Source organism: Lactuca virosa, chromosome 2 (genome assembly GCF_052849685.1).
Source record: "Lactuca virosa cultivar CGN04683 chromosome 2, Lactuca_virosa_CGN04683_v6, whole genome shotgun sequence".
Classification (NCBI taxonomy): Eukaryota; Viridiplantae; Streptophyta; class Magnoliopsida; order Asterales; family Asteraceae; genus Lactuca; species Lactuca virosa.
In genome coordinates this window covers 49,537,204-49,609,292 of record NC_136427.1, presented here as the reverse complement: position 1 = coordinate 49,609,292, position 72,089 = coordinate 49,537,204, and the positions used below count along the sequence as shown (strand labels likewise).

The window sequence follows — 72,089 nt, the reverse complement described above, 5'->3', positions numbered from 1 at the left end:
TTGGGAGCCCCAGCCATTGAGGCCATGACCTGGTCGGATTTTGTGTCCAGGTTCCGGGCCGAGTTTGTGCCAGTTATGGAGGTTCAGCAGCTGGCCAGGGAATTTTTGGACATGAGACAGACTACTGAGACGGTGGCGGAGATTACCGCCAAGTTCAGGGAGAGGGCCTTGTTGGTACCCCAGTGCGCGGGTGATGAGGAGATGAAGAAAACCCGGTACCATGATATGTTGAGAGCTGACATTCGGAAATATGTCAGTTATTCAGCGTACCCGACCTTGGATGATATGATAGCCAGGGAACGAGAGAGGGAGATTAATATAGAGCGCATTAGGAAGAGGAAGGCGGAGACTGGGCAGACGACTGGGTTTTCGATGAAGAAACCCAAGGGATTCGACTCGAGGTTGAAGGGCCATCAGGGTCGGAGCCGCTATAGAAAATGCGGCAAGGCGCATGAGGGAGGTTTCAGGGTAGGGGATCGGGCTGCTATAAGTGCGGCAAGACCGGGCACTTTAGTAGGGATTGTACTGCCCCTACCCCCACTATTCAGACATCAGATCTATTTTGTTTTCACTACAATCAGCGAGGCCATAAAAAGGCCAACTGCTCGAGATTGGTATCAGGAGCACTAGTGGCGGCGCCAGCTCCAGTGACCCTACAGATCACAGATGGCCGTTAGGGTAAGTCAGATGCTCCTGTGGTGAGGAGCCGAGCTTTCCAGCTGACCGCCGAGGAGGCGCGTATCGCACCAGATGTGGTGACGGGTATGTTTCTTCTCCCTAACTTTTATTATATGTCAGTTTTGATATTTATGTTCCACGTATTTTGTTTTAGGATCGTTCCATGTGAACAGTATCCCAGTGTTGGTATTATTCGACTCGGGGGCTACCCAATCGTTCGTATCTCTTGCACTCAGCAAGAAGTTTGCCGAGTCTACGATCATGTTGGACTATCCTTTAGAGGTCGAGATTGCGGACGATCGATCTGTATGGGCTTCAGAGGTTTATAGGGATTGTGTTCTGAGGATGTATGGCGAACGTTATCTTGTGGATTTGGTTCCCACTCCTTTGCGTGGGAACAAGGTCATCATAGGTATAGATTGGTTGAGCCCCAATGCGGTGGTGATCGACTGTGAGCAGCAGTTGGTTCGGGTTAGGACCCCAAGTGGGGAGAGCTGGTGATTCAGGGTGAGAGACCGCATCATTGACCGGTCATGTGTTCTGCAGTGAGAGCCATACGCTACCTTCATCAGGGATGTGAAGGTTATGTCGCCTAAGTTGTGGATACCCGGGAGAAGGGTAAGGCGACCGTGGATGATGTGCCAGTTGTGCGGGGGTATCCGGACGTGTTCCCAGAGGACTTTCCTGGGGTACCTCCGAAGAGACAGGTGGAGTTCAGGATTGAGCTAGTTCTGGGTGCGGCTCTGATAGCCAAGGCACCGTATTGGTTGGCTCCTTCCGAGATGCAGGAGTTGTCTATACAGCTGCAGGAGCTGTTAGATAAAGGATTTATCAGGCCGAGCAGTTCGCCATGGGGAGCCCCGATTCTATTCGTGAAGAAGAAGGACGGGTCTCATAGGATGTGTATAAACTACCAGGAGTTAAATAAGGTAACGGTGAAGAACCGTTATCCCCTCCCAAGGATTGATGATCCATTTGACCAGCTATAGGGTGCCTCTTGGTTCTCCAAGATTGATCAGCGATCGGGTTATCACCAGATGGGAGTCAGGGACGATGATGTGTAGAAGACAGCCTTTCAAACTTGCTATGGTTATTACGAGTTCGTGGTGATGCCGTTTGGGCTCACTAATGCTCCTGCCGCGTTCATGGATCTCATGAACCGCATTTGCAGGTCGATGCTGGATCGGTATGTGATAGTCTTTATTGATGACATCTTGGTTTACTCCAAGACGCAGGAGCAGCACGAGGAGCACTTGAGGGAGGTGCTGGAGACGTTGAGGGGGAGAGAATTTTCGCAAAGTTCTCCAAGTGTGAGTTTTGGTTGCGCGAGGTGCAGTTTTTGGGGCACCTTGTCAACCAGAACGGTATACTGGTCGATCCGGCCAAGGTAGAGGTTGTGATGAGATGGGAGGTTCCGAGGTCTCCATCTGAGATTCGGAGTTTTCTTGGTTTGGCGGGTTACTATCACAGATTCATCCAGGATTTCTCCAAGATTGTTGTTGTTGGGTTTTGAGCATTCTAACACTTCCTAAGTGTACATGCAACCCTAATAAACCTTGGATCTATGTTTGTCTAAAATACATGCAAAATTTGTTTTCCAAGGTTTATAACTTATCTAGCATGGCATGGGGAACTTTTAAACATAAAAGAACTAGATGAATTACATACCTTTGTTTGTGAATTGATTCCTTAGGAGTTTGAGAGCCAAGCACACATAATGTGAATGCCTCAAATGGAAATCACAAATCACCACAAACTTGGAAAACTTATGAGAGAGTATATCTATGCTCTAGAAATCGGCCACCTTTCTTCACACACACTAGGGCGTCATTTCATGCATCACAAGCTTGTTTATATAGTGCACATGATTAGGGTAAACCCTAATAACCCATGTCTTTTCCTTTCCAAGGATCCATGGGTTAAGAGCTCCATGGATCATCTATGGACTCCCATATAAGCTTAGCCCATTACCATAATGAGTGTTAGCCCACACTATCTAAATATAATAGCCCATGTTTAATTAGTCACCATTTGATTACTAAATTAATTCATAATTAATTTAAGATGAATACTAATTAAATAATACAATTTCATATTAATATATTATAACTTATAATATATTAATAAGCCGCAAATATACTCTTCTCATAATGTTATCCATATAAATAGTTCGGGTGAAGTGCAACCCAAATGGACCATGTCGGGTCGGGTCAAGTATATACCAAATAAGTTATGTACTTAGACACCTTATCCAACAGTCTCCCACTTGGATAAGTCTAATAACTATATTTGCCTATATGACTTCAGGAACCAACCGGCAATCGTAGCTCTCGAAAACTCTGTTGAACTATGAAGCGCCATGTTAGATAAGTGATCATATAATCCTCTGCTCTCATGATATCAGCCGGACAAATACATGGAACAATGTCTTACTTATTGTCCAACAGTTTGTTTCCCGATTTTCGATTTTTTTTGACAAAGAACTTAACCGAACACATCAATTTAGTTCTGACCGGGCCCGGTACATAGGTCAAAACAAAATCATCGAGGGGCCCAGATATCGCTTCTAATCCTCCAAGGACTAGAAGGAACATATAAACTTCGACTCATATACTTGTTTCTACTACTTGTTGAATTATACACAAAGGCACGTTTTATAACATCAAGTTACTGATGCGTTTTCGTGCAATCAATGTACAACCAACTCATAGGTAACAACTCATATCTCTAGGTTTGAAGACTTATATGATATTACCATCTCACGATCACTCGAGATGAATTCCATGAAGTGATGCAAGTGAGCGTGGGTTGAATCCAATACTCATAACTTATGAGCACTCATGAGTGTTGTAGCCATGTCCAACATCTTAGACCTCTACAACCAACTCATGACAGTCTTGATTCATATCTACTTCCAACATATGACCGACTGTGGATGGTTTGAATAACTTAATCATTCGGAAAGAATAACCTAGTTATTATGGAAGTCAAAACATGCAAAGTGAAACACAAGAATAATTGAATCCAATATGGTCTCAGCCCTTATGAATATAAATAAAACACCTTTTATTCATCACCATATTGATTCCACATTATTCTGTTTCGATTTATCAACTTAACACTTGAATTAAAACAATAGTTGTCCCATGCTCCAAGCATGTACTCTATGTTTTCTAAACAATAGTCATGCCATACACAAAGTATGCACACTATGTTTGTCTATGATCTTTACTTTGTGAAGTAGATCGATTGAACATGATTCCAATGATGCTCATTTCACAGTCCCAAATCCTTACCGTAAATGAAAGAATACCAAATTCTTGTCATTTACTGTAATCTGTTAGATTCCAAACTTATATGCATTGATCCTCTTGCAATGACTATGCACAAAAGTTACAAAACTTGTCAACAGTCATTACAGAGTATTCCAAAGGAGATCACTTCTATGGAAACGAACTCTCATATTCAAAGTACATTGCTTTGAACATCCTTCTTACATAAAAGTTTCTAACTTTCTCATAGATTCTTAATATCCAACTCCTAATATGGAAAATTTCCATATTCCCATTTTGATTATCATATCTGAACAAGAGCTACCTCTTTTCAGAATATATCCATATGGTCCTTCCAAAATTTAACACTATACTTCCAACTGCCCCTGAGCAACCAATCTTTGGTGAACCTTAGATTGTCCTCGACAATTGCTTAATCATTTTAGTCTTATCCAATTCTAGACTTTTCCCTTCTTAATGCTCTGAGCATTTGGAAAATTTAGAAAGGATGAATATTATAGCACATGTGACCGATCCTATACCCGAAGCATATGGGACACGATTCACGATGTCTCACATAAAGACCTGATACTAGATCAGTCTTTTGCTACAATATTTTTTTTATTTTCCATGTTTTCAAAAATCGACTATGAAGAGGGATGTCGTAATCATAATCGAATTTGAGAACGCAATATATATAGAATTTTCTTATGTTGAACCATTCCAACATAAATTTCATATATATATCATTGACTAATGATGATTGAAATCTCAATCTAAACTTTTAGGATTGAAATGAAGTATAATCTTCTCTCCCTTAATTATAGCAAAACAACCTTTTCCAAGTGAAATTCTTGTTTTCTATAATTAATAATACTCATCATAATTGATTATGCTCCCACTAGCATAATAATTATTTAGCACAACAATTATGCTCCCACTAGCTTTGACATGTACTCAGCAATCGACTTCTAGAAATCAATACTTTATTGACTTTCATCACCAAAGTTCAGACTTCTGATACGAGATGCTTCGAAAAAACTTTATCTAAGCTTCTCAGACTCATACATCTTTCTTTAGATAGCTCACATGTGTGTCTAAACAATTATGAAGAGGGATGCCGTAATCATAATGTTTAGACCTGTTTGCCGTTTCTCACAAGTCCATGTTTGTGTGCCGGTAACCACACACGCTCCACTAACGACTTTGAGAATGCAAACAACACAATTTCTATCTACTTAAAATCTACTTAGTGAAAGCGTTTCCTCACCATCATTTTCATGAATCGGAAAAAAACCTTATGACACTTAGATTTTATGATGTATGTGTTCCTGAATTTGTCAAAACCGTAATCAAAAGACAAGGTTAGTGACAAACTCAAAACATATGGATTGAACTTGTTCAATCTTGATTTCTTGCCTCTTGGTAGCCCAAGGGCCCACCATTGCTTCCAAGTTGTTATGCACACAATTGAGAACTCACAGAACTCACATACATAGTCAACTTTACCGGAATAGGCACAGGAACAAGAATTATGTCAACACGATAGGTTACAAACCTCAAGTCGTGTGCTAGCGATAAACTATAGGTTTTATCCTTGATTAGCTCTTGAAACTCTGAAGACCTTTAAGACTCCCACTGTCCTCTTGACATGCAAGTTTCTCTTTGTCAAGAATCATTCCTTGACAACCAAACAAACATTCAAGAGTCCGTGTGAATTCTTATCAAGATAAACACTTCACACAATTGATGTCAGTTGGTCTTTGTTTTATCCAAAACATCACAACTTACCAATTTCAAATGTACAAGAGTAGAAAACATTTTACTCTTACATTTGACAAGTGTTATAAACCTTCTTTAAGTTGTGTCACTCAAGTTACAATCTTGGAGTATGACTCTAAGACTTGTTTTTGGAACGAAGTATGATTCATCTTCTTGATTTTAACCATTCCAACAATTCATGAATCCTCTTCTTAGCCATAAAATTCACTAAGATGTCCTTAGAGGATGAATTGTGACATGGTTTCTTAATCATTAAGATGATCATAAAACAAGATACTAAAGTACTCTCCCATCTTTTCAGATTTGAGAAACTTTTATCTTTCTGCCCAATTTGATTCTTCCCATTCGTCGTGCCATACATTGAAACTTTTCCAATGTTTCAGAATTGTACTTCAACTTGTAGGTACAACCATATTTACTAAACTTTAGTAAATCATGACGAATAGTCTTATCGATCTTTGTGGTGGACTTTGACCTGCACTCACCCAGTGTACCCGATCCTTTAGTTTTTCACCTGTCTCACATATACATGTGGTCAGGGAATTAGTCTTAACTTTCCAAAAATGAAAATTCTCATTCATCATGCAATACAACCTGCATGATTCCAAGTTTCAGTCCAATTGAAACCTTGGGTGATGAGAATCTTTCCTTATTTGATAAATTTAGACACTACCACTAATGAAAGAATCAAATGCACATTTCCATTATTACTAGAACCATACAAACATCAATTTTCATAAAATGCCATTGCAAGGAGATATAATAAAATAAAACAAAATTTTATTTATTTATAAATGCGGAAAAACTTTTTCCTTACAATGCAACTTTAAATGAAAACTATGCTATTACATATCTTCTAGCAATCTATCATAACTCTTATGTAGCAGCTCAAGAATCCGATCTTCGAACCATCCATATTCGCTATCAGATTCAGCATACTCCTTTTATTAAGTGTCCTTCCCTTTGCTTGATCCTGAAGCAGAGTAAAACCTTTTGTTTCTACTTGCTTTCAGATCTTTTAGGTATTCAGGGCAGCTTCGCTTCCAATGACCCTTCTCATGACAATAAAAACATATAGACTCTTTGGGAATGGTACACGAGATTATCACAGACTTAGCCTTTCCCTTTGCCTTTTGGTCAACAGGGTCGACCAAGGCCGATCCCTTTCCATTGGGAAGAAAAGGCTTTTCTGGACTTCCAATGTTACCATTGTCCATGTCCATGGAAGTTTGAGAAATAGACCTTCCACCCATATTTGCTTGACCATTGCGCCACATCATTTCTGACTCAGCAGCAACAAGCAAATAAGATAGATCTATTAGGGTCATGTCGTGATTTATCACATAGTAGTTCTGAATGAACTCACTATATGACTCTGGAAGTGATTGAAGAACCCAGTCAATAGCCAACTTCCTTGGGACAACGACACCCAACATTCTCAACCTGTCAAAGTGTGACTTCATTCCTAAGACATGAGTGCACACAGGTCTTCCATCTTTATGTTTCATTGCTAGTAGGGCTTAAGTGACCTTGAATTTTTCAAGTCTTCGAGCTTGTGGGTCAGGGAGAATAAATGGAGGAGGTGGAGGTAGAGAAGTATGATTTCCATGAGATTTGGGAAGATCATAGTTGTCTAAACCAGACATCTACAATGGGAGATATTCAAGTTAGTTGATTTTAAGTCCTTAATATAACACCCAATATGAAATATTAAGGGTAGGACCCAACACAATATTTTATAACTTGGAAGAGGGATGCCGTAATCCAAGCTATAAAATATTTGAAGGTAGGTGAATGACGATTCACCAATTTCCACCATGAAAAACGAAATAAATTATTAAGTTTTAATTGGATTTGAAACTCCTAGATCTTTTGAGATTCATTGAACTTTCAATGGCATGTTTCAATCTCGATTGTGCCCTTCAGGTTTTGTGACTGGGATGCCGAGGATCACAAAACAAGGTGTGAATAACCATGCAAACTCACTTGGTACCCTTAATATTATCACCTAATCGATGTGCCGGTTAACCACACACGCTCCACCGATCTATGATAAACATTAAGTCACCCTTCGTGATCCTTACTAGTCCAAGTTAGTGTGCCAGTTAACCACACACGCTCCACCAACGACTTGGTAAGGTACAAAGTGTGAATTTCATGGGTTAGCACCATATTCACATTTTCCTAAAGTAACTAAGATTGGGAATTTATAAAAGGTTTAGTTACTTTATAATATTCATTATACTTTTAATGAGAATTTAAAGTCATTGTCCTACCCGTTCGGCTAACGACCCTCCACCGATCAAGGAAGCGGTGGGTGAGAATGGACACCCATTAAGTTGCCATTTTATAGGCAACAACCTTATACCCCCCTTATAGACCGGCTTCGTGAATGAGGCCTACTAACGGTAAAACGACTTGATCTTATACATATATATAATAATTAACCATTAATGTTATAAATAGTATCAGGGTTGAATTTTAACTTTTAAAACTCTAAGGGTTGGAATTAAAGTATATTAAATTGTGTGTAACTTTACAAATTCCAAAACTTGAGGGCAAGTTTTGAAACTTTTCAAAACTTTTCATTTCATAACTTATGAGTTAATGGTTCATAAAAATGAAGACTCTTCATTTTTATGTAACTTATGTGTTTAAATGTGTGTTTAAAAGAAAGTGACCTTTGGATATCCATAACTTGAGGACAAATTATGGACTCCATCAAAACACATAAATGATCAAGAATTAATGATAAACAATTCAGCAAATAATTCCTATCATTTTTCTAAACTCATAAGAACATGAACATGATCATCAAGATTTCAAGAATTATATGAGCACATAAAATCATGGAATTTTGATATAAGCCATTGTAAATGGATTAGCATAAACATTACACCATCTAAAACAGGTTTTAAAACACCAAAACAGTTTAGGGTAATGTTTCTAGTCCATTTCCAGCAACAAAAGTCGAAAATCTGCTGTCAGTTCATTCTACTCGTCGAGTACACGAACCTACTCTACGAGTAGGATGAATTTTCACTTGGACTCGTCGAGTCCCCCCATGGACTCGGCGAGTCCACTGTTCAGACAGCAAACAATTTCGATTTTTAACACAATTTTGCATCAAGTATCAACAAACAAGCCTAGGCTCTGACACCACTGTTGGGTTTTGACCATTCTAACACTTCCTAAGTGTACATGCAACCCTAATAAACCTTGGATCTATGTTTGTCTAAAATACATGCAAAATTTGTTTTCCAAGGTTTATAACTTATCTAGCATGGCATGGGGAACTTTTAAACATAAAAGAACTAAATGAATTACATACCTTTGTTTGTGAATTGATTCCTTAGGAGTTTGAGAGCCAAGCACCACTAATGTGAATGCCTCAAATGGAAATCACAAATCACCACAAACTTGGAAAACTTATGAGAGAGTATATCTATGCTCTAGAAATCGGCCACCTTTCTTCACACACACTAGGGCGTCATTTCATGCATCACAAGCTTGTTTATATAGTGCACATGATTAGGGTAAACCCTAATAACCCATGTTTTTTCCTTTCCAAGGATCCATGGGTTAAGAGCTCCATGGATCATCCATGGACTCCCATATAAGCTTAGCCCATTACCATAATGAGTGTTAGCCCACACTATATAAATATAATAGCCCATGTTTAATTAGTCACCATTTGATCACTAAATTAATTCATAATTAATTTAAGACGAATACTAATTAAATAATACAATTTCATATTAATATATTATAACTTATAATATATTAATAAGCCGCAAATATACTCTTCTCATAATGTTATCCATATAAATAGTTCGGGTGAAGTGCAACCTAAATGGACCATGCCGGGTCGGGTCAAGTATATACCAAATAAGTTATGGACTTAGACACCTTATCCAACAGTTGTTCCATTGACCCGACTGACCAAGAAGTCGGTGACATTCCGCTGGGGGCCTTATCAGCAGGCAGCTTTCGAGACTCTCAGACAGCGGTTGTGCGAGGCACCGATTCTGACCTTGCCGAAGGGAGTCAATGATTTCGTGGTTTACTGTGACGCTTCGATCATGGCTATGGGTGCAGTGCTGATGCAGCGGGATCGCGTGATAACATACGCTTCGAGGCAGTTGAAGCCTCACGAGGCGAATTACCCGACACACGACCTGGAGTTGGGGGCAATTGTTTTTGCCCTCAAGATTTGGCGACACTGCCTCTATGGGGTCCGCTGTACTATCTACACGGACCACAAGAGCCTGAGGTACATGATGGATCATCCAAATCTGAAGATGATGCAGCAACGTTGGTTGGATGTGGTGAAGGATTACGATTGCGAGATCCTCTACCATCTGGGGAAGGCCAATGTGGCGGCTGATGCACTCATCCGCAAGGCAGTTGTGGCTCCGATTCAGGATATATGCTTGAGGATGACAGAGATTACAACATTGTCGGAGCAGATCCGAGGGGCACAGGTAGAGGCTATGAAGGAAGAGCACCGGAAGAGTGAGCGCATTGTAGGTCAGGTGGCTTCATTTGATTATGACAGCCATGGGTTATTAACCCTGCATCGGAGGGTTTGGGTTCCTTACGGGGGCGGTGTACGCCAGGTTCTTATAGAGGAGGCTTATAAGTCGATATTCTCCATTCATCCTGGGGCGACGAAGATGTATCGGGATCTTCGCCTTGATTATTGGTGGCCCTGCATGAAGCGGGACATAGCTTGGTATGTGGAGCGATGCTTGACTTGTAGGAAAGTCAAGGCCGAGCACCAGCGACCTCACGGCAAGATGCAGCCGTTGGAGATTCCCGTGTGGAAATGGGAAGACATCACCATGGATTTCATCACAAAGCTTCCCAGGACTGCACATGGAGTGGATTCGATTTAGGTCATCATGGATCGGCTGACCAAGAGTGCACATTTCATCCCGATCCAGGAGAGTATATCGGCTGAGAAGGTAGTCGAGATCTATGTACGTGAGGTGGTGGCACATCATGGAGTGACGGTTTTAGTTGTGTTAGACCGAGATGTTCGCTTCACTTCCAGATTTTAGAAGCGGTTTCATGAAGAGATGGGCACTCGTCTTCACTTCAGTATAACTTTTCACCCTCAGACGGATGGGTAGAGTGAGAGGACGATTCAAACTCATACATATGTATTGGATTTTGGTGGTAGTTGGGATACATATCTTCCGTCAGCGGAATTTTCGTATAACAACAATTATCACGCTAGCATAGACCGACCTCCCTTTGAGATGCTCTACGGGAGGAAATATAGGACCCCAATCTGTTGGGGCAAGGTCGGTCAGAGAGTCATGGGGAGTACTGAGGTGGTACTCAAGACCACTGAGATGATCCAACAGGTTCGGAGCAGGCTCCAGACTACTCAGAGTTAACAGAAAACCTATGCCGACAAGCGCCGGTCAGACTTGGAGTTTCAGGTGGGAGACATGGCTCTCCTGAAGGTGTCACCCTGGAAAGGTGTCATCCGGTTCAGGAAGAGGGGCAAGTTGGCCCCAGGTACATCGGTCCTTTTAGGGTGTTGGCTCGGGTGGGCCGTGTAGCTTATCGTCTTGATCTTTTGGCCGAGCTTAGTCAGATTCATAGCACATTTCATGTCTCCCAGTTGCGGAAATGTTTGGTGGATGATTCCGCAGTCGTGCCTTTAGTGGATATTCAGGTGGATGACCGCCTGAATTATATTGAGAGACCGATAGTAATTCTCTATAGAAAGGAAAAGACCTTGAGGAACAAGGTCGTGGGGTTGGTTAAGGTACAGTGGCAGCACAGACTTCGAGGACGAAGTATGATTCAAGTGGGGGAGAATTGTAACGCTCAGTACAAGTATTATTTATCTTTTGGTCCCTTAAATGTTGAATTATTACTTTTGGACCTTATGTTTGCAAGGTCGAGGGAAGGAGGGACCGTTTCTGCCAATTTTGTATTTTTGGAGGCGGAGCCCGAACGCGGGGCGTTCCCCTGGGGAACGGACTGCGTTCACGTGCAAAGTGTAAACCCTAAAATTTAGGGTTAACCCATATATAAAGAACATTAGGCCCTAAACTCCAGCCACCCTCTCATCCTTAAGCAGATCCCACGAAACCTTAAACCCTTGTTTGTGTGTTTTGAGCCTAGAAGACGATTTTGGAGTGCATCTTGGTGTTTTGAAGGAATGTGGCCATTGTTGAAGCGTCACCAAAGGAGCAAAGGCTTATAGATCTAGAACCTTATCAACATCTGGCACTCATATAAGGTATAAAGCTCTGAACTTGGTGTTTATTTGCTTAGATCTCTTGTGTTGGGTTTTATGGACCTTTTTTGGTCCCAAGGATGAAGCTTTATGGTTCAAATATGTTTCCTACGCTTAGGGTTGCCACCCTAGGTGCTATTGGAGTCCCTAAGACAGAAAGTTGCCATCTTGAAGGTCTTGATGTGTTCATGCATGAGATAAGGCCATTTCCATGGAAGCAGAATGCCATTTTTGGAATTTGGATCTTTTGGGGGCATGCAAAGTCACCAAGTCTATGACTTTATAGTTCTAGAGGTCCTAAATGGCTTGGATCTACGTTTTGGGTGGTATGGCTTAAGCATTAAGTGCTTAATGGCGTTTTTGAACTCTGGACGCGAACACAATGCGTAAGGTCCGGGAACTCCCTGCGTTCTAGCCAGGACCCACGATCTGAACTGATGAGGAACGTCCAGCATTCCACAAAGGAACGCCTTGCATTCGATCCGGCAGTAGGCTTCCTTGGGATATTTTCTTGGACTTTACTACTATGGGCCTTAGTGGATCATCATTTTGGGCTTTATTGGACTATGTCTTATTTTGGGTCTAGGTTAAGGCCCATAAGAGGGGTTGGGCCCAATTTAGAAATTTAGGCCAATGGTGGGCCATTAGTGGGCTTGGGAAGTCTACCTAGTATTGGGCCTTTCATGTTATGGTTTTGGGCTTTAGGCATGGACCAAATTAGATCAGGGGTAAAATGGTCCTTTTACCCTAAGAAGGATTATTGGGTTTTGACTAAGTGTTATTTTGTACTAATAGCTCGGGGAGTCGTCGGAGCAGCCATTAGAGATTTCTTACCATGAGATTCAACATTCAGGTGAGTTACCTTCCCTGTATGAGTGGGTCGAAGACACCAATGCCAGCCCACTAGTAGTTGTTTATAGTAGAGATGATTGTATTTGTGATAATTGTCTGGTATGCCACTATCTGTTATGATTTATTTGTTTATTTGCTATGTTATTATGTGGTAGTGGTAGGGGTGGGATAGACCTAATATCCGGTTAAAATAGACCGAAGGGGAGGGTAGCACCCAGATATGATCGACAGTATCCGGTTGGAATAGACCGAAGGGGAGGCCAGCACCCAGATATGCTCGGCAGTATCTGGTTGAAATAGACCGAAGGGGAGGCCAGCACCCAGATATGCTCGGTAGTATCCGGTTGAAACAGACTGAATGGGAGGCCAGCACCCAGATATGCTTGGCACTGTATTTGTTTTATTGTATGTGGTATGATGGGGGAACGCACTAAGCTTAGTGCTTACCGTTTTCAGTTTTGGTTTCAGGTACTTCTTCTTTGAAAGGAAAGGAGTCGGCATGATCGCAGCGCATCACACTATGATTTTTCCGCATATAAGATCTTCGGGAGTTGTACATGTTTTGGTTATTTGACATACTTGTTTTTATTATGATATGGGTTGGCACTACCATTGATTTCAGACTACTGTTTTATAAATATTTAATTAAAAATGAATTTTTTTTGGTCATGAATTTAGGATGTTACAGTTTGACCAAGTCCGCCCATTTCCTAGCCATCAAGGAAACCGACAAAATGGAGAAACTCACCAAGACCTGTCTTAAGGAGATAGTCAGAATACATCGTGTGCCAATATCTATCATCTCGGAACGAGATAGCATATCTGGGTGCTACCCTCCCCTTCGGTCTATTTCACCATGTCAGGGCTCGGTCCGCGGTGCAGGCAGCAAATTTTACTTTGCTCCCTTCCGGACAGGAACAGATCTCAAAGATCGATTCTGTCTTCTCGAACCATTGCGAGAGGGCAATGATCCTGCCAGTCCCATTGAAGTTCCTGGGTTTGCAGCTGGTGAAGTCCTTGTACAAGCACTCCATAGAGCGCACTGGAGCATCACCATGAGTGGAATGCACATTAGTTCCACTCCCGCTAGTACCGGTAGTGGTGAATTGAGCTAGGGCTGCCGTAACAGCCGCATTTACCGCAGCTTGGATTGCTGCCGGATTGTATTGTGGAGGAGGTGGTGGTGGTTGTTGCGTTGGAGTTATCGGAGTAGTGCGTCTCGCTGATCGACAGGGAGGCATCTTGTAGCTATAACTAAAAGAAATGAAGATATTGATAAGCATTTGATAGTGAGAAATGAGAGTGAATCATGGACTAACTCTCCATAGCCCAACGGATAGATGAGAGTATGATTGAAATAGAGGTGTAGCAATAGAAGGATGAAAGCATTTGGATAAATATTTCCCATGAGATTAAATATCTGTCAATAATACTGGTATTAAAGATGTAACAAGTTCGGGAAAATGACCTAGGAGTAGGTCTTACATCAAACCAGGATAGGAAAATTTTGACAGCATAAAGACCTAATAGACTGAAAGTTCAAGGTCTTAAGATACACAGGAATTTACAAGGAAAAGTGCTACTTAGAGCATAGATAAGAAGGCTATTCCTTTAACCAAAAGAAAGGATGAGCAGATCATCTCCTACTGGTGACGGGAACCCCTTGGGCGAACCCTTAAGTCAGCCAGCTGACGCTCCATGTCAAGAAGGCGACGCTCATACACTCTCTGGCGTACGCGGTGCTCTATGACCTCAGCTCGAGTCACAGCTAGTTCTTGCAGTAGAGACTTATTCTCTCTCGCAGCTCTCTCACGAGCATCTTCTAGACGACGAATGCGGACAGTATTGACTCCCACATTGGCATCAACCTGCATGACTCGGTTGATGGTCGTCCTACCCTGCTCTTCATTACGAGCAACCTTGCGGACCAGAATAGGCAGGATTCAGTCCGCTGAGCCTCCCTCGCTCAGGTTGTAGAAGCTTCGGTCTCCATTGTACGGCATGGCTTGACCCTGTTCTTGACTCCAAGTTCCAAAGTTTTCCGCCCACAGAGGCGTCGGGCCTTGAAAAGTCGAACGAGGGTTAGGATTTGGGATTTGAGCTACCAGGGATAGATCATTGACTTCTGGCTCAGAGTCAGGATCCTCCGAGAAATTCTCTGCGAAGTCATCATCCAATGGAATTGCAGGTTCCTCTTCTGGATCTTCGTCGAACCATCCACCGTTACCTTGGTTGGGAAAGTACGAGTCTCCGGGGATATGGAATCCAGCCATGTTATCTACGTGAGAATAGGGGTAAAAGAAATAGTTAACAGTCGTACTAATTAAGATAATTATAAGATGATCCTTACCAGTTACTCCAACATTCGTGTAGTCCATACCAGTCATATGTAACCAAAAACAGGATAGACTTTCGAATAAGTGATCCTACTTCTAAATCCACAACCAAACAAGGAACAGGAAGTAAAGCAAAGATCACAGATTCTAAGTCTATGACACCTTAGTCACATATAACCTTAGCGTATCCACTCAGCAACTATTGACATACTAGTAAAGACCTTTTTAGTTTGCACATAAGTAATTATAGTAACACAAAATACTCCTATAGTATTTTAAGTTTATGTTCCGTTCTAATGTTTTCATTGTAGTAGTGTTGGTAAGTTTTTAGACTTGCTGCAATACCACAAAATTCCTAGGCACATGCAATCACTTCTCGGAAAGATATAGTTGATCGGGCTATATCGCTCCCAGATCTGATTATATGTCCCCAGGCCTACTTGTGCTGTCCAACAATCGCAATACTTTTGTTCTGTCCTAGTGACTCTGATTTTAGTATGAATGCAGGTGTGTATACTTAGGTTAAATATTTTATTATTTAAAAGTACAAACTCTTGGTCAGAGTATTTTAATCCCGTTGTGTTTATAGTTGTATATCTTTTATGGATTGATATACTCAATTCACTATAAACAATGCTCTGATACCAATCTGTCACACCCCCAAACCAGAACGGCGGAAACGTTCGGGGGCGAAGGACGTCATGTACAATATCACAACGATGCATAATAGTAAAACAAGCAACAACATCATCCATTGCATTAATAATATAATTTTAATACAAGTGTGTTATGTAGTTTATAAGACACCAAAATATGAATCAAAATAAAAGACGAGTCTTGAAAGCTCCGTCTTCTCAAAAACCTGGTCATCGGTACCTGTCTACTGGTGACCTGAGAATACAAGTTATTTTGAATGCGTAGATCATCATTAAAGCTGGTGAGTTCATAAGTATTTAATGTCATTGTTTGTATAAGTTTGAATAAGATGGTTGTCAATGTTTGATGTAAAAGTTTGTAAGAGTTGTTTGTAAATGTTTGAATACTTCCTATAAAATCCTATATTTTCTACTAAAGTAGTCTTCTACCAAGACTCGACTGTTTTGAAAGTTTGTTCTTTTTGCAAAAGTGATTGTTTTCCCAAAGTATGACTATCATTATCAAAATATAGTTTTCATTACCGTTTATGTGAGAAGATCACAATATGAATAAAAAGGGAAAATAAAGTTGTACCGTAGTTTTATCTAAGTAATTACCAATGTACTAACTACCTTAAACCTGTTTGTTTAATTAAGGTAAAACTGATAAGATTGTAACCATACTTGATTGACTAGTATAACACGACGTTAGAGACGTCGAAAATGATATGACATTCGTCACCCGTAGACCTGCAGGTCCCACTGTAGCTAGCAGCAAGGTGTGGGATGGTCAATCCCGTATAGATCTATACACAAATTCACGCTCTCCTTCTAGGAGACTCTGGGTACAAAACGTGACACAGTTGTATATTGTCCTGCAAAGAAGTAGTGGCTCACATTAGTGTTATAGTATTCTTGTATTTGTATAGTATGTTCTAGTGTAGTGTATGTTCTCTCTGTTTCTCTTTATAGTGAGTATTGTTTCTCGTTATAGTATGTCTGAACTGACTCATGTATGAACTGACTCTTGTATGTTTCATTGTTCTAGAAATAGTAAGTAGTGACTTCCTAAACTATACCTATTATAGTTTACTAGCAATGTTGTTTGAACGACTGCACATGTTAGCACACCTTTGCTTCCCAAAGGTATTGAACTGAACAAAGAACTTATATATATATATATATATATATATATATATATATATATATATATATATATATATATATATATATATATATATATATATATAACTAAGATTCAAACGACATTCGAACAAACAACCGATACCCTAAGTCCACAACCAAACAAGAAACAGGAAATAAGGCGAGTTATCAGTCCTAAGCCCCTTCAACCTTACTTATACAACTATATCCATATAGACATGATTTGGACAATATATAAGTTTAAAAAAATTTTACATAAAGAATTTGACATATAAAAGAGTTTATAAAACGATTTGAAGCAGTTTGTTTGATAACACAGTTTTGAAATATAAAAAATCCACTTGTTTGATAGTTATTAATCACATGTGATTGATATAATAACTATAATGTTTCTACTTCTATTCCCCCCCCCCCATAAAAGCATTTAAAATCATTTAAAAGGTAAGTTAAGGGGTATGAACTCACCTACAGTGAGTGATACGAATGAAAGATCGATAAAAGGATGATGAGTGTCAAGTGAAACCTCGAGCACAAACGGATCCTAATAAGCATATAATGACACATATATGTATATAATTAGTGTTTATACAACTAATTATGAAAGGAAACACCCTAGGGACTAGGAAACACTTAGATTGAAGTGTTATAAGTACAAAGGTTTGCATAAAATGGGTGTACGGCCACAAAAGTGTGTGTACGGCCCAGTGGTGTATGGACACTTGTGTGTACGGCCAGGTGTGTACAGCCATGGAGTGTATGGCCGTACACTCCTTGAAGAATTTGCCAAAAAGTGTGGTCCAAGGCTCTATCTTGCATCCTCTAAGAGTTCTTGATCTTGTGTTGGAGTATAACATGAGTTTTAGGCCAAGTATGCACTAAACAAGGGGTGTACGGCCATATGAAGGGTGTACAGTCGTACACTCTTTGTGTTCATGCATTATATGATGTTTTAAGGCTAGAAAAGGAGTGATTCACAAGCCTAACTAGAAGATGGAAGAGATACATACGAATTAGAAGCCTTTATGGGTGATTAAGGTCCAAGAACTAGTGTGTGTTCTTGGTGAAAATGAAGAACACTTGAAGATCTAACCAAAAGAAGAAATTTCATGGATAAAATCATGGATCTTCACTAGATAGTGTAATGAATCAACTAATCAAAGGAAGTAACACTTACAATTTGAAGATCTAGGTGAAAAACTCGATGATAGTTGAGAGAGAATCGATTTCTTGGCTTGAAGGAGTGAGAAGTGATTAAAATGGCTAAGTCCCACATATATATGTGAGAGTGTACAGCCAGAAGGGTGGTGTATGGCCGTACACCCATGTGTACGGCCGTACACTCCTCATGAAGGAGTGTTTGGCCCTTTTGAAAAGTGATGAACTTAGGGAACTCATTTCTAAACCCGAACTTTAAAGGTACTAGGCTTAGAACACTCAAACAGACTCTAAACAATGCTAAAAGATAGCAGAAACGAGTCTGACTTTGATTGAATTGAACGGTTGTACAAGATAGAAATTTCGGGTTGTCACAGATACTGTACTCACTGGTCTCGAAATCATTCATGAAACGACGGAGAAGATCGTTCAGATAAAGGAAAGATTAAAGGCCACACGTAGTCGATAGACAAGCTATGTTGACATAAGACGAAAAATATTTAAATTGAAAGTAGGAGACTGAGTCCGGCTAAAGGTTTCTCCATGGAAGGGGGTCATCGGATTTGAAAAACGAGGTAAACTAAACCCTCGTTACATCGGACCTCTCGAAATCCTTGCAAGGGTTTGTCTGGTGGCTTACAAACTCAAGTTACCTCAAGAACTCAGCAAAGTTTACAATACCTTCCACGTATGTAATCTTAAAAAGTGTCTCTCTAATGAGAATCTCGTCATTCCGCTCGATGAGATCCAGGTCAACACTAAACTTCAATTGGAAGAGGAACCGGTGGAGATCATGGATCGAAAATTCAAAAGCCTCAAACAAAGCCGTGTATCTATAGTATAGGTTTGATGGAACTCTCGTAGTGGGCCGGAGTTTACTTGGGAACGTGTGGACCAGATGAAACAAAAGTATTTGTAATTGTTCAGCGGTGCTCCTTCTACTAGTAGAACGAAATAATAGTGGAACAAAGTGAAGGGTTTTGAGCACTATAACAATCCTATGGTGCACATACAACCCTAGATGCTTTGGATCTAAGTTTTCTCAAGTTATACATGCAATTTCATTTCATCTAAAGCATACACCCTAGCTAGCATGCAATTGGAGATATACAACATAAAAACTAGTTAGATGAATACCTCTTTGTTGTAGCTTGTAGTTCTTGGCCTTTCAAAAGCTTAGTACCTCAAATGTTATACCTCTAATAAATCACAAATAACCTCTTTCTCAAAAATTCATCCGATCAAATTGCTCCGGTGAAGGCAACCCAAAAGGACCATGCTACTATCGGGTCAAGTACATACCGATTATAGTTATGGGCTTAGACACCTAATCCAATAGTCTCCCACTTGGATAAGTCTAATAACTATAACTGCCAATGCAACTTCAAAATCCGATTAGCAATCGTAGCTCTCAAAAGCCGTTTTCCAACTCTGATCTAGTCAATGACTCGTCCTTTAGAGAAGGGATCATATAATCCTCTGTTCTTCAATATATCGTGTGGACAAAGACATGGAATAAAGTCATACTCATTGTCCAGCTGTTTGTTTCCCGATTTCTGATTTGTTTGACATAGAACTTAATTGAACACATCAATTGAGTCTTGATCGGTCCCGGCACATAAGTCAACAAAATCATCGAGGGGCCCAAGATATCACTTTTAATCCTCTTAGGATAAAAGGAACAGATAAACTTCGACTTATATGCTTGTACTAATTACTTGTTAAATTATACACAACAATACGTTTTATAACATCAAGTTACTGATGCGTTTTCATACTATCAATGCACAACCAAATCGAAATCAACAACTCATATATCTTGGTTTCAAGACTATACGATATTATCGTCTCACAATCACTCGTGATAAATTCCATGAAGTGATTCATGTGAGCGTGGGTTTAATCCAATACTCAAATCTTATTTCAGGAGCACTCATGAACGTTGTAGCAAACTTTTGCTATGTCTAAACACCTTAGACAATCTACAAACCAATTCATAACAGTCTAATTTCATAACCTACTTCCAAAGTATGATCGAATGTGGATAGTTTGAATAATCATATTATTCTGGAAGTCAAAACATGCGAAAAGTGAAACATACAATAATCAATTGACAAAAGATAGTACACTTTACTTATAAATAAAACCCATTTTATTTAATCATCAAATGACAATTACATTTATTTATTACAAGTTTCTAACTGCCTATCTAATCACTGAAACTAATATCGTCCCTTAGACCAATTCTCTTAGCATGCGGCAAATGCTTAACCCTACTCAGTCCCTTCGTAAGGGGATCTGCTGGGTTATCCTCTGATGATAACCTCTTCACTACGAGGAGTCCCTCTTCTACTCTATGTCTTATGAAGTGATATTTTCTGTCGATGTGCCTGGATCTGCCATGATCCCTCGGTTCCTTGGTTAAGGCGACTGCACCCTCGTTGTCATAGAAAATCTCCACAGGCTCCTTTACAGCTGGTACAACTCCAAGGTCTCCGATGAAGTTCTTTAGCCATATTGCCTCCTTCAACGCTTCACTTGCTGCTATGTACTCTGATTCGCACGATGAAGCTGCTACAGTCTCCTGTTTGGAACTTTTCCATGTTATTGCTCCTCCATTCAGGGTAAATACCCAGCCCAACTGAGAGCGGAAATTATCTCTGTCGGTCTGAAAGCTGGCGTCACTATACCCTGTCACTCTCAAGTCATCACTCCCACCGAGGGTAAGGACCCAATCATTAGTCCTCCGCAGGTACTTAAGAATGTTCTTCACTGCTATCCAATGAGTTTTACCAGGATTCCCTTGATATCGACTAACCATGCTCAAAGCAAAAGCCACATCAGGGCGAGTACATGTCATAGCATACATGATCGAGCCAACGGCGGAAGCATATGGTACTCGACTCATTTCTGCTATTTCGGCATCGGTACTCGGACTCTGAGTCTTACTCAGTTTGGTATTGCTCTGGATAGGCTTCTTTGAATTCTTAATGTTGAAAAGTTTCAACACCTTGTCCAAGTAGGTACTTTGAATAAGTCCTATTAGTCTTTTACTCCTGTTTCTGAATATCCTTAACCCTAGAATGTAAGCAGCTTCCCCGAGGTCCTTCATAGCGAAACACTTCCCAAGCCAGGACTTAACTTCCTGCAAGGTTTGAATGTTGTTTCCTATGAGTAGTATGTCATCCACATACAATACCAGAAAGCTAACTATACTCCCACTAGCCTTGACATATATGCATGACTCATCCTCGCTTCTCGAAAAACCAAACTCTTTGACTTTCTCATCGAAACAAAGATTCCATCTGTGAGATGCTTGCTTTAATCCATAAATGGATTTCTCAAGATTACACACTCTATTAGGGTACTTCGCATCTACAAAACCCTCTGCCTGACTCATGTAAACATCCTCAGCCAACTTCCCATTAAGGAAAGCGGTTTTGACATCCATCTTCCATATTTCATAATCATGAACGCAACTATGGCTAGCATAATCCTTATAGATTTGATCTTCGCTACTGGTTAGAAGGTCTCGTCATAGTCAACTCCAGGAGTTTGAGTAAAGCCCTTCGCAACCAATCGCGCCTTATATGTGTGTACTTTCCCATCAATGTCAGTCTTCTTCTTGAAGATCCATTTGCACCGGACCGTCTTACGACCTGGTAAATTGTCAACCAAGTTCCAAACTTGATTATCATACATAGACTGAATCTCGCTGTCCATCGCCTCTTTCCACTTCGTATACTCTTGGCCCGCCATGGCTTCGTTTTAGTTGTTAGGTTCATCCAAATTTACCAGTGTGCTATCACTGATAAACGTATCACCTTCACTTGTTATATGAAAACCATATAATACAGGTGGAACACTAACTCTACTGGAACGTCTCATAGGTAAGGACTGGTCAACTGGTTCAACAGGAGTCTCATCCTCAGGTTGAGTGCTAGTGTTGGAGGTTCCTTCATCGCTTAACTCTTGAAGCTCTTCAAGGTCAATTTGTCTCCCATTATCCTCTTGGCATATGAGTCCTCTTTCAGGAAAGACACCCGTTCGCGCTACGAAGACCACGTTCTCACTAGTTATATAGAACAAACATCCAAAGGATTTCTGTGGGTAGCCGATGAAAATACAACGCTCACTACGAGGTTCGAGCTTGTCGTGAGTGTCTCCTCTTACGAAAGCCTCGCAACCCTAAACCATGATATGTGCTAATGAGGGAACCTTCCCTGTCCACATTTTGTGAGGTGTTTTGGCAACCTTCTTAGTTGGGACTAGATTAAGGATATGGGCGACAGTCTCTAAGGCATACCCCCAGAATGAGATAGGTAACGAAGCTCGACTCATCATGGAACGAACCATGTCCCAAAAGGTTCGATTACGCCTCTCAGCCACACCATTAAGTTGCGGTGTCCTAGGTGGCTTCAATTGTGAAACAATTCCACATTCCTTAAGATAGTCGTGGAACTCAATACTAAGATACTCACCACCTCGATCGGATCGGAGCATCTTTATCTTCCTGCCCAATTGATTCTCTACTTCTTGCTTAAACTCTTTGAACTTTTCAAAGGTTTCTGACTTGTTCTTGATTAAGTAGATATATCCATATCAGTTGTAATCATCGGTAAAGGTTACATAGAAGCGGTTAGCATCCCTTGTGGAGGATCTGAAGGGTCCACACACATCCGTGTGTATGAGATCCAACAAACCCTCACCTCTTTCACAAGTACCAGTGAAAGGTGACTTGGTCATTTTTCCAAGCAAACAAGATTCGCACGTGTCATCCGACTTTAAGTCAAATGAATCCAACACTCCATCCTTTTGGAGTTGGGCTATGCGCTTCTTGTTGACATGTCCAAGACGAGAATGCCACAAGCATGCTTTGTCCAAACCATTGGACGAATCAATATGCAATACATTATTTCCTAAGTTGTCTACAACCATCACTGTTTCATATACACCATGTGACAACCCGAAATTTCTCCAGTTATTTTTAACCTATCTCCCTTAATAAAATTTAATCTTACTAAATTTTCCGTCAACTTCTTGGGTTAAGTAAATCAACTAGGGATATAATTAAAATTCTATACGATTCGGAATAAACCGGGAATCACGCAAAAAACTTGAAACTTCCTCGAAAATCACCGAGTTCACGGTCAGAACGAGTTTACGGTCGTAAACTCGTGTAGACCGTAAACCCGTTTACGGTCGGTGCCGGGTGGAACTCCTTGACCAAGAACTCTACCCTATATATAGAGTATATGGCCTTCATTTCACCCTTTACACACTTCAAAGGCTTTCTCTCTCTACTCTCTCTCTACCTTCATCGAGTTTCCTCCAAGATCTTCAAGTTGTAAGTGTTTTTCACCTCTATTTGTTGCTTCATTCCTCTATCTAGTGGTAAATCCATGTTCCTATCTCATTAATCTCATCATTTATCTAGATCTTCAAGAATCCTCAAGAACACCTTAGTGTTTTGGACCGAAAACACCTTTCTTTGCCTTCAAATCGTAAGTATCATCCTCTTATACTTATATCTAGTTAGGATTCTTGAGTTTTGCCTTGAAATCGTCACTTTTCCATGAACAAAAGGTGTTTACGGTCTAGTGTATCTCCTTAGACCGTACACCCTTCAATGACCGTAAACTCATAGACCGTACACCCTTCAATGACCGTAAACTCATGGACCGTAAACCCTATGACAGTAAGTTCATTAGACCGTGAACCTTATGACCGTAAGGTCATTATACCGTGAACCCATGGAACCGTAAACCCATGGACCGTAAACCCCTGACTGTACACTCCTGATTACGGCCGCAAACTCCCCTTTTCAATCACATGTGATTCTAACACTTAGTTTAAAGTGTTTCCTAGTCCCTAAGGTGGTTCTTTCCATAACAAATAGTGTTAGGCCCGTACCTAATACATATATGTACTTCTACATGCTAAATAGGATCCGTTTTTGCCCGAGGCTTTATTTGACACTCAGCAATTCGTAGCAACTTACACTCGAATCCCACATCAAACTGTGAGTTCATACCTCTATGCTTTTTCCGAGTTTTCCATGTTTTCAAGGGGGAATACAAGCAAAAGTACAAGGGAACTTGTGCTCAAAATATATTATTTTGCTTAAGATAACTATATGTTTAGAATGCTTTTAACCCAGAAAGCAGTTTTACCAAACGATTAAGAAATCAACTCGTAGAAAACAGTTTTACCAAACGATTAAGAAATCAACTCGTAGAAACAGTTTTCAAAACTAAAGTAATGAACTCGTGAAACATATCGTAAAATGTATATCATAAAGATTATAAACAGGATTTTTAGTATTATTACTTGTAAATTGTTAGTCTAAAGTTGGAGACACGTCCTTGGTAACACCCCCACAGAAACTGGGTGTAGGACTAGCACTTGTAACCAGAATCTCTTGTAGGGAGAACGTGACGATTGTGTGTAGATCTATACGGGACTGACTATCCCGCACCTTGCTGCTAGCTATAATTGGACCGATAAGGCCAAGGGTGACAAAGTCATAAAAAGATACTGGCCCCGTTACATGCCATATCAAGTCTAAGTACGGTTATGACACTCACAACCTAGATAACAGTAATTTACATTTGTAATAATGAAACAAGTAACCTAATTTCAAAGTAATAATCGATTTGACTACTAATAGTTAGTAGTGATACTCTTAGAATTTTAGTTCATCTCGTATTCTTTAGTTTTATTTATGTAATAAGACTAATACACCTCACCAGGAGCAAACAGGGGTTTTCAAGAAAACTACGTCTAACGATATAAGTATGATAGATACTTGTACACTTTAGACTAGAAACATATAACAAACCATCAACCATAAGGAAAATATAGGATTTTCCTGGAATAACTCAACCTTTCATAAACGGACAGTTTAACAAATAACTAATGGATAATCAAACATCTTTCATAAGAAAATATAGGATTTTCTTGGGAAACACTTTTCAAAGACATCAAAGAATCATTTTTACCTAACATTCTTTACATCAGAAGATATAAGGTTTTCAGGAGAAACATAACGTATTTTTCGAAACAATAAAGAATAGTTTTCTAAAACATAAACGCTTATGAACTCACCAGCTTTATGTTGATACTCTTTCAAACTGCTTGTATTCTCAGGAATTTGTAGACAGGTACTCCCAGGATTTTGGATAAGTTTACGCGATAGAATCTCGTCTTTTCATTTTACTTTGATATGTATAAAACTATGTACTAAGACTATGTAAACCTTTTTCATGTATGTATTCAATGTTTGGTTGTGTTTACCATGCTTACTATGATACAACTGTTGTGATACTACACATGACGTCACCCGCCCCCAGACGTTTCCGCCGTTATTTCTGACGGTTCGGGGGTGTGACACACCATTACAAGGCAATGCTTCAAAATAAAACTTATCATTATAGAAAGCATTAATAGAACCAATTTCATTGTTAAATGTAAATCTAAAACCTTGTTTATACAAACCATGAAAAGAAATAATGTTTCTCGCCATATCTGACGAGTAGCAACAATTATTCAAATTTAGCCCTACCCCATTACTAAGCAATAAAGAATAAAATCCAATCTTGGTGACAGGCGACGCTTTCTTATTCCCCATGATCAAGTTCATCTTCCCGTGCTACACATCCCTACTTCTTTTTAGACCCTGTAAATCAAAACAAATGTGAAAACCACATCCTGTATCAAGGACCCAAGAACTAGCATGTGATGAGTTGTTAGATTGAATAGTGTAAATACCTATGAAGGTGGGCTTTTTCTTCCTATCCTTAATGTCCTGCAAGTACTTAGCGCAGCTTCATTTACAATGCCCTTTTTCATGACAATGGAAGCACTCTGCTTCCTTTGGATTGGATGAGGGAGTAGCAGAACCACCTTTGGACCCACTAGAAGAGGATCCATCACGAGACTTTCCCTTGTGATTATTTGAAGGAGCTTTCCTTTTCTTCCCTTTACCATGTCCAATTACCAGGATTGGGGCAGCAGCAGTAGGAGTAGGTACAACAAATTTGCCTTTTAAACTACTTTCAACAATTCTCAGAAGGCCTTGAAGCTTGCTTAGAGTGACTTCCTCCTTGTTCATATGATAAGTCATTCGGAACTGATCATAACAAGAGGGTAAAGAGTGTAGAATAATATCGATATCCAACTCTTCGTCGAAATTGACATTCAACTTTAGCAAGCGGTCCACATAGCTTTGCATCTTTTGCAAGTGGGTCGTGATGGACTCTCCATCCTTCATTTTTGTTGTTATCATGGAGGCAATGATTTCATATCTTTCTTGTCGAGCACTCTGATGGTACCTTTCCATCAAGTCTTGGTGCATCTCGAAAGGCCAGAAGTCCTCGTAGGACTTCTGAAGCTCAGAAGTCATAGTGGCTAGCATGATGCACGACACCTTTGTTGCGTCCTTCTCATCAGCCCTATACTCAGCCAGTTGCTCAGTAGTAGCAGTTTCTTCATCAATCTCCTTTAGCTCTTTGTCGAGGACATATTCCTTTTCCTCGTATCGAATGGCCATGCGAATGTTTCGAATCCAGTCATTGAAATTCGACCCATCAAAAATGACCCTCCCACATAAGTTCATGAGGGAGAAAGCGCCGTAAGAGTTTGAGTTTGAAGCGTTGTTTGAGGTAGACATCTGAAAAGAAGTACAAGTTTCATTAGATAGAAATTCCTTAATATAACACCCAAATGAAATTAAGGCTAGGACCCAAACACAATAATTCACAACTTAGAAAAGGGATGTCGTAATCTAATTGTAAATTATTTGAAGGGAGGTAAATGACGATTTACCAATTTTTCACCACCCAAAACCAAAATTTAAAAGAATTAAGTTTTATGAAAATCATAGATCTTTGAGATTCATTGAACCTTTCAATGGCATTTTTAATCTCGATTATGCCCTTCAAGTTTGTGACTGGGATACCGAGGATCACAAACAAGGTGTGAATAACCATGCAAATGTGCTTGGTACTATCGATGTCATTTATCACCTAATCAATGTTCCGGTTAACAACACACGCTCCATAGATCTATGACAAACATCAAGCTACCCTTTTCCACCCTTGTTAGTCCATGTTAGTGTGCCGGTTAACCACACACTCTCCACTAACGACTTGGCAAGCTTCAAAGTGCAAATTCATGGAATAGCACCATTTTCACATTTTTCCTAAAGTAACTAAGATTGGGAATTTATGAAAAACATTTAGTTACTTTTATAATTATCATTATACTTTTTAATGAGAATTAATGTCCTATCCTACCCGTTCGGCTAACGACCCTCCACTAGTCAAGGAAGCGGTGGGGGAGAGTGGACACCCATGCAATCGCTATTTTATAGGCAATTTCCTTATACCCCCTTATAGACCAGCTTCGTGAATGAGGCCTACTAACGGTAAGACTGACTGTCTTATACATATATATATATATAAGTATTAAGCTTTTAATATCATAATAGTATAAGGGTTGAATTTTACACTTTTAAAACTCTAGGGTTTAGAATTTAAATATTTTAAAATTAAAGCCTTTTAATCAATCCTTTTAAATTCCAAAACTTGAGGGCAAGTTTTTGAAACTTTTAAAAACTCTTGGATCAATTTGAAAACAATTAAATTAATCATATAATTAACTATATCACAAAATTGACCTAATTTTATTTCATAAAGCAAGATGATTCAAATCAAATTCTACAAATAATTAGTTTTTCACAAAATCAAGTAATTATCTTAAAATTTGACAATCATCATTCAATTGGATGAGGATAATCGTTACCTTATAAGAAAAATCGAATTTTAACAGTCAAAACAGTTTGTGGTAATGATCCTAATCCAAAACTGGCCAAAAAAACTAGAAAATCTGCAAACAAAAAATCCAACTCGTCGAGTTCATGGCATGGACTCGTCGAGTTGGACCAACTCGTCAAGTTCCCTCATGGGACTCGTCGAGTCCAGCATTCAGAGGCCAAAAATGAAAATTTTTCATCATTGAAAACAATACCATTGCATCAATATAACAGAAAACAACCTGGCTTTGATACCACTAAAGGGTTTTGAGCACTATAACAATCCTATGGTGCACATACAACCCTAGATGTTTTGGATCTAAGTTTTATCAAGTTATACATGCAATTTCATTTCATCCAAAGCATACACCCTAGCTAGCATGCAATTGGAGATATACAACATAAAAACTAGTTAGATGAATACCTCTTTGTTGTAGCTTGTAGTTCTTGGCCTTTCAAAAGCTTAGTGCCTCAAATGTGATACCTCTAATAAGTCACAAATACCAAAAGCAAGAGGAGGCTTATGAGAGAGAGGTTAGGAAGCACCAAATCGTCTAGGGTTTCACATTGGAATGTTGTGGCCGATTTTAGGGTGCTAGGGGTTACTTTTATAGTGTGGAATTCCTAGGGTTTCATACATGTAAACCCTAATTCACCATGACTCTTCACATTTGTTGGCCCTTTGGACTAAACCTTCATGGACTCTCATATAGGTTTAGTCCATGCCTAATCAACATGGATCATTAGCCCAAACTATAAGTATTACTGATTTAGCTAATCAGTCCTTGTAAATTTAATCAGTCTTTTTTGATCACTAAATTAATACCAAATTAATTCTTGATCAATACCAACTAAATAATTATGATTTATTAATTAATATATTATTCATATAATATATTAGTAAATCACAAAAAACCTCTTTCTCAAGAATCCATCCTATCAAATTGCTCCGGTGAAGGCAACGCAAAAGGACCATGCTACTATCGGGTCACGTACATAAAAATTATAGTTATGGGCTTAGACACCTAATCCAACACAAAGTAGCCTAGAACTTGATAATTTCGGGACGAAATTCCCTTAACGGGGAGGTAATGTGACATCTCAAAATTTAGGTTAAAGACTGTGGACGGTCAATTCAAAGTAAATCTATTTGTAATTTGACCATTGAGTTTTAGTGCGTCTTTTGTAAAATAAATGAGTTCATTTCAACTATTATAAGATACCAAATGCTATCTTACTTCCAAATGTGTAAACTGACAAACGAATCAAACAGCTTAAACAGCAACTCTAGTTAATGCGTTTGAAAAACTGAAAATTTGTATTAAGCAGTTTTGAGTTAAGAAAACATTTTAATCTCATAGTAGATGTTCCCTTGTTTCCAAAAATATAAAGAACTTCCAAAATGGAGTTCGTATGCAAAAGATACGACACTTATAAGAAAACAAACCAGTAAAACACTGATTTTCTTTAAACTGCTAAAACCAAATCGATCCGTTTTGGAACCTGCACACCTCCGATGTAAATTCCGAGAGCATTTTTAGGCCTAGGCTATGATCTAATATTTAATTTTGTACTTCAAATATTTTTAGCAAAAATATTTGCACAAGACGAAAAATCGAGCATTTCGGGTTATTTAGACACGAAACTTTAAACGCGATTTCCCGGAGTTCTATAACTCGAAATATTTATCCATTCAGGTTTGTAGCATCCTTCAACCTCCCTCTATCATAAGAAAATTTTGAAAAAAAAATATCCGACGTTTGGATCTCGGATTTCAATTCCAAGTGTGTTTTTGGCATTTTCGGAAGGTATGACATCACTACCCCACCTCCCCCCCCCCCCACCCAACCCTGGCATGCAAGATAGAAATCATTCCTTTCTATTGTCTTGCCCACGTTAGAATGCCCATACTTCTTTGTGTGCACTTGTCCCTTATTGTACAAAACATGGGACATTAAGTGTGTTGACCTAGTTTTGAAAGCATGGCTTTCTAAGCATGTGTGTGTCTCATATCACTATAAAAAGAACCCTCTTCTTCCTCTCTCTCTCTCTCACAAATTCATCAGCCATATCATCTCTAATAACTTCACTCTCTCTTGCAATCTATATATATCTCTCTAGACCTCTCTCTCCATCTCGGTTTATATACACCACCACACACCACCATTATATCATCAAGAAACCATCTCTTGCCACTTTGTAGGATCCAAAAACACACCCAAACACCACCTCCATCACAGCCTCACTCCCTTCCCTTCTCCTTCTCGTCGACCCATTTCCGGAAGAAGGAAGAACGAGGCAGCAACCACGTCGCCACCCCCTGCTGTCACGCCTACTACCTCCTGCCGTTGCTACAGTCCCGACCACAACCACCCTCTATTGCTGCTCCTTCATAAGTCCACCACTCCCCATCACTTATTTTTTTGTTTGGTCTTGTTCCTTCGATCGCAGCTACCAACAACGAAGACCTATGTTTTTTTTTAGTTCCATGTACAGCCGATCATAGGAGGTGAACTGAACTTTATTTTTATTTGTTTTAAACCTACCCTCTCTCGAAACTTCTTTTCAAACAAGTCAAAAAAATTTCAAACTTCATTTCTAAATTAATTCCCAACTCCCTCCCTTGGAAATATGTTACAAAAACAGTCCAAAAACCACAAACTTTGATTTAAATAACCCATTTCAGTCCCTCATTGGGTTTATTTTTAATAAATGAGTCCTAACCATTCAAACTTTCATTCCAAATATTTAAAACAGTCCCTCATTTGGAAATGGTTAACATATTTAGTCTCATTCCATTAATTTAATTTAGTAAATCAACCCTATAATTTATTTAAGTCACAAAACAACCCCCACACTTATTAATTTATACCAAAACTACTTTTTGGTTAATTAGGTAACTAAATTAATCCTAACGGTTCAATTTGAAAGCGTGAAGTTTGCGGTTCTCACGTCATGCCTCTTAAATTTTACCGACAAATCACACATTAAGGTGAGTGTTACAGCCCCTCTTTTATATTTTAGATGCTTTGGGGGAGAATACATGTGCTTACTTGTGCTAGTTTATGAAAAAATACACATAAAATATTATTATTTTATGTAAAAACTATAACTAGTGTATAGAATGTTGGTTTGACACACACACTGTCACACCCCAAAACCGGAACGGCGGAAACGTTCTGGGGCGGAGGACATCATGCGTAGTATCACAACAGTTGTATCATACTAAGCGAAGTAAACACAACCATTACATTATAATAAGAATATTTACATTGTTTGAAAACATGGTTTGTACATAACAGTATATAACAAAAGTAAAAAACGTGACTCCAAAATGCTCCGTCTTCTCCAAAAGTTGGCAAGAGTACCTGTCTATTATTGCCCTGAGAATATAAGCTGTTTTAAAAATATCAGCATAAAGCTGGTGAGTTCATAAGCGTTTAGTTCTGGTGAAAGAAATGTTTCTTTAATCCTTTGAAAAGTGTTTCCCAAGAAAATCCTATATTTTCTTATGAAAGATGGTTGATTATCCATTCGTTATTTGTTTAACAGCCGGTTTATGTAAGGTTGAGTTATCCCAGGAAAATTCTATATTTTCCTTAAAAGTTGGTAGTTGGTTAAGTGTTCTGGAATGAGGTGTACAAGTATCTACCATACTTGTATCGTTAGATGTAGTTTCCTTGAAAAACCCTGTTTGCTCTCTGTGAGATGTATTAGTCTTATTACATAAATTAAACTAATAAGTAGGTGGTGAACTAATTCCTAAGGGTATTATCAATACCCTCTAGTAATCAAATCGGTTATTACTTTGAGGTTACTTCACTTGTTTCATTATTACAAAAGTAAATCTCTGTTATCTAGGTTGCGAGTTTTATAACCATACATTAAACTAGATATGGCACGTAACGGGGCCAGTATCCTTTTATGACTTTGACACCCGTAGACCTGAAGGTCCCACTGTAGCTAGCAGCGAGGTGCGGGGTAGTCAGCCCTGTATAGATCTATACACAATAGTCACGCTCTCCCTACAAGAGATTCTGGTTACAAGGGTTAGTCCTACACTCACGAATCCGGTGGAGTGTTACCAAGGACGTGTCTCCAACTTAAAATAACAAACTTACAAGTAATAATATAGAAAATCTTGTTTATGTTTTGTATGAATCCTTTGTAAAATATCACATTTTATGACAAGATTTACAAGTTCCTTGCTTTAGTTTTGAAAACTGTTTCTACGAGTTGATTTCTTAATCGTTTGGTAAAACGGTTTTCTGTGTTAAAAGCATGTTGAACATATAATCATTTTATGCAAAATGAGATAACTTGAGCACAAGTTTCCTTGTACTTTTGCTTGTATTCCCCCCCCCCCCCTTGAAAACATGAAAAACTCGGAAAAAGCGTAGGGGTATGAACTCACCGTTTGATGTGGGATTCGAGTGTAAGTTGCTATGAATTGTTGAGTGTCAATTAAAGCCTCGGACACAAACGGATCCTATTTAGTATGAAGAAGTACATATATACATTAGGTGAGGGCATAACACTATTCGTTATGGAAGGAAACCACCTTAGGGACTAGGAAACACTTAAAACTAAGTGTTAGAATCACATGTGATTTGAAAATGGGGAGTTTGCAGTCGTAAAAGGAGTTTACGGTCCATGGTTTACGGTCGTAAACTCTTGGCGAAAAGTGCGATTTTTGGTGTTTCAAGGTCCTTTCTAGCCTTCTGGAAGTGTTCTAGGCTTAGTTTCTAGGCTTAGGAGGGTGTTATGGCAACTTTGCACCACTTAAGTAGAGTTTACGGTCAAGGGAGATTGCCTTGACCGTAAACACCCTTCTGGTCACGATTTCTAGATGTTTAACAAGTGATTCTTGTATCCAACAAGCTAAGGGTAGAGTACTTACGTAATGGAAGCTTGAAAAGGTGGTTAGAGTCCAAAAACACTAGTGTGTGTTCTTGGTGTTCTTGGTGAGAGAGAAAATCTAGAAAAATATGAGATTCATGAGATAGGAGCATGGACTTACCACTAGGAGTGAGATAGAAACACAATCAAGGTGAAGAATCACTTACATTCTTGAGGATCTTTGAGCAAAATCGAAGTTTGTAGAGAGAGAGAGAGTGATAATAGAGATAGAAAGCTTCTGGAGTGTGTAAAGTGAGAAATGAAGGCCACTCATCCCTTATATAGGGGTGAGTTTACGGCCAAGGGCTGGGGTGGAGGTTTTACGGCCGTAAACAATGTTTACGGTCGTAAACAGAGTTTACGGTCGTAAACAGAGTTTACGGTCGTAAACTGAGTTTGCGGCCGTAAACTCCTCTTGAAGGGTTGTTTGGCCTGAATGCTATGTTTTGACTTAGAAAACCTCGTTTTCGAATACGGAACTCCAGGGTGAGACCTTCAACAAAACACGGTCTCCGTCCTGAAACTCCAAGGGTTTTTGTCGTTTATCGGCGTAGCTCTTTTGTCTATCTCGAGAGGCTTTCAGTCATTCTCGGATTTGTACGATCTTTTCGGTGGTTTCGCGGATGATTTCTGGACCAGTGAGAGTGATGTCAGGGACTTGATCCTTGGCTAGTTGCGTGTCGCCCACCTCAGCCCAGCATAGAGGGGATCTGCACTTGCGACCATAGAGGGCTTCGAAAGGCGCAGCCTTGATGCTGGTATGGTAGCTGTTGTTGTAGGAAAACTCAACCAAGGGCAAATGGGTGTCCCACGACTTACTGAAGTCAATAACACATGCTATCAACATGTCTTCTAAGGTTTGGATGGTTCTCTCACTCTGCCCATCTGTTTGAGGATGGTAATCTGTGCTCATATCCAGCTTAGTTCCAAGAGCTTTCTGTAGTGACTGCCAGAACCTCGAAGTGAACCTGCTATCTCGATCGGAGATAATGGACACAGGCACACCATGCAGTCGAACTATCTCTCGGATGTAGATTCGCGTGAGTCTTTCTATTTTGAAGTTTTCCTTGATCGGCAGGAAATGGGCGGATTTTGTTAATCGACCGACAATTACCCAAATGGCGTCGTGCCCACTCGGAGACTTAGGTAATTTGGTGATAAAATCCATAGTAATTCTCTCCCACTTCCACTCAGGTATCTCCGGCTGGTGGAATAGACCTGAGGGTTTCTGATATTAGACCTTCACCTTGGCGCAAGTCAGGCACTTGCCCACGAAGGTAGCGATCTCTGCTTTCATGTTTGGCGACCAATATAGTTTCTTGAGATCGAGGTACATCTTGTCCGAGACTGGATGAATGGAGTATCTAGTCTTGTGAGCTTCGTTCATCACAACTTCTCTGTAACCACCGAACTTTGGGGTCCAGATCTGGTCCATGAAATAACAGACTCCGTCTCCCTTGATTTCTAGGTTCTTTTCCATTCCTCTCAAGGATTCACCCGACATGTTCTCTGGTTTTAAGGCTTCTAGCTGAGCCTCCTTGATTTGCGCGGACAAATGGGAATGGATAGTCATGGTCAGTGCCTTCACTCTACGACCTAAGTACTCCTTCCGGCTAAGGGCATCTGCCACCACATTGGCCTTGCCGGGATGGTAGCGGATTTCGCACTCGTAATCGCTGAGTAGCTCAACCCATCGCCGTTGTCTCATGTTTAGTTCCTTCTGGTCGAAAATATGATGCGTGCTTTTATGGTCAGTGAAGATAGTGCACTTGGTTGCGTTGAGATAATGTCTCCATATCTTCAATGCGAAGACCACTGCTCCCAAGTCCAGGTCGTGCGTTGTGTAGTTGACTTCGTGTGCTTTCAGCTGTCTTGAGGCATAAGCAATGACTTTTCCCCGTTGCATGAGCACACAGCCTAGGCCCTGATTGGATGCATCACATTAGACAACGAAGTCCTTCGTCCCTTCGGGCAGGGACAAGATACGTGCGCTGCATAGTGTGACACCAGTCAAATTTTGGTCAAAAATAAATTGATCAATAATCGTAATTGGGATGAACCAAGTGGTAGAGTTTGTAACAAGGTTTCCAAAAACATAAAGAACACTAAAATCCGAGTTATAACGAAGAAGTTATGACCAATCGAAAATCCGCGGTAAAACCGGCAAAACACTGTTCAGTGTAAAAAGCGAATTTTCGATAAAAGGATTTTTAGCCTTAACAATCTAAATGAAAGTTGTAGAATATGTTAAACCGAGAACGTTCATAAAAAGAACGTAAAAATCCGACTTCGTATGAGGAAGTTATGATTTTTCGAAGTTTCGGTTTAGCAGTAGACAGCTAAAAATTCGAAATATAAATCGATCGATATTTAGCCGATGCAACTTAAACGAGAATCGAAGGTCTCGTCAAAAGTAGCACAACGGTAAAAAGACAGAGAAAAACGGACGTCGGATGAAGAAGTTATGAATTATTAACGGATTTCCGTCCCGGTCTGTTTAAAATAATAATATTAAAAATAAAGTCAAAATCAGCCGAAAAAGTCTAAACGAAAGTCGTAGAGTATGATTTTACCTACGCGTCCATATAAAGAACGTCAAAAACGGAGCTCGTATGCGAAAGTTATGAATTTCGCAAGTTTTTGGCACGAAAATCGAGAAATTGTGGATAACCGAGAAATTTCGCAGGTCACTCTTCGGACACGTCATCAGCACGTGCGAACTGCCACGTGTCACCTTCGGGTTGGACCGCATATCGCCGTGTCAGCATCGGATTGGACCGCAGCCGCGGTCCAGTAGCGAGCCCACACCTTCGCATCGGACACCCCGGAGACACCCCCCTTCGCACGTGCCTTCTCCCTATTGGACCGAAGCCTGACCACTTAGAAGCCGCCAGCAGTCCGAAGCACGTGCCTCGCATCGGGTCCGATAAGCACCGCCTTCGCAGGAGCTGCCGCGTGTGCTGCTGACTCGCCCCTCGCCTCGCCACCTGTCCTCCTCGGCTGAACCCTCGCACCCCTATATAAAGGGTGCGAGCCTTCTCGGATGGAAGGGTTTTTCACCCCATTTTTGGCCCTTTTTCACTCCTCTCTCTTCCATAACTTCACAAACAACCCCCAAAGCCCTGGTAACGTGTCTAAAACCCGAAGCAAGCCCCGGAGCCCCGGAATTCTCGAGAATTCATCCTCTCTCCTATCGAAACTCTACCCGTTTTGAGCTGGTTTTTCGTCAAACAAACTCTTTTCCGGGAAACGAAACGCTGCCCGAATCACCGCTTATCAAAGTGAGTTCATACCCCTATAATTTACCTTTTCAATTGTTTTTAAATGCTTTTAGGGGGGGAATACAAGTTTAACACAATATTAAATTGTGTTAATAACTGTGTGTGATAATAATCACACAGAAAGTTTTCGTATGCTTTTAAGAGTTACCAAATACTTCCAAAATAACGTAAAGCCATGTTAAATTCTTTGAAAAATGTTTTATAAACTATTTCAAAATATAAATGCCAAAGTCATGTTTATATATGTATAAATATATAAATAAGATTTGAAGGACTTAGGACTAATGAATTATCTTATTTTCTTTTCCTTGTTTGGATGTGGAATTAAGGTTGTATTATTTGTCCGAAGGTCGTTTCCTTCTTAATTATATATATATATATATATATATATATATATATATATATATATATATATATATATATATTACATATATTAGTACAAAAGGTTACTCCTTTTGGTATCTTCACCTTTGTATCAGGCTGAGCAAAGGTGTTCATCCATGAGAATTCATGCTAATCCGATAGAACATATAAATTATAATAGGTATAATTTATGACTCAAAACTAAATATACAAGTATGATTCATGACTGTATACTTTCCAAGGAAATTACCAAAATACATTCAAATATAACAAGATATGTATAATACCTTTAATATATGAATAACATATTAAAGAAGTAAAGATACATTCTGCCGGGTTTGCATTAGCAAAGGTACTATACAGAGTACCCGAGTTAGCAAACACGAGGTAATAATTCATAATTCAAGTAAACTAGAATACACTGTTTTACAAGAAACCAGGGTTTTGATTCAAAACAAATCAAGGGTTTACACTTATCAAATACATGTTTGGAAAACTAAGAATATACTATCAATCATTATTTCCGAATGATTGGGTTTTAATTCAAGAATATACTGTCAATCATTATTTCCGAATGATTGGGTTTTCAAAACTAATATACATGAACGTTTAATATGCTTTTTATGAGACTCTATATTCAGGTTGTTTAATTCACTTTAGACAACATAGGAAGTCCTGATATTATAACCAGAATCTCCAGCCGGGGATCGAAACAAGTGTGTGTAGATCTATATCGGGAATTGACAACCCAGCACTCAGGCTGCTAGCTACAGTTTGATGAGTGACAATTGTTATCACCAGTTTAAACGCCCACAAAGCGTTTGTTTCAGGCCATCTGTCATAGTATGGTTATAATAAAAACTACTCATTAAAAAGGTATTAACAATACGTTAGTGTATAAACAAATAAACGAAAGTACACCTTCAAAGTACCAGTTTATAGAATACAAAATACAATGGTTTAATACAGTTTCCATTAACACCTGGTGGAGCCAGGCACACTCTCAGTTTCAAGTTTTCATAAAGTAATACAAAGAGAACGGTTTATGGGATTAAACCACTTATCCAATGGAACTTAGTCACTCAATCTCGGTAAACTAGTATAACATAAAAGACCTTTAGTGGTTAATTCTATAATTCCTTAGTTGCTACATCAGAGTTGTACATAAGTAAGGTTCGATTGACAGTGAAATGTGTGACTTCCGCCTTACTTCCTGTTCCTTGTTTGGCTGTGGGCTTAGGGCAGATACACCCATTTAACTGTCAATTCGATATTATGTTATGTATAATCAGTATAAACTAGGTAATTACAGAGGGAAACTATTGAGGTTATCAGCTAATCACCTCAGGAGATATAGGATTTCCTGGAGAAACCAGTGAACTTATTCAAAGAACTTAGTATACTTAACAGAACAAAAATACTTATGAATTCACCAGCTTAAATGCTGATCTACTCTTTTCAAATAACTTGTATTCTCAGGAATCCAGTAGGCAGGTACACTCCCGAAGCTTTTGAGAAGACTACCTAGTACCGTACCGCGACTCTTGTCTTATGTTGTACCTACTTTAGTGTTTGAATATGTAATGTTTAAACACTTATGTAAAACTTATACTTATTAATACAGTGGTTGTTTGTACTTTGATTACTATATTGCATGTGTTGTGATACTTACCTAAAGTCCTCCGCCCCCGAATGTTTCCGCCATTCTGGTTTGGGGGTGTGACACATAGGGCCTGCTTCAATGTTTGGAACGCAGTGTCTTGCTTCTCACTCCAACAAAAGGGTACGCCTTTCTGAGTCAGAGTGGTTAAGGGTTTGGCAATTCTGGAGAACTTCTGGATAAATCTGTGATAGTAGCCAGCGAGACCCAAGAATTGACGGATTTCTGTGGGTGTCTTCGGTGCTGACCAGTTCTCTATCGCTTTGATTTTGGAGGGGTCCACGTGTATGCCTTCCTCGCTTACCACGTGACCTAGGAAGGTTACTTTTCGAATACATAATTCACATTTGGAGAATTTCGCCTACAGCTTCTCCGTCCTTAAGGTTTCCAGCACCGATCTCAAGTGCTGTCGATGATCTTCCTCACTTCTGGAATAGACAAGTATATCGTCGATGAATACGATTACGAACTTGTCCAGGAAAGAACGGCACACCCGATTCATCAGGTCCATGAATACCGCCGGTGCGTTGGTTAGACCGAAGGGCATTACTACAAATTCGTAGTGACCATACCGAGTCCGAAATGCTGTCTTAGGAACATCACTCTCATGGACTCGCAGCTGATGGTACCTTGATCTTAGGTCTATTTTGGAAAAGTAACTGGCTCCTTAAAGTTGATTGAAGAGGTCGTCGATTCGAGGAAGAGGGTAGCGGTTTTTGACTGTGAGTTTGTTTAGCTCTCGATAATCGATGCACATCCGAAAGGATCCATCCTTCTTTTTCACGAACAAGATCGGGGCTCCCCAGGGTGAGGAACTCGGTCTGATGAATCCTTTGCTGAGCAGCTCATTGAGCTGACTGGATAACTCCTGCATTTCTGCCGGCGCTAGTCGGTATGGGGATTTAGCTACGGGGGTAGCTCCGGGGACTAAGTCGATGCGTAACTCGACTTGACGTTCGGGAGGGATTCCTGGGAGATCTTCGGGAAAAACATCGGGAAAGTTGCAGACTTCGGGGATGCTCTTGAGGTCTTTAACTTCCTGCTTCTCGTGGGCTAGGAATGCATAACACTCCTTTCGCAGGAGTTTCTGGGATTTGATGCACGAAACGATTCTGGTTACAAGGGTTAGTCCTACACTCACGAATCCGGTGGAGTGTTACCAAGGACGTGTCTCCAACTTAAAATAACAAACTTACAAGTAATAATATAGAAAATCATGTTTATGTTTTGTATGAATCCTTTGTAAAATATCACATTTTATGACAAGATTTACAAGTTCCTTGCTTTAGTTTTGAAAACTGTTTCTACGAGTTGATTTCTTAATCGTTTGGTAAAACGGTTTTCTGTGTTAAAAGCATGTTGAACATATAATCATTTTATGCAAAAATGAGATAACTTGAGCACAAGTTTCCTTGTACTTTTGCTTGTATTCCCCCCCCCCCCCTTGAAAACATGAAAAACTCGGAAAAAGTGTCACACCCCCAAACCAAGGATGGCAGAAACGTCCGGGGGTGGAGGACTTCATGTATAGTATCACAACAACGAGTATAATAGTGCTCAAAGTAAATACAACCATCATAAATATAATTGAAAAGGTTACACCATAGTATACGTTTACATGTTTCAAAATCAATTACATTATGATGACAAAATGAACTATTTGACGATTTATCGTCCCATCCTCGAAATGCAATGGGTCTGCCCTAGGCCCACAACCAAATAAGGAACAGGAAATAAAGCGGACCCACCAATTCTAAGTCGATCATGACTAATTTCTATATAACTCTAGCATATACACATAGTAATTATGGCTGAAAACTAACAATGCTAGATAGAATATAGTCTTAAAAACCAAAGACCGGGACTATGCTTATCATAATTCATCAAGAAGTGGTAGTGGACATAAACTATACATATCATAATTCACCAAATAGTGGTAGTGATAGTGCTCATGAATTATGCATATTATAGTTTATCAAATAGTGATAGTGGACATAAACTATACATATCATAATTCACCAAATAGTGGTAGTGATAGTGCTCATGAATTATGAATATTATAGTTTATCAAATAGTGATAGTGGACATAAACTATACATATCATAATTCACCAAATAGTGGTAGTGATAGTGCTCATGAATTATGAATATTATAGTTTATCAAATAGTGATAGTGGACATAAACTATACATATCATAATTCACCAAATAGTAGTAGTGATAGTGCTCATGAATTATGAATATTATAGTTTATCAAATAGTGATAGTGGTTGTGAACCTAAATACCTATTATAGTTCTAGCATGCTTGTTTGTGATGTATAAGGACCCTTTTCTATGTAAGTCGGATGTATAGCAAAAGATAACTATGTGTTATCATGCCTTATTTTGGTACTAATGGTAATAATGGAGGATTCTTACAATTTAGTGAGTATTTCCTGTTTTATAAATATACCACAACAAGAAACACATGTAAAATATGAAATCCTCAAAGATTAACACTTTGCTCAACAAGTTACAAAGTGTGATGAAAGTTATAAACTGTTATCTAGATTTTTACCTTCCTACACCGTTTTAGAAAAATCATAGAAAAATCATACGAAGCCAAAAACTGAATCCGTAAATTCTGAGAGTTCACAAAATGTGTCTAGTTTATTCATAATTTTTATTATGATTTTTGGAAGTCTTTAACTTGTGTTAAAATGTTCACATTCACAGACTGGTCCGAATTCGTTTCTGAAGTGATAGGCAGTTTTGTAAAAATCACCATAAATCGTAGAAAAATCGTATGGAGGTGTGAAATTAGTCATTTTAAAGGTATGAACCTGAAATATTCGCACCTAATACAGTTTTGAAAGCTAAAATGTTTAAGTTGTTCAAAACAGTCCGTGAATGGAGTTAAACTTTTCTGATGAAGGCTGTTAAATGAGTTTAGTTGTGTTCTTGGTGTTTTAACTTGTATTCCCCCCCTTAAAACTTAAGAAAAACATGAAAAGATAGGGGTATGAACTCACCTTGAGTGATTTCAGTAGATGGATGATGGAGAAAAGAAGTGTTCAACTCAAGAACACTTGGGAGATGCTTGAAGATTTGAAGATCTAACAACAAATATGACGATATTTGTGTAAGATATCTATGATTTGTGTAGAAGGAAGTGAAATAATTATATGGAGGATGAATATACTTACCAAAAGTGAAAGAAAACTTGATGATCAGCCCATGAATCTCGAATTTGAGAGAGAGAGAGAAGTGAGAGAAAAGTGTTTGTTCTTTGGAGGAAAAATGAGAGAAATGAGAGAAAGTGTTAGGAGAGAGGATAGATTTCAGCCTTGACCAAGAGTATGGCTGGTCAAATGGTGGGGAAAGTACTCTTGAATGACCAGGTATGGTGGGGAGGGGTGTGGGCTGGTCATGGAGTGGGTGTGGGTGGTTGCTTGTGTCATACACTAAGGCAAAGTCAACACTCCACCACAAGATCTTACTTAATAGATTTTATTCTTAAATAATGTTTTCCCTAAAAATATGCTGAATTTATGAATATATGGGGCCTTATATATCAAAATATAAGTTTGGGTGAAAATCCCTCGTCAAAATAATTAAAAACGGGCTTAAAACGGAGTCGGGGTCGAAAACCGGGTGAAAATCGCAAAATCCGAAGTCAGGAGGGTGACTCCGGCCTTAACTGCCTTGGATCCGAAGTGAAGGCCTGGTCGCGGATGCGGATTCGAAGAGGAAAGGGGGCTGCGGTCCGAGCAGGAGGGCTGCGGTCGGTGGCTGCGGCTTGCTGGCTGTGGCTCGCCGGCTGCGGCTAGGTGGCTGCGGCTCCTCCAGGAGACTCCGGTTCAAGGAGGGTTTGATCCCTATAGAGGGACTCCGGCCCTAAGAGGCTATTTTCCAAGGTATCTTCCCGTTTCGCATGGTTTTTCACCAAGTCAAGTGTCGGGATGCCCCAAATGATTACAAAAAGATCAAAAGAGGTTTTGAGAGAGATTTGGGAGAGATTTCTCATACAGAGAGAGATTTGGGAGAGATTTCACATTCTTGGAGAGATTTCTCATACAGAGAGAGTTTTGGGAGAGATTTCACATACTTGGAGAGATTTGGGAGAGATTTGACATTCTTGGAGTGATTTCTCATACAGAGAGAGTTTTGGGAGAGATTTCACATACTTGGAGAGATTTGGGAGAGATTTGACATTCTTGGAGAGATTTCTCATACAGAGAGAGTTTGGGAGAGATTTCACATACTTGGAGAGATTTGGGAGAGATTTGACATTCTTGGAGAGATTTCTCATACAGAGAGAGTTTTGGAAGAGATTTGACATTCTTAGAGAGATTTCTCATACAGAGAGAGTTTTGGGAGAGTTAGAGTGAAAGAGATTGGGAGAGACTTCTTTTGTGACCTTTTTGAGTGTTTGGCTTCGTAACGCAAGGTTTGTAAACCTCATTAAGTCTTGTTATGATTGTTATATGCCCCCGAGGGTTAAGGAATAATGTTTTATCGAGTAGTTTCATCACTTGCCCTGATTTGGGTTTAGAATTTCCGAACACGTGAAAACTCTAAGTGATACTTTGTATTAAGATTGCGGGTTGTTCAATAAGAAATATAATGGAAACCCTAATGTACAAGGGTTAGATGAGTTGACCGGTTTGACTTGTTGACTTTAGTTGACTTTGACTTGGCTAAAAATTGACGGTTGTCACAAAAAGCGTAGGGGTATGAACTCACCTTTTGATGTGGGATTCGAGTGTAAGTTGCTAGGAATTGTTGAGTGTCAATTAAAGCCTCGGACACAAATGGATCCTATTTAGTATGAAGAAGTACATATATACATTAGGTGAGGGCATAACACTATTCGTTATGGAAGGAAACCACCTTAGGGACTAGGAAACACTTAAAACTAAGTGTTAGAATCACATGTGATTTGAAAATGGGGAGTTTGCGGTCGTAAAGGGAGTTTACGGTCCATGGGTTTACGGCCGTAAACTCTTGGCGAAAAGTGCGATTTTTGGTGTTTCTAGGTCCTTTCTAGCCTTCTGGAAGTGTTCTAGGCTTAGTTTCTAGGCTTAGGAGGGTGTTGTGGCAACTTTGCACCACTTAAGTAGAGTTTACGGTCAAGGGAGATTTCCTTGACCGTAAACACCCTTCTGGTCACGATTTCTAGATGTTTAACAAGTGATTCTTGTATCCAACAAGCTAAGGGTAGAGTACTTACGTAATGGAAGCTTGAAAGGGTGGTTAGAGTCCAAAAACACTAGTGTGTGTTCTTGGTGTTCTTGGTGAGAGAGAAAATCAAGAAAAAGATGAGATTCATGAGATAGGAGCATGGATTTACCACTAGGAGTGAGATAGAAACACAATCAAGGTGAAGAATCACTTACACTCTTGAGGATCTTTGAGCAAAATCGAAGTTTGTAGAGAGAGAGAGAGAGAGTAGAGAGAGAAAGCTTCTGGAGTGTGTAAAGTGAGAAATGAAGGCCACTCATCCCTTATATAGGGGTAAGTTTACGGCCAAGGGGTGGGGTGGAGGGTTTACGGCCGTGAACAATATTTACGGTCGTAAACAGAGTTTACGGTCGTAAACTGAGTTTGCGGCCGTAAACTCCCCTTGAAGGGTTGTTTGGCCCGAATGCTATGTTTTGACTTAGAAAACCTCGTTTTCGAATACGGAACTCGATCGAACTGAGTTTAGAATATTCTGTTAGACCAAAAATAATACTAACGTGAACGGAAATAAATCCGAATTGATTTATTTAAACGTAAAGTCCTTCCTAAACTATCAAATTTGACGGAATTAAATAAATACCCAAATTTGATTAACGGAAATTGAGTAAGGATAACGAAAAAAGTTTCGGGTTGTCACACACACACACACACACACACACACACACACATATATATATATATATATATATATATATATATTATGAACACATAAACTAATTTTAAACCTCAATATTTACATATGTTATATTGTTAAAATGATACAACTAATAAAAATAATATATGCATTTTTACTACAAAACTCTATGATTTTATGTGACATTCTATGTCATAAAAAGCACGTCATAAAACTTTGTAGTATTTTTAAAGATTTAAGCTATACATGTATATGTGAAAAGTTTATACATGAACATTTCTTGAAACATACTTCACTATAAAAGCAAGTACCTTATACTATACATGCATACTAGTTATGCTCGACTTTCATAAACTCTATACAATTCATTATGCCTAGTAACTTATCCACTTATAAATTAGGGTTGAGAGTTATTCGCATACCTTACTTAAGGGCTTTTTAGTGAGACTTTATTCATTAGCTAAGTCTAAACACTTAGCATACCCACACTACTATAACCGTTAATCTTCGAAGCGAGATACGTCTGTATAGATCTATACGGGGTTGACATCCCCACCTGCGGTTGCTAGCTACAACCTCGATTGATCAATCGAAGCGGGTGATAAGTATCAACTATCGTTACTACGACATACAATGAAGCGTTGTAGGGGGTACACTCAGTCACATAGCTCGGTTATATGACTCACTATGAACACTAACTAGAATCTCTTTCCTTTACTACAAATCACGGGCTTGATTGTTTTCAAAACTATTTTAAGTATGGATTTACTTATGTAAAGATAAATTTTGGTTTTCAAAGCTTACACTAAGACTCTTTACAAAAACTATTTTAAGTATGGTTATACTTACAAAGAAAATACTTTTTAGACTTTTTAAAAGTATCATACTGCTGTTAGCAGAAAACTTGTAACTCCCACCAACCTTGTGTTGACCCTCAAAACTACACGTATTCTCAGGGAATCAGTAATTCAAAGCATTCAGACGACGGATAATCATGGATTTCAGGCAATCTAGTTTACTAGTTTTTGTTATGTCTGCTTACATGTTAAGTCAATTACTGTACTATTATTATCTGTAAGAACCTTGTATTCAAACTTAATGATGGAATACAAATGTTGTTTTGTTTATTGTTGTACTTGTGCTATATATTAAGTTTACCTGTGATCCATAAACTTAGTCGCACATCTCGACATGTTCCGCCACCTCGGTCGGGGGTGTGACAAACTTAGAAGATGAGTCGCTCCCCAAACACACGCGCCACGTCTAGGCCAACTGTCCAAGGTCTTTTGACTTAATCCATTAAGCCAAGGCTTCAAATTCTCATATATGGTTCTTATTAGTGTATTAATGGATAAAGTTTCAAACTTTATCTATTAAGATGGTCCAAACAAACAAGATCTAGAATCTTAGCTTCCAAAAAGTTTAAGAAAGCATTTTTCGACTTAATCTATTAAGTCCATGCCTCCAACTTTTAGATCTGAATCAACATGATGTCTAAATAGATAAAGATTCCAACTTTATCCATAATAATGACACAAACTTCCAAGATCTAAAAGCATAGGCCAAGAAATATCCAAAAACCCATTTTCTTCATGCATGGAGTAAAGAGAGCTCTTGCATTCACTCTTTACTCCACCAAATCATCTAATCTAAACTTAAATGTGATTCAAAGCTCATGGAGTTCTTCAAAGTTCATGGAACAAGTGAGAAAGATACCAAAACTCATTAAAATGGACCAAAATACCAAATACTCACAGATCTAATGATGAAACACAATAAAACTTGGAACTTTGTGACTTACAAAGGTCCAGAAGGTGAATCAAGGTTGTACATTAGATGCAAAGCTCCCTTGATTATTTTTTCTTGTTTACTTCACTCTAGAGCACCAAAGATCACCAAACGAGGGCCAATATGAATTTTAGGAGAGAGGTTGAGCTCAAAACCCTTCAATGGAGGCTAGGGTTTCATACGGGTCGTTCAAGAGGTCATGGAGACTGAGAATGATAAAACCCTAAAGGTTAATGGCCTTTAAATACACCCAAAACCCTAAGTAAAACGTTCAACCCATGGTCATAGGCTCCGCAAATCCATATACGACAAATTAGTCGTGCCTAAATAAACAGAGGTGCCCCACGCCCTCAACGTAACTCAACAGATTTTTCACCGAATGCGATAAATGGCTTCCTACTTTTCCTAATCATTCTACTTTCTTATGGACTATAAAAACCCCAATAAAATAATGGAAAAACATAATCACAACTCGAATGTTACAAAAAGTACGAGTCTAGTCATATTCAACATTCCCGAATAGTTGTTTCGACTATTGTATACTGGGAGACAAACATCTAATAGTGGCGAAAATTTATTGTAAGGAAAAAGTTTGTTACGCATGCCTCAACAACATTCTCCCGCCAAACGACTTGAATTCGATCGTTTTGTTCTATTATGTTTTACATGTTTTCGGGTTACATCATTTGGGTATGGTCCACATTAATCAGTAGTTTGGTACATATTCCTAATGAAGTCTTTATCTTATTACAACCAAATTTTTATGATTAGTGCCCCGAATCGCCCAAGTTACAGTGGTCAAGCCGTATTGTCTGTGCGTCGCATCATATGCATGTTTTCATGTTTGTAAGAGGAAAGTAGCGTGACAACATTAATTGCCAGGTTCGGAAACATTGGTGTGGTGCCAGACTAGGATCATACTTCTTGCTCGAGAGTATGACGGCTACAAGTTTGGCTTCTACGGTTCCTAACAACTACTACTTATTACTAAACTTACAGATCTTGTCAAATGTCTAAATATATAACTGGACTCATCGGTTCAAAACTTCAAATATATGCCATTAAATGCATAGCCATATTCAAATTCATGGATCAACCGCTAAAACAAATGGAAAGCGAAATAAATTAATAAGGCCAACTCTCTTTTCTTTTCGGCGTATCACAAAAGAAATTATAAGGTTAATTAAGGAATAACGAAATTATATAAAACGGGAAAGTGCCATATTCTACACGCTTAAAGACTTTGAACCAGAATGAAAGCAACGGTCAACCCAACAGGCTAATCGTCCAATTAAATTCTTCCCAGTTTTCTCTTTGAAATGTGCCCCTATATTTTCGCAAAATTACAAAAATGCTTAGATTGTAATTCTTACGCCCAAAAATCATTTACATAATGTTAATAAAGAATTGACAAAATGGCATAAATTGCCCAAAATAAAAAGGCTCACCAACAAATCCAGAAAATAACAAACTGCCATAAACAAAGGACCGGTTTTGGCAACCAGGCTCACCAACAAATCCAGAAAATAACAAACTGCCATAAAGAACCGGTTTTGCCAACCCATCAGTCAGTTTACTGTTAAAATTTTTCACAATCTTAATATATATATATAAATCAAAGAGAGTTTTACGCATATGTTTGTATATCCACATAAAAAGGTATTGAAACTTTTCATTATTTTTTTATTTTTATTTTTATTTTTATTTTTGTTGTTGGTGTTATTTGTTTGTTAAATGATTGGTCGAATTAAAAAGCTAATATGTTTTATTTATTTATTGGTTTTGTTTCTAGCTCAATCCAAATATATTTTCACGACATGTAAAGTTTATTTTATTTGTATGGATTTAAAGGTTGAGGGGCTTATTTTTAAATTTTGTTTAATTTTTTTGAAACAAAACCCAATCTACTCATAATTACCATTATGTCTTAAATACTAAAGGGTTTTTAGTCTAAGGATAAGATATGACCATCTCAATTTAGACCAAGACTCCTTATGGCATCCATGCTAAACATTTTTATTTTTTAGCTAGTTTAAGATAAATTTAAAATACTTAATTGGTACAATATCAAATACATCTATAAAGAAATAAAATTATATTTAATTCCTAAATTATAAAAAAAATCATTATTCTTTCATTTAAAATCAAATAAAGTCTTAACTAAAGATAATTCAATTGGTAATGGATAACACGATTATTTTTTGTATAAGTTATATTATAGTTTTTACAATTTAAAAATATTTATTTTGGATATATATGTTCTAAAATAAAGTTTATTAAAAGAATGCCATGAAAAAAGAAAATAGAAGCAGGAGGGCCCACAAGATGCAATAAAAGATAATATGATTGGCTGGTGCTACGTGTAGTAAAGAATCGATGGACGGAGACCAAAAGTCAACCCATGTCAATATAATTGACAATTCACAAAAATGCCTAAACTAATAACACAAAAAGATAAATGAAATAATTTTAGTTTTAGAAAGTTATATTTAACTTATAAATTCATATTTTCTTGTAAAGTTTTTGACTCTGCTATTATATCACGTAAGATACAAAAATATATAGAATTAATAAACAACCTTTTATTAAACTTATATTTTGGCCATATATTTGTATATTATGGTTTAATATACAACCAATTAAGATACAAAAAAATTTAATTGGCAAATACTATGAAATACATTATATTTTGGTCATTTCTATAATTTTACGATTATATTTTAATTTCATCAATAAATCATATAAATTTTATAATTTTTTCTATTTTGACATGTTACATTGTAAGGTTAAAGTGGTTATATATATATATATATATATATATATATATATATATATATATATATATATATATATATATATCAAATTTCATTAGATTTAATAAAATAACACTAAACTACTAAATTGATAAAATTTTCTATTGTAACTATTTTAACTATGTCACAAAAAAAAATTGTCAATCTTTTGAAAAATAAAAATAAAAAGAGTTGGGTGAGATAGGCGAGTCAATGAGTAAAACGCCCTAAAACGGCACAGTGGCCACAAAAGCGGGCTAAAACACGACTTTGCCTTTTTCCATTCCAGACTTTTTTTTTTTTTTTTTTTTTTTTTTTTTTTATGATTTGCCGATCATGATACTGCTTCCATGATAATACTATGTGATATTATCAAGTTAGCCTTGCATTAGGCTTGAAAATAGAATTAAGTTTAAGAAAGTAAACTGACCAGAAAGGCGAATCCAAAATTGCTGTACCGTAATAAAACTTTGCTTCTCCAAATATAATTCAGACTTTTATTGCAGAGATGTTTTTTACAGAGGAGGGATTACAAGAAAGAAAGGGGAAATTGGCTTTCAGCCTGCCTAAAACATAAGGTAGAGGCTCCTTAAATAGATCAGGAGGACTCAAAAACAAACAAAACCTAAATTATTACATTTAGCATTGGCAGACAACTTTTAAGAAAAGTAGAAATGACTTTTTGTTTGATTCTTCTGGCTTTAATAATGTCTGACGAGTAATTTCCTCTGTCTTCAATAATTCTTGAAGAATATATTCTGGAATGGAAAAAGGCAAAGTCGTGTTTTAGCCCGCTTTTGTGGCCACTGTGCCGTTTTAGGGCGTTTTACTCATTGACTCGCCTATCTCACCCAACTCTTTTTATTTTTATTTTTCAAAGTTCTAAAAATCTTGTTATCTGTTTATGGTCCTGCTTGATTTTTATGGTCCTGCTTGATTTTGGTATCAGAGCCATGGAATACTATGTGATGTTACCTCATTTATTTTACTCTTCATGAGTATATTCAGTAGATTCAAAAATAGTAATAAGCATGTGATTAAAAATCAGTTAATAGAAGAATATGAAGTCCCAAAGAATTTAGACCTTCTTAATAAATGGACAATTCCTAGTATCAACCCTAAATTTATATATGAATTAGGAACTTTTGAAGAATTAGGTTTTATCCAAACTGTTAAAACTACAGAAGAAAATTTAACTATGAATGAAGATGACATGACAGTTCAGTTAATAACTCCACAAGACATAAATAGATATAAACATATTTATAATTATTTGCATATTGGTTTGGTGCAAATTGCTTTTAAACCATTAACACTACAGGGATTACCTGAAAGTTTTTTAGCAGTTCTTAGGGATGCTAGAAATAAAAATTGGAAACAATCTTTAATGGGTATAATAGAATCTAGCTTGTCTCATTGACCGGTATATTTTAATGTCTACCCAAATTTACAGCTTTCTTTATCTGATAAAAATATTTTTCAAGCCTTAACATTAAACGTCAAAACTCATGGTTATAATTATTTACCAGGATCAGAAGTAATATGTATATGTTATCGTATATATTATAAACCATTAAAAACTATGAATCCTAAATGTAAGATAGTTAATAAACCTATAAATGAGACAATTTTAATAGAAAGTAATTTTGATGTGTCAAAAATTACAACTAGAAAAGCTATAAAATGGGAGGAAATAAAATTTCCCCAACACTGGATTTTAGAAAATAATATACCACCTACACCTTTAATAAATAATAATATAGAAAGTATTATGCAAACTTCTGATGGCGTTGTTACTATTGAGTTTAACAAAGAAATAGAGCATAATAACGACCTAATAAAACGAACAAGATCTGCAAGATCTTCACATTTATACATATCACCACTAGATTATAACGTAGAAATTCCCTCTACTCGTGCTTCTGTTGATAATAGAAAGATAAACAATTTAAATATACATGATGATATTGTGTATGAAGCGGAGGCATCTACTCCTTCTGAAATGAATTTTACAGTTTAATGGATTTAAAAGAAAAAATAGATTTTAGTCCTGGTTCTCAGGCAAGAAAAATTATTTCAGAAGAATTTTATTCGAATAAATGGATATTTTTTAAAGAATGGTTATTTAAAAATTATTCTAAAGAAGAATTACAAGAAATACAAAATAGATTTTATGAATATTTATCCTCTATAAATCAAATTATACATTTTATTCCTTGGTTTGCTCATACTTTTTTACATAATATTCACAACATAGAAAAAGATTATACTCTATCGGGAGACAAAATAATAACAAGTATATTTCCACCACAAGTCCCTTTTACCATTACAAATAACAATGTTACTATAAAATTTTCGGCTTACCAAAAACTTTTTGAAGAAAAGACTCTTACAATAGATGTTAATCATATTAATAGTATGATTCAACAATTAAATTTCCATAATTTATATTCCATAATATTAGGAGAACAGTTAATGGACTTACATAAAAAATTAGAAAATATAAATTCACCCATTAACAATAAAGATATAATAATACAGAAAAAAGATAAAAAACAACAAATAAATGCTACTATTCAACCCCCACCAAATATTACTGGTTATAAACTTAAAAATTATGATTATATGCTAGATATTCTGCAAGAACAAATGAAGAAATTACAAATTAATACTATAAATAAAGACTCAGATAATGATTCAGATAATACTCAAATAAACAAAATTAACAATTATGATAGCAAATTTGCTAGAAAACCTGTTCAAAGATTATATTATTATCCAAGACCGAGCCCCCAAGATGTCCTACATGAGGAACAAGAATATGAAATTAATAATAGTTATAGTGGTAAAAATGTTTACGAATGGAATTTAGATGGTTATACTGAAAGACAAATATATAACATGATTCATAGAATGTTAATGTATAGTACAATTGCTAAAAATACAGGAAATAGTGATAAACAAGTGGCTAATATGTTAATTGCCGGATTTACTGGCCAATTAAAAGGCTGGTGGGACAATTATGTGGATGAAAAAACACAACAAGCTATTCTTAATACAGTTAAAACAGAAAATGGAATAACCACTCCTAATGTAGTTTATACTCTAACTTGTACCATAATAGAACATTTTACAGGAAGATGGTCAGATAATTCTGAAAATATCCGTACTCTATTAAATGGACTATTTTGTAAAACTCTTACATCTTTTCGATGGTATAAGGACACTTTCTTAAGTAGAGTAATGGAACTTAATGATTGTAATAGTGTTTACTGGAAATCCAAATTCATAGATGGTTTACCAAATCTTTTTGCTGAAAGAGTTAAAAACCAACTAAGAATAGATAATACAATTCCTTATGAAGATTATACGTATGGGAAATTGATAGGAACTTGTATACAGGAAGGTTTAGCCTTATGTAGTGAAATAAAACTAAATTACCAAATTAAAACCCAACATCTTAATGAAAAAAGACAATTGGGAGAATTTTGTGATCAATTCGGAATACAAACTAATAACAATAGGAGGAAACAGAAAAAAGAGTTTCAACAGAAGAAAAAATATTATAAGAGAAAACATAGTGATCCTAATAAAAAAGATAAACATATTAAAAAAAGATTTAATAGAAAAGATTATAAAAAACCCCCTACTTGTTTTTCATGCGGGAAAATGGGACATTATGCTAATAAATGCAGGAATAAAAAAATAAAAAAACAAATTAATAATATGAATATAAGTGAGGATATAAAAATACAATTAATAAATTTGATAGATAATTCGTCAGATGAAGAGGAGCTCTCAGACGAAGATTCTGATATAAACATAATAGAATATGATTCTGATTATTCGTCAAAATCTGAAGAAATTGAATGTAATTGTGATAATTCAGAACAATGTTCATGTAACATAGACCACCAATTATACCTAATACAGTCTCAATTCAAAGATGAATTAACTATAAATGTAATTAGTAATGATATTGCAAACTTATTAAAAGAAATAAATGATCCAGAAATCAGGCAAAAAATAATAGAAAATCTAAATACTAAGGAACAGAGTACACAAGAAGAAGGGATATATTCCATGAAAAACGTTCATGATATGTTAAAAGAAAGAAGAAATAAAAATTCCGCTAATACACCTACAGTACAAGATTTACAGCTTGAAATTCAAAACCTAAAACAGGATATATCTAAGATAAAAAATGACCAGCTAATAAGCAATCAAAGAATTAACAAATTAGAAAAATTACAAAATAACCAAGATATTGGTACCAGTAATGACAATTTCCTTCAGTCCATGGAATTGGTAATATCTAGAAAATGGCATGTCACAATTAATTTATTTATTACTTATAATTACCAAAGAAGTTTTGTTGCCCTAATAGATAGTGGTGCAGATTTAAATTGTATAAGAGAAGGTTTAATACCTACTAAATATTTTCAAAAATCAACACATACGTTAAGAGAAGTATCAGGTTCTAAATTAGATATTAGATATAAATTAACAGATGCAAAAATTTGTACAGAAAATGTTTGTATACCTATTAATTTCACGGTAATTAAAAATATGAGTAATAATACTATGATCTTAGGAAATCCCTTTTTAGAGATGATATTACCCCTAACTATTGACAAAGATAAAATCATAGGATCTTATAAGAATCAACCCGTTATACTAAATTTTGTCTCGGACCCTTATTCTATCTGGGTCAATGAGTTGAATTTAAAAAGAAACCAAATAAATTTTCTGAAAGAAGAAATCAGAAATGTTCAAATAGATGAACAACTAGAACAACCTAAGTTACAGGAAAAAATTAGATTTTTAACAAATCAATTCTCTTTGAAAATATGTAATGATCATCCTAATGCTTTTTGGGAAAGGAAAAAACATATAGTTACACTTCCTTATGAGGAAGACTTTAATGAAAAACAGATTCCTACCAAGGCAAGACCTTGTCAAATGAATTTCGAATACTTAAATATATGTAAAAAAGAAATAACTTCCTTATTAAATAAAAAACTAATACAACCTTCCAAATCTCCATGGTCATGCACTGCCTTTTATGTAAATAAACATTCTGAACAAGAAAGGGGAATACCAAGACTAGTTATAAATTATAAACCCCTTAATAAAGTCTTAAAATGGATCAGGTATCCTATTCCTAATAAAAAGGATTTATTAGACCGATTACATGATTCTTTAATATTTTCAAAATTTGATTTAAAATCAGGATATTGGCAAATACAGATTGATAAGAAAGACAGATATAAAACTGCCTTCAATGTTCCTTTTGGACAATATGAATGGAATGTTATGCCATTTGGCCTAAAAAATGCCCCTTCAGAATTCCAAAATATAATGAATGATATATTTAATCCTTATAGCAATTTCATTATTGTATATATAGATGATATCTTAGTCTTTTCAAAGGATATTCAAGAACATTTTGGTCACTTGCATACTTTTGAAAAAATAATAGTAAACAATGGTTTAGTAATATCACAATCTAAAATGTCCTTATTCCAAACAAAGGTAAGATTTTTAGGACATAATATTGAAAAAGGACAAATTATTCCTATACAAAGAAGTATAGACTTTGCTGCGAAATTTCCAGATGAAATAAAGGATAAAACTCAGCTACAAAGATTCTTAGGTAGCCTAAATTATATATCGCCTTTTTATAAAGATTTATCAGCAGATAGTGCAATTTTATACGACAGATTGAAAAAGAATCCTTGTGCTTGGACTAATGATCATACTCAGGCAGTTAAAAGAATAAAAGACAAAGTTAAAAGTCTACCATGTTTATCTTTAGCTAATCCTAATTGGGAAAAAATAGTAGAAACCGATGCCTCTGAAATAGGGTTTGGAGGAATTTTAAAACAAATCCACCCTAACAGTAAGCAAGAATTCTTAGTCAGATTTCATTCTGGAAAATGGACTCCTAGTCAAAAAAATTATTCTACTACTGCTAAAGAAATTTTGGCATTGGTAAAATGTATTCTCAAATTTCAAGATGATTTATATAATCAACATTTTATTATCAAAACAGATTGTCAGGCAGCTAAATTCATGTTTAATAAAGACTTTAAACATGATGTTTCTAAACAAATGTTTACTAGGTGGCAAGCTACATTAGCATGTTTTGATTTTGAAATACAATATAAAAAAGGAAGCGATAATAGTCTTCCTGATTTTTTAACTAGAGAATTCCTAAATGAGTTATCACCAGCTAAGACAGTTATCACATGAAATTACTAATATAAAAAATTTAATTAATAAGGCAGATGTTGAACTGGCTAACTTAGCAAATGAACCATATTCTAGTAAGACAGGAATTAATTAATTTAAGATTGATAGGATTAAGGATCCAACTCAAGAATCTTGAAAACAAACTCTTATTACTCTTAAATTAACATTTCCATTTGCAGGATGAATCCCAATCGCGGAAGAGGCCATCCTTCATATAGAGGTGGTTATCATAGAGGTCGGGGAAATCCTACGGCTTCAAGCAGTTCTTATAAAACTGGAAATTCATCACAAACAAATGATCAATCTCTTCCAGTTCCTGGAAGCCCATTATATGAGGAGTTTAAAGCATTTTTGGAATCAAAAAGGGAAAATACTCCCACTCTCGCTCAAATGATCACAGATGGTGAAACCATCAACGATAATTTTGAATATAAGGAATCACCTCATAGAGATAATATTATTATTTTGGAACATAAAGATATAATGCTTTATTTTGAGAATAATGACGATCCATGGTTTTTAATGACCAGATACTTGGATACAGCGACATACGCTGGATATTCTTACAAACAAAGATTATATTATGAAAATATTTTGAAAATAACCGGATCAGTTGAATTTTCTCATTTTACATCCGGAGGTAATACCAGTGTTTACAATTTTAGTAAAGCTATTATCAAAAAGATCATATCACCTGAGGAATAGGGTTTAAGTACCCTAAAGGAAAAAGAATTTTTAATCCATCCTTCAAAAATACCAATGAAATTTACATATTGGGATTATATTGAAAGCTTTCATAAAGCCTTTTTATATGAAAATCCTCAGAGAAAGCATACTTGGTTTTTTAAAGTATGTGAAAAGGTTTATAACCAAAACAGAGATATACCAAATTGGTTTACTAATTGGTGGATCTCATACGGCCCGAGTATAGATATCCTCCCTGAGGAACCATTCAGAAAATTATATGGGGAATGGTTACCTGTCTCTCCAAGATACCGAGACCAAGTTATACCCTTGAAATCAGAAGGATTGGAAGTAATATCTTCTATGCATTTTTTCATGGAATTTTCTATTCCTTGGATCTGGAAATGGTCCCCATATGTGGATTATACCCCCTCTAAATTTCCTTCCCTACAAAGGTCATACTTTACCAAATTTTGGCCTAAAATGCTTCAAAAGAATCCAGAAACAAAAACCCTTAATGCTCAGGAAACAATTGATCATATCAATCAACAAATTAAGAAATACCAAGACCAAAAACTCTTTTCGGAAATAGCCTCCTCAACAGCAGTGACCCCCTCAACTCCTCAAAAAGTTAATTTAACCAAAGAGGAAATGATCAAGTCATTCAGATTATATTGTTCTGAATTAAAAGAAAATCTTAAAAGATTTTCAAAACATGATACAGATGAAGGTTCAAATGAAGATATTCAAGATAATATGTCAGTTGATAACCAAAGCCAAGGCCAATCACCATGCTTAGCAGGGGAATCCCAGCCAGATGATGAAGAAGTTCCAGATGATGAACTCCCAATTGATTGTATAATTGACATGATTGAGGAGTCAATCACGCAAAGAAAGAATCTTTCAAAAAACAAAAAGACATCACCACAATAGACTATAGGTGACAGGTGGATGGACCAAAATAAAAGAAGAATATATTCTTCAAGAATTATTGAAGACAGAGGAAATTACTCGTCAGACATTATTAAAGCCAGAAGAATCAAACAAAAAGTCATTTCTACTTTTCTTAAAAGTTGTCTGCCAATGCTAAATGTAATAATTTAGGTTTTGTTTGTTTTTGAGTCCTCCTGATCTATTTAAGGAGCCTCTACCTTATGTTTTAGGCAGACTGAAAGCCAATTTCCCCTTTCTTTCTTGTAATCCCTCCTCTGTAAAAAACATCTCTGCAATAAAAGTCTGAATTATATTTGGAGAAGCAAAGTTTTATTACGGTACAGCAATTTTGGATTCGCCTTTCTGGTCAGTTTACTTTCTTAAACTTAATTCTATTTTCAAGCCTAATGCAAGGCTAACTTGATAATATCACATAGTATTATCATGGAAGCAGTATCATGATCGGCAAATCATAAAAAAAAAAAAAAAAAAAAAAAAGTCTGGAATGGAAAAAGGCAAAGTCGTGTTTTAGCCCGCTTTTGTGGCCACTGTGCCGTTTTAGGGCGTTTTACTCATTGACTCGCCTATCTCACCCAACTCTTTTTATTTTTATTTTTCAAAGTTCTAAAAATCTTGTTATCTGTTTATGGTCCTGCTTGATTTTTATGAAAATATAATGGGTAAAATACATGAAAACTATAGTGTGTTTTTATTTAAATATTATATTCATTTCTTTTTAGAAATAATAAATTGAATGTCCTACAAAATAGAAAACTAAGAGAAAGTACATGATAACTAAAATTATTTTAATAATTCATATACAATAAATTTTTTAATTACTTTATAAAATAGTTTTCTATTAATTCCTTTTGATAAACTAATAAATTTGTTATTATAAATAATTATAAGAACATGATAAAATTATAAAAACATATTGTATCATTTGGGTCAAGGAAGTCTTCCCGTTGGAAAAGAGTTTGAATGGCATATGTTGTAATTAAAATCTCAATTTTTGGTATTTCCATACCAAATTCATATAAATAACAAAACCATTCAATACAAGACTGAAAAAATTACGCCATTGTCGGCCGGTAAAAGATGAGCAAGAATGGAGCTGGAAGGTCTGCACTTCAGCAGCAGTTCCAATTTGGAGCACTTGTGCTGGTGTTTCTCTCTATCTGTACTCTTTCCTTCTCAGAGATCATCTTCGAGGAGCGATTCGATGGTAATTTTTAGCAATTGTGAACTCGTATCTTACTTTTTGCAGCATCTAGTGATTCCAGTCAAAGTTTTAAGCAATCAGATAACAAAAAACCTAATGTTTTGTCAAATCAACCTGCTGATGTTACATAATCTACCGATTTTAAGTTAGTCTCAAGAGGCTTTTAGTGTAATACCGAAGTGAAGTTTTAGATTATCAGTGAGAAATGTGTTTGAAGAAGTATTTCTCGTTGTACGTACATGTCGTGTAAATACGTTTAGGATTTCGTGCTACAAGTAGGGATTTTACGAAGGAGAATCATATCTCAACAAAAACAATGTGAATTTGGGATTCAACCTGTTTCGTAAGTCAAATTGCTGTTAGTTTTTGCAATATTGGCGGATTGCTTTGCGATATCTCATATCTGTACACTGCATAAGCTTCTCGTGTAAAATGTAAATGGAGAAAGAGCTGCTAATTCAGAAATTTGCGATAATTTAGGGGTTTTTGAGGGGCCATGCCTACCATAAACGTAGTGCACCTTTACTTGATCAAGTAATGTGTTGTTCTTGCTTTGCGCTTTGAATCTGATGACTTAACTAAATTTCTTCATTTTTTTTTTCAATTTGTGGGAAATAGATGGGTGGCAGAGCCGATGGGTGAAATCTGATTGGAAAAAAAGTGAAGGAAAAGCTGGATCATTTAAGCACACAGCTGGATCATGGTCTGGTGATCCAGATGATAAAGGTAAAACATTAACATTTCCATGTGTTGTAATTGGATATATATATATATAAATTTTTTTCTGAAAAGTCTTCTTTAGGAAGGGCCCATTTTTAGGAATAGTCTCATGGTTAGTTTGTCTATAAAATCTTGCAATCCTTTAGACTGGATTTTTTTCCCTTTTTGTTCCATTAGTTTCTATCCTCACCAAATAATCACCTTTTTCACATTTGTCTATTTCACAAAAAAATGTTGTAATTACTTTAATCACAGAAATGACCAAAATGGGAGGTCTTTTGTCACCAGATAACCACCTTTCACACATTCATCACAAAATAACCACCTATTTCACAACAAGGTCTTTTGGTGAATTAGTTTAAATTGCAAAATTACTTTCTAGACAATTTTTTTACAGAATCATATGAACAAATGATTTGAACAAACAATTTGATCATTCTGAACTATTTCAGGCATTCAGACATCAGTTGATGCCAGACATACTGCCATCTCTGCAAAAATCCCAGAATTCAACAACAAAAATAGAACATTGGTGTTACAATACTCTATAAAATTTGAACAAGACATTGAATGTGGTGGTGGTTATATCAAGCTTATGTCTGGATATGTTAACCAAAAGAAATTCGGTGGTGACACTCCTTACAGGTTTGTCTTTTCACATCTTTTTATAAAAGAAAGAAGGGAAATCTCCTATAAAGTCCCTACATTTTGACCTCATATTCAATTAAGTCCCTTTATTATTTATTATTTCTGATTAAGTCCTGAATACCAGTTAAATTATTCAATTGTGGACAATTTTTCAAATTAGCCGGTTTCACACTTAGAAATCTTCTATAAAGTCCCTACATTTTGACCTCATATTCAATTAAGTCCCTACATTTTGACCTCATATTCAATTTAACTGGTATTGGGGACTTGATCAGAATAAATAAATAATAAAGGGACTTAATTGAATACGAGGTCAAAATGCAGGGACTTTATTGGAGATTAAGAAAAAACAACAATAATTCTTACTTTATTAATCTTTTTGCTTTTTTTTTTGTAAGTTCTTTCAGATGCTTAACAATATAAAGTCTCCATATTATTAGTAGTAGTGGTGTTATACTGTTATGTTACAATGTATTAACTTTTGTTTGTTTGTTTTATTTTTTTGAAGTGTAATGTTTGGACCAGATTTATGTGGCACACAGACAAAGAAGCTTCATGTTATTGTTTCCTACCAAGGGCAAAATTATCCAATCAAGAAGGATTTGCAATGTGAAACAGACAAGTTAACACATTTTTACACTTTTGTCCTTAGGCCTGATGCAACTTATAGTATTTTAATAGATGGTAGGGAAAGAGATTCTGGAAGCATGTATACAGATTGGGATATCCTTCCACCTCGTAAAATCAAAGATCTCAAGGCCAAAAAGGTCATTTTTGGAATTTTCTATTGACCTTTAAACATTATATTTTATATTTTTTGTCCTTTGAGCTACATTTTCAATTGTCTTTTTTTTTTTAAAACTTTGCAGCCTTTGGATTGGGAAGAAAGGGAATATATTGAGGATCCTGATCAAGTAAAGCCAGAGGTAGGTTTCAGATTTTATGATGTTAGGGTTAAATGGAAGAAATAGCAACTTACTTTAATTTATTTTCTTTATTATAAAATCCCACTTTCATTTCTTCCTTTTATAATTTTGTCCTTTGAAAAATTTACTCAATTATAGCAATGTCATTCAAATACAAAGCAATTTTCACTACTATAGTTGCATTTAGAAATTAGACCTTTGCTTTTATTTCTTGTTTGTTTTTTGATGTGTTTTTTTTGTTAAAAGTTATTCTTATATTATTTTGTATCTCAGGGCTATGATTCAATCCCAAGAGAAATTCCTGATCCTAAAGCTAAAAAGGTTAGTTGATTAGTAAAGTTAAATTTGTATTTGTATTTGTTTCTTTTCTTCTTAGACTTCATATTTTAGTTAGACAATATAAAAAAATATTATTACCTTTTTAGTAGTATATAGCAAATATATTGTTTTTTTTATATAAATAAAACTTTGTTTTTAAAAGCACATTTGAAATCCAAAGAAAATGGATTTTAAACAAAATTAAGTGAATTAAATAACTTTTCACATCCAAAAAAAATAATTCACTCTTGGACATATTATAGTCCAAATTTCACAACTTTGGAAGAAAACAGAAAGTTGTTTACTAAAAGTAAAAAAGTTACTAAATTTCATTAAGATAGAACAAATCTAAAACTTGGTTAGCTATTTAGTGACATTATCCTTTTTTATTTTTTTTTTATTTTTTTTTAAATCTTGTTTAGCCTGATACCTGGGATGAAGATGAAGATGGAATATGGGGAGCACCAAAGATACCAAATCCAGCATACAAAGGGCCATGGAAACCAAAGGTATAAATAGATAAAGTTTTATTTACCCTTAAGATTTTGTATAAAATCATACCCATATTTTATAATTTTTAAAAAAACTTCTCTTTTGATACAGAAAATTAAAAATCCAAACTACAAAGGGAAATGGAAGATCCCTTATATCGATAATCCAGGTACTAAAATGCTATATATAAGTATAGAACTTCATGTTAGTGTTTTAATGTTTATTATTTTATATTAAATTTTAGGAAATTGATTTACATTTTCTTTTTGTTATTTGCTTAGAATTCGAAGATGATCCTGATTTATATGTGCTGAAGCCGATTAAATATGTGGGAATTGAAGTTTGGCAGGTATGTTGAGAATGGAATGGAATTGTTGATTCCATTGGAATGGAATGGAATGAAGAATTGCAATATAACCTATTTCTATTTATATAATGTTTAATGACACAAATCTCTTTAAAATATTCATGATTTTAATTCGATTACAGCTTGATTTTCTGAAAATGTCTACAACATATATATGGTCCCTATGGTTTAGGGTAATTTACGCGTTTGGTCCCTAACTTATTTTTTTAACTCGGAAGGTCCCTACTGTTTGTTTTTGTTATTCGCTTGGTCCTTGTTTTACCTAAAAAGACTATTTTGCCCTTGATTTTTTAATTTATTTAAATAAACACACCCACAACCCCACCCCCTCACCTTACCTTACCTACCCCACGATTTTTTCCTATTTAAATAATAATCTTTTTAGGTAACACAGGGACCAAGCGCGTAACAAAAACAAACAGTAGGGACCAAGCGCGTAACAAAAACAAACAATAGGGACCTTCCGAGTTAAAAAAATAAGTTAGGGACCAAACATGCAAATTAACCCAAACCATAGGGACCATTCGTGTAGTTTACTCTTATAATTATAATCTTATTCGTGTTATAATTACTGTTTGTTATATTTATTTTTGTAAATTAAAAATTCATTAAGGAGTGAAGTTAAAAAACTTTACATTGTTTTTACATATCATAAAAAGTTCACTCCAACCAAAAATAAGAAGCAATTTTTTTTTATTGTAATCTTATTTGGGTCTTAGTTACTTTCATTATATATATATTTTTCCTTTTCCAAATAAAAAAGTACATTAATTTTAATAAACTATATATATAGAATAGAGTTAAAAGTTAAAACTATACATTCTGTTTAAATATAATAATTAAAATTTATTTCAGGTAAAAGCTGGATCTGTATTTGACAATATTTTAATATGTGATGATCCGGAGTATGCAAAAGAAGTTGTCAAAGAAATTTTCACCCATAGAGAGGTTTTTCTCACCTTAATTTTTTTTTAATTATAAAATACCAAACATTAATACATTTAATTAAATCAATTATTCAATTTTTTTTAAAAAATCAGATCGAAAAAGAAGCATTAGAGGAAGCTGAGAAAGCAAAAAAAGCAAGGGAAGAAGAGGTGATTTACTAGACTTATTAACCAATATTTTCATTTTATTATTTATTAATAGATATAAATGTTATTTATTTATTTATTTAATTTAAACTATGAAAATTTCAGGAAGCAAAAAGGGCAAGAGAGGAAGGTGAAAAAAGGAAGAGAGATCGAGACTATGGTAGAAGACACCGAGATAAGGAGCGTTACAGGGACAGATACAGGGACAGATATGGAAAGGTGAAAAAGACTTAAATGCCCTTCTCATCTTTTATTATACTATACAAAATTACAAATACAAATCTTGTTTTGATTTCTAATTTTCATTTTCTTCTAATCTGATCCTGGTTTTGCCTTTTTTTTTTTTATCCACAGCGTGGTCGTGATTATGATGATTATCATGTAAGTTTTAATTTTTTTTTTCTTTCCATCTATTAATTTGTTTTTCATTTTCAAATTCCAATTTTACCCCTACCTATTCAAACCCAAAAAAATTATTAATCATGCGTTTACAATCCTATCCTTCTCGTGCTTTGGTCAATTTAAATATTATATAAAGTTTGTTACATGTTACTAATCCTATAGTGATTATATATTTTATCTCATTTTTATCATTGTTTATATAAAATAAATAGTGATTTATAATTTCATTTTACAACAGTTCTTAACTGAATAGTCATCTGTTATTCAACATCATTTCCAAACTGAAGGGTAAAATTGTCATTTACACACTTCCAACAGTCCAAAAAGATAAACAGTTTGTTTCCATTTTGAATGGGTAATAATGTTTGTTTAGATAATTTGTTGTATCCTTACATTCCAAAAAAATCATAATGTTCATCAATTTTTTTTTAGTTTAACCGATTAAGTCATTTTGTTTATATCAAGTAAAAGAGAAACAACTATATATAACTGTAGAGATTAAGTGTTTAACCTATTAAGTTAATTAAGTATAAAAGAAACAAATTACTCAAATCACAAATAAAATATATCATCTCATTGCTTTGGAAAATGTTTGTTGATGATGTAGGATGAGCTATGAGATGTGGTGATGCATGGTCTTTAAAGTGTGGATTATTGCAATTCTGATTTTCATCTTATTATAATTATTGTAACGCTTAAATTGTTCACTTGTACCATTTTAATTCCACTATAAGCCTATATGAGCCAGATAGATTGCAGTTATTTTTGTGTGGAATGATATTGTTAATGCAAATTCATCTCGGAATTTTAAACTCGGTGTTTTATTTTCTGATCTTTATATTTTACTCTAATGAACATGAGATGCAAAATTCCATGAGTAGTTTCAAATGCCATGAAAGCATATGAAAATATGTATCCAAGAAAAACGACACTATTGAACTTGTGTTGGTCAAAATTAACAAAATAGTCAATGTTAAGTTTGGTCAAAATCGTTCGTTAATTGGGCTATGCGGTTTAAAATAGGTCAAAATAGTCAATGAGTAAGATGGTCAAAATTAACAAAATAGTCAAACTAAGTCAACAAAAGGGGAAAAAAAATCTTTGTATACCTATAGCTCTCCCTCTCGTACTATTTTCCTTTTACATTGTCAACACTAGTAATCACATTGATGTCTATCATCACGGCAATTAAAAAGTATAGAGGCCAATTTATTTGTATCGTTTATTGTTTTTTAAATCAAAATTTTACTATGAATTTTTGGGATGTTACAAGTTCGTATAAGAGCCTTGGTCTGAGGGATTCGGACACCCTTTCGGATGTGTCTGAACTCAAACTGAAGAATTGGTAATCTTAAGGAAAATGAATATTCTAAAAGATTTTTATAAAGAAAAGGGGTGTGATGCGTGCAATCATCCGAGCTCAAGTAAGTGATTCCTAGAATACCCATACATGGTGTTATGTTATATGTTATGAGAATTGCATGCTAGATTAGCGTTGAGGATATGCTCACTATTATCATCCCACTTGTACTACTATAAGCCTATATAAGCCAGATAGATTGCAGTTATTTTTGTGTGGAATGATATTGTTAATGCAAATTCATCTCAGAATTTTAAACTCGGTGTTACAAGTTGGTATCAGAGCCTTGGTCTGAGGGATGTTACAAGTTGGTATCAGAGCCTTGGTCTGAGGGATTCTGGCACACTCTTGGGTGTGTCTGAACTCAAACTGAGAAATTGGTAATTTTTTTGAAAGAAAATGAATATTCTAAAAGATTTTTATAAAGAAAAGGGGTGTGATGCGTGCAATCACCCGAGCTCAAGTAAGTGATTCCTAGAATAACCATACATGGTGTTATCTTACATACTTATAAAGCTTGCATTTTCCCTTGAATGTCATGCATTTGAAACCCCCCACAATAATTTGCTAAAACCTCATGCATTTGAAACCCCAAACCTTTTCACCTTCTTAATAATTAATCACACATAATCAATGGTAATTCATATGAGATAATATTTTGCTAAAACCTCATGCATTTGTATGGTATTAGAACATGTTTGAGTTTTTGGGTTTTAGACTTTAGTAAATGGGTAATCCGTTTGATACGTTGGATTCGAAGCTATCTTATTCGAATTACCCAAAACAAGAGAAAAATTAATAATATACGCTCATGCATGTTTTGTACAAGCCCCAATCAAAATACAATATATCATGATCATACAATTAAGTGTGTCTTTTATTCTATTTTTGGCTTTATAACAAAAGTTTGTTTACGTGGCGAAGAAAGAAAACTTGAAGATGAATATTTAGGTTGGATGTTTATATAAGATTTGTTTTAAATATATAATATAGATATAAATACACAAATGTATGTCAAATACAGCCCATCACAAATTTAATGTTATAAACTACAATATAACTCAAAGTGGTTTTCCAAATATAATGTTTATACTATAATATAATATATTAGAAGAATACCATATAGTAGACGAATCCCACATGTTGTGCAAAAATTTAGTTGCATAGATAATATGTTATAATTATATTTCATTTAAAATATGTTAGGGTCATTTGGTTATTACATTGTTGTATTAGGCACTATAGTCTCATATATTTTGAATGACTCTTACAAAAATGATGTCCGTAATTTGAATATAACGTAATATCTTATGATGTTTAATGAATGATATTATCTTCGATTGAGCACTTGGTAATTGGAATCAACTTTATTATAGTTAAAAATTTTGGCTCTGTTTTTTCTTTTTCATTAGTTATAGAATATGATTTTTTATATTAACTTAAAATATGTCACTATCTTAAAATAGATTGAGAATGAGATTTTTTATATTTACTTAAAATACGGCACCATTTTCTATTCAATAGTAAAACTAACAAAAGTCGTTAAATATATATTTTTATGAGGTTCAACATAAATAGACGACCACAAATGAGAATCCATATCTAATCAATTATCAATTAATTACATTAGATACTAATGTGTACATAAAAATTACATTTAAAATTTTAAACTAATAGTAAAAAAATTTCATTATTAATTATGATAAAAAATCTGTAAATCAAAAAATATACATGCTATTTAATCGCATACAAGTTTTATGTATGACTTATTCACAATACATTAAAACATATATAACCATATTAAACTACATAATTATCCCACTGCGTAATGCACGGGTATTTGCCTAGTGTTATATGTTATGAGAATTGCATACTAGATTAGGGTTGAGAATATGCTCACGATTCACTACAAATAAAATTACATCTATCTAGTGTCACAAAGTTTTAGTGGCACTTTGCTTTTGTGCCATTATAACATACTTTTAGTGGCACTTTATTTGTGCCGCTATAGTTTTCTCAAAAAATTGAAAATCCCTTCTCTTATGTTGCAGCGGGAAAATGTTTTTCTCCAAAAATTACAAAATCCGGCCCCTACACTTTAATTCCCTCCTATTAAAATTTTTTCCCGTTCTTTAACTTTGTAAATCCTAATCGCCTTTACCCTTCTAGTTACGTTCCACTCTCCACGTCTCATCGTCTCCCACATATTTCGTAAACCCTAATTTCCATCTCCATTCGCATAAACCGGACTCCAGACTCCAAATTGCTCGCAACCTTGTTGTCGTTTCCCCTTACACTGCTTGTTGTGCGCTCGGACCACATATCTTTGACTCAGGTACGAAATCCTTTTTTCCTTTTAGAAATCATTCACTGAAATATACGTCTAACATCGATCTTCGACTCGTATTCACGAGGAGTCAACAAGAAACCATAAAAAAAACCTGCTTCTTTATTAAGCGATAGCGCTAGGCGATTTATGGTGTTCTTTGTTCTTCACGATTTCAAGAATCACGCCCCCCAAAATCAACAATTCATTATCAATGCTACTTGAGAACATCATTGCTTTTGATATATGGAACCAACATCGTAGTACCGAGAACTAAGTAAGACAAGAGAGATTCTGGATTGTGGAGGATGTATATAATTTCTTGAGATGTATAATTGGAATTCCAAGATGAAAGGCATGACCGAGCCTCTTAAATCCTAGGTAATTCGTATTCTAGTGTTAGACTCCAACAACGAAATGTTTTTTTCTTAATAGCTGCATTGGCTTTTTGTTTGTTCATATTTACACCATGGTTTGGAGCTTCATAATGTGATGATTAACATTAGTATAAATTTACAGTTTGTATCTTCTAATAATGATTTTTGTTGACTGAACTTAATATGTTTAACAATCGTGTTTATCAAATGTTAGTCACATTAGTTAGATTTTACCCCGTGATTCACGTTTTCATTTGTAACATCCCTGTAGTAGTTGTTGTCCTTTTTATAACAACTTATTTATGTATGTTAAGAATCATTACATTCATCATAGGATGTCATTTGTGTTTCTAAACATCTTTATTTAAATTGTAATTTTGTTGGATTGTATTTGTTGCAGTCTTACAGATATAAACCAAGTGAGGAGACAATCACTTCCATCATTATCATCTCTAATGAGTAAATCTTTCAATTCCAAAATTAGCCCTGGTACTGGTAAGTTTTTTTTTTTATCTATTTGTACTGAAATTTTGTTTTTACTGAATATCTGTATTTTATTAATGCTAGAAGTCTGGCTATTTTATATCATGAAATCTGTTGTTTATATTGAAAATCTTTTATTTTCAGTTGAAAAAACTATTTTTTTTTATAATATTGGTAAAATTCCATGTTTTTACAATTCTTACTTTCTTTTATTCTCTTTCTTGTAGCTTCACACGAAGAAATGGAAAAGATTCTCACAATATAGGCTGGGTAACACGGTGTCTGCAAAATCCAGTCTCGCCTTGGAGATGATGAAGGATTTGTAGGGTGACCACACGGGTGTATAGGAATAAAGTATATGGGTCTTGTAATACAATAGAATGTAATTGAATATGGTCTATCTGAATGTAATGGAGTACATTTATATTAACCTTATTATAAATGATATATAAGGAGCGACTCTTGTTAGACAAATAAACTTTTATTTTAAGTAATAATATTGTGTTTCCATTTCTTATCTTAATTGAATTATTATTATTTTCTATTATGAAATAAGGCCTAATTTATTAACATATTTTATGTGTTAAAAAGTGCAACTAAAAGTATGAAAATAACATTTGTTTTAAAAGTTATATAGTGTGACAACCCGATATTTTCAAGTCAATGTATAATTTAAAAAGTCAATTATAATGAACTATTTGGAATCAACGAAATTAGCGTCAAAAATGAAGTGTACTAAAATATTAATTGGGATGCATAAAGTGTTAGATATCGTGTCAAGGTTTCCAAAAACATAAAGAACACTCAAATCCGAGTTATAACGAAGAAGTTATGACCAATCGAAAATCCACAACACACCCGGTAAAACACTGTTAAACGTAAAAAGTGAAACTTCAATAAAATGTTTTTTAGCCTTAGGTATCTAAACGAAAGTCGTAGATTACGTTAAACCGTGAGCATACATAAAAAGAACGCCCAAATCTGACTTCGTATGAGGAAGTTATGATTTTTTTAAGTTTCGGAACAGCGGTAGACAGCTAAAAATTCGGAATAAAGATCGAACGATTTTTAGCCAACGCGACCTAAACTAGAGTTGAAGACCTCTACAATAGTAGTTCAATGGTAAAAAGACAGACGGAAACGGACGTCAGATAAAGAAGTTATGGATTTTTAACGGAATTATCGTGTCCCGGCCTATTAAATAGAATATAATTAAAAATAAAGTCAAAACTAGCCGACGAAGTCTAAATGAAAGTTGTAGAGTATTTTCTCACCTTCGCATGGATATAAAGAATGTCAAAATCGAAGCTCGTATGCGAAAGTTACGGATTTTACAAGTTCGAGGTGCACAAAACGAGACGATTTACGCCCAGCGTACCCTCGTACGCCCAACGTACTCGGATGCTAGGCTCCGGATCGTCCACATCGCCCCCTACGCCTCTACGCCGACCCGTCCGAAGTCCGACAGTCGAAGATGCGGTCATGCATGACGCACGGGTACGCCCCGCGTAACCTCGTACCCCCAGCGTAAACGAGGGTTCCCAGCCCCTATAAAAGGGATGCGAGGGTTCCGGGCATAAGTGCTCATTTCCTCTCTTTCTCTTGCGTTTTTACTCCGTTTTGCGTGCAAGAAATATCCCGAAGCCCCGGTTTTCATACCCAAGCCCCGAAGGAAGTTTTACGCCCCCGAGATTCCCGAGAATCCTGAGAAATCCGCTTTCTCCTGTCAAAGTTCTGCCCGGTTTTCGTCTCACTTTCTTCAATCTATCAGGTGAGTTCATACCCCTACTTTTTCACGTCTTTTCATGTTTTAGGGGGGGGGGGGGGGTGGGGAATACAAGTGCAATACGAGAAAAACTTATCGTTTTATACGGATTCAAATACATCATTTACATTTTTATAAATGTTAAAATAACTTTGATATCAACGTTATACTTTACATGCAAAGTTAGTATTACATCGAGTTTTTATCACCAAATGGAACACACTTTCGGAAAAACTATAATGGGTATAGTTTGCGGGTTATTCACTATATCTTTACGTAAACATTATGAAAATGAAATACTTTCATCTACATGAAATATAGACTTTTCTTTTCGTAAATCTATTAAATACTAAGAGTTGTGAGACATTCAGCTTCAACATACTCTCAAGTACACATTTCAAGTCCTGTGTTATAAACCATAATCTCTTGGAGGGAGAGCGTGATACTTGTGTATAGATCTATACGGGATTGACAATCCCGCACCTAAACTGTTAGCTACAGTTAGTCCGGCAGGTCTGGGGTGACAAACATCATAACACTACAACGCCTGAAGAACGTTGTTACAGGCAGTCTGGGTCAATAACATGGTTATAAAACTCAAACGGAAGTATTAAAATAAGTTTGATTTACGTGACTTTTGATGCATACTTTAAATACATTATTTGAGTATAAACACACTTTCACCATTTGAGCACAAAAAATACTATTGCAATACCAGTCGTTGGATCATTTCAGACTATATGTAGAAAATATTGGATTTTCTGAAAAACACGTTCAGTTATTTTTACTAAAAGGGCATACAAATTTTCAGTACAAAACTCTTGTGAACTCACCAACTTAATTGTTGACACTTTTTCAAAACTACTTGTATTTCTCAGGGAATCAGTAATACAGGTAACCACCAGCTTTTGAAGAAGGAACGCTAAGGCGTCTATTATCAAAACATTTTAATCATCATATTTGTAATATTCTTTTGAAACATGTATTACACGCAACAATGTAAGTTTTTATTATATTTATGATGGTTGTGTTACTTTCTTTACAATATTTAACTGTTATGGTACTACGTGAAGTCACCCACCCCCGAATGTTTCCGCCATTCTGGTTTGGGGGTGTGACAGATTGGTATCAGAGCATTGTTTATAGTGAACTAAGTATATCGAACCATATAAGATATACAAACTATAAATGCAAAGGGACCAAAAACCCTCTGACAAAACGTTTTCATAAACGATACTTTTAATAAATTAAAGTGATATACATTTTTTTTAAAAGTATAAGTACACGCATGCATCAGTCTCGTATCATAGCAAAATTTTATAAAAAGTATTAAGACAAGTTGCGACACTACGACTAGGCCTCGGAGTATGTAATCAAATCGAGAATAAATATAGCCTGATCAACTATATTTATCCTGGATGTGACCAACACATGTCGAGGAATGGTCGTAGTAAGCAACAAGTCGAAAACTTACCGAATTAAATACTAGAATCAAACTCACAAATTTGAAATACTATAGGAGTATTTTTGTAAAAACTAAAAGAACTGTTACAATCATGCGAATCTCGGTATTTAATTAGAAATAGGAATCGTCAAATAAAATTTATCCTTATCGAAAATTACCCTCCTTACTCCCGAGTTTTATATATAATTCTCTTGCCCCTATTCTCGATCAGACAAAATGGCAGGTTTTCATATTCCCGGGGATCCCTACTACCCTAACCAGGGTAATGGAGGCTGGATTGAGGACGACCCCGAAGAGGATTCCGAAGAGGAAATTCCCGAAGAAGAACCTGAAGAAGAATCCGAAGAAGATCCTGAGGAAGACCCAGACGAAGATACAAAGGAGGAAGGAGATGGTGGGAGCACAGACTCGGAGCCCGAGGTCTACAATCCCCCCCGAAGAGCAGCAAATCCCACAAGGAACATTCAGGGCCCGGCGCCCCGCTGGGCTGTGGATCTGAAGCGATGGAGCAGGGAACAAGGGCAACACCCACCCTACGGCATGGCGCGAGGCTTTTATAACCTCCACAACGGGGGTTCGGCTGATAGGGCACTCCCTGTCATGGTCCGACGCATTGCCAACCAAGGCGAGCAAGCAAGAGCAAATGCTGTCACACCCCAAAACCGAGAACGGCGGAAACGTTCTGGGGCGGAGGACGTCATGTAATGTATCACAACAATGTAAAGTAGTAAACAAGCAACAACATCATCCATTGCATTAATAGAATAATTTTGCTTACAAGTGTGTTCTTTCATAGTATAAAACAACATAATGAATACTCAAAATAAAAGACGAGTCTTGACTGCTCTGTCTTCTCTAAACCTTGCATCGGTACCTGTCTATTTGTGACCTGAGAATACAAGTTATTTTGAAAGCGAGTATCAGCAATAAAGCTGGTGAATTCATAAGTATTTTAATGTCATACTTTTGAAAAGTTGTTATGAAAGACTGGTGAATGTTTGAAGAAACATTTAGTATAAGTGTGAAAACCCTAGAAAATCCCATATTTTCTACTAGTATAAAAGGTAGTCTTCTACCAAGACCCGAATGTTTTGAAAGTACGCATCACTGAAAATGTGACGGTTTTTCCCTGTTTAACTATTATTATACAACTATAAAGGTAATAATATAACAACTTATGTTGTATCCTTTGGTACTAGGATATTTTAGTATAATCTACCTCGTCGGTTATGTGAATGTGACACAAAATAAAGGTAACAATATAATTATATAAGTATTAGTCTACCTCGTCGTTTATGTGAATGTATCACAAAATAAAAGTAATGAGCTAATAACTTAAGTATTATCCTTTGGTACTAGGATAATCACGACATAGTAAATGTCGAATAGTATTAACCGTAGACATCCGTAAATGTACATTTACCTCTGTTGCTAACAGCCGGGTGTAGGAATAGTTAGTCCCTTCAGTATACCTATAATGGTACCAACCGTAGACATCCGTAGATGTGCATTTACCTCTGTAGCTAGCAGAGGTTATAGGAATGGTCAATCCCTTATAGTATCCTTTTGTACTAGGGTAGACAGATCTAATATAATAATTCCTACACATATAATATGTAATAGTATCTCAACATATAGTATCTATGTAAGTGTGTCCATGTAAGTG

At 36.2% G+C, this 72,089-nt stretch overlaps 1 protein-coding gene and 1 long non-coding RNA gene across 3 annotated transcripts; both read left to right on the top strand.

Annotated features, from left to right (window-relative positions):
* Nucleotides 1-57,514: 57,514 nt before the first annotated feature.
* Nucleotides 57,515-63,459, top strand: CRT3 (calreticulin 3). The gene is made up of 14 exons (XM_079077997.1): nt 57,515-57,683; nt 58,299-58,406; nt 58,853-59,045; nt 59,557-59,815; nt 59,918-59,974; nt 60,248-60,295; nt 60,715-60,801; nt 60,896-60,953; nt 61,066-61,133; nt 62,007-62,099; nt 62,192-62,248; nt 62,351-62,464; nt 62,600-62,626; nt 63,255-63,459. The coding sequence occupies exons 1-14, from the start codon at nt 57,557-57,559 to the stop codon at nt 63,264-63,266; spliced, it is 1,308 nt and encodes a 435-aa protein (XP_078934123.1). The 5' UTR covers nt 57,515-57,556; the 3' UTR covers nt 63,267-63,459.
* A 2,657-nt stretch (nt 63,460-66,116) lies between these two features.
* LOC145156338 (uncharacterized) lies at nt 66,117-67,716 on the top strand. 2 transcript variants are annotated; one of them, XR_013736621.1, is made up of 4 exons: nt 66,117-66,342; nt 66,425-66,714; nt 67,111-67,205; nt 67,421-67,716. It is a non-coding gene; the product is annotated as an uncharacterized LOC145156338 (long non-coding RNA). The 2 variants fall into 2 exon arrangements; XR_013736620.1 differs by having other exon boundaries at nt 66,129-66,714.
* Nucleotides 67,717-72,089: the final 4,373 nt, after the last annotated feature.

Bases quoted from the DNA above. Each gene is read 5' to 3' on its own strand.
- CRT3 (XM_079077997.1), top strand. From the start codon at position 57,557: ATGAGCAAGAATGGAGCTGGAAGGTCTGCACTTCAGCAGCAGTTCCAA. The intron at 61,134-62,006 runs GTATGTTGAGAA...AATTTATTTCAG, and splicing joins TGGGAATTGAAGTTTGGCAG to GTAAAAGCTGGATCTGTATT. The intron at 62,249-62,350 runs GTGATTTACTAG...TGAAAATTTCAG, and splicing joins AAAAAGCAAGGGAAGAAGAG to GAAGCAAAAAGGGCAAGAGA.